This window comes from Neophocaena asiaeorientalis, unplaced genomic scaffold, assembly GCF_003031525.2.
Source record: "Neophocaena asiaeorientalis asiaeorientalis breed wild unplaced genomic scaffold, Neophocaena_asiaeorientalis_V1.1 scaffold129, whole genome shotgun sequence".
Classification (NCBI taxonomy): domain Eukaryota; kingdom Metazoa; phylum Chordata; class Mammalia; order Artiodactyla; family Phocoenidae; genus Neophocaena; species Neophocaena asiaeorientalis.
In genome coordinates, this window is record NW_020172446.1 from 7,580,321 (window position 1) to 7,645,906 (window position 65,586).

General features: G+C 51.2%; 2 protein-coding genes across 3 annotated transcripts; both read right to left on the reverse strand.

Annotated features, from left to right (window-relative positions):
• Positions 1 to 4,343: 4,343 nt before the first annotated feature.
• TRPV3 (transient receptor potential cation channel subfamily V member 3) lies at positions 4,344 to 30,369 on the reverse strand. Of its 2 annotated transcripts, none has more exons than XM_024737284.1 (17): positions 30,254 to 30,369; positions 25,570 to 25,674; positions 25,314 to 25,400; positions 24,232 to 24,386; positions 23,288 to 23,464; positions 20,930 to 21,070; positions 18,179 to 18,459; positions 15,929 to 16,105; positions 14,838 to 14,996; positions 14,026 to 14,121; positions 12,914 to 12,987; positions 10,581 to 10,746; positions 9,118 to 9,184; positions 7,114 to 7,388; positions 5,966 to 6,078; positions 4,685 to 4,764; positions 4,344 to 4,438 (listed from the first exon to the last, which is right to left on the reverse strand). In XM_024737284.1, exons 1-17 carry the CDS (start codon positions 30,367 to 30,369, stop codon positions 4,344 to 4,346), a joined length of 2,364 nt encoding a protein of 787 aa, XP_024593052.1. The 2 variants fall into 2 exon arrangements, with proteins under 2 accessions (XP_024593052.1, XP_024593051.1); XM_024737283.1 differs by having other exon boundaries at positions 4,344 to 4,441.
• A 6,252-nt stretch (positions 30,370 to 36,621) lies between these two features.
• On the reverse strand, positions 36,622 to 59,703 carry TRPV1 (transient receptor potential cation channel subfamily V member 1). The gene is made up of 15 exons (XM_024736548.1): positions 59,417 to 59,703; positions 58,523 to 58,677; positions 58,296 to 58,448; positions 57,774 to 57,914; positions 57,330 to 57,628; positions 56,287 to 56,466; positions 53,582 to 53,740; positions 52,603 to 52,698; positions 51,131 to 51,201; positions 47,875 to 48,040; positions 47,411 to 47,477; positions 44,239 to 44,561; positions 43,204 to 43,331; positions 42,473 to 42,588; positions 36,622 to 36,794 (listed from the first exon to the last, which is right to left on the reverse strand). The coding sequence occupies exons 1-15, from the start codon at positions 59,701 to 59,703 to the stop codon at positions 36,622 to 36,624; spliced, it is 2,514 nt and encodes an 837-aa protein (XP_024592316.1).
• Positions 59,704 to 65,586: the final 5,883 nt, after the last annotated feature.

A 65,586-nucleotide genomic window follows, 5' to 3' on the forward strand; every position in this document is an offset into this window, starting at 1 on the left:
TTTGGAATATAATTTTTCACAGTATCAAAAGTCATAAAACTGTTTATCCTCATTGACCTAGGCATCCCACTCCCAGAATATATACTACAACAGGGGCTTCCACCCTTTTTCTATCAGTCTACCCGGAATGTTTCCATGGATGGCACATTCCTAGATTATAGACTGAAACCTGTTTGAGCTAGGATGTGGATTGTGTACAATTCCCATTTCCTTGCCACTCGAGAAGACATATCCCAGTGAAGGGTGTTATTCTGGGAATCGTTTGGATTAAGTAATTGACCAAATGCAGCACATCACTTATTAATAAATTGTTTGCAAGTTCTGCAACCCCTTCAAGGCACAACAGCATCTTGGCATTCAAGTTGAGAACTGCCATTCTTTCAAAATAACTCAAAAGAATGCAAAAATGCACATACATATATGTTGGGCAATAATGATAGTAATAATATCAGCTCTTTCCTGTCCATTCCCTTATTGCCTCCTTATAAATAAAGGTCCTGTGAGATAGACAGGAGGGATTTCTATGGATGGACCCCCTGCTTGGGGTCATATTACCTGAACCTATAAGGTTTTCAGGCTGTGATTCCTTGGGCATGTCACTTAAAATCTCTAGGTCTCCTTTTACTCAAATTACTTCCAGAGCTAGTGAGTGGTTAAAATGGGGGTACTGGACGTGATATACTTTGAGATGTAAACGCTGCACAAAGGTGGCATGTCTTAGTGTGCTGAGCTGGGACCAATAATAATATTTTAGGTCCGAAAAGTGGCCTTCCCTTTATCCACTCATGTTAAGCAACACCCTACGATTTCTAGTCAGTCTTTTTTTTTTTTTTTTTTTTTTTTTTGTGGTACGCGGGCCTCTCACTGCTGCGGCCTCTCCCGTTGCGGAGCACAGGCTCCGGACGCGCAGGCTCAGCGGCCATGGCTCACGGGCACAGCCGCTCCGCGACATGTGGGATCCTCCCGCACCGGGGCACGAACCCGCGTCCCCTGCATCTGCAGGCGGACCCTCAACCACTGCGCCACCAGGGAAGCCCTCTAGTCAGTCTTCATAGTGGCACACCTAAGACAAGGATAAAACATGATCATAACAAGGCAAAATAAATATTTATTAGAAATCATAAAAGCATTTCTTCAATGGCACTAAGATGTTCTTACTGCATTTATGACTTCTTTCTTGAACACAGAGTTTCACACACACACAACACTAAAAACAAGATGTAAAAGGAATTTGCAAGGATCAGGCACATCCAATGAGAACAAGGTGACAATTCTGTGTTTGGGACCAAGAGCACAGTAAAAACGTATAAATCAATGCAGAGATCAAGTATGACTTACAGGCCCAGATGACGTCCCATCTACTGGGGCCCTACCCAGAGCAAAAGGACTTAGCTCACCAGGCCTCGTGGAAGGAAAAGAAGGTCAACAACCCTGGGCTCCAGGGCAGGCAGGAGCCCTCTACAAGCATAATGACTTCACAGTACGGCCTTGAACTCCTTCTCCCACCCCGGCAAGGAGGAAAGTAAGCACCATTTTTATTCCAAACAGATATATCACATAATTTCTAAAATAATGGATTCTTCCTGAGGCAGAGTTTAGTTAAAGGAAAATTTCCAGCCAAAACTGTTATCTGAGTGTGGGAGATTCCACCCCCGGAAAATGCCTTCGCCCTAAATTACTGAAATGTGAATCATTTAAGATGTCCTGATACACCTGTGGATTCAGTGTGGCGTGGTGTGTGGTTTTGTACACACCTGTATGCACACACTTCAATTTTAAACCCATCGTGGGGATCACAGGGACAGTGCAGACTGCCAGCATGAATCCTCTGAGCAAAAAGCTCTCGTCCCCTCACATACGTCAACCACAAAGGCAGACTCAGATTTACCGAATAACTGTGCTAAAATAAAAATCGTGCAGGGGGCTATCTGTGGTCCAGAATCAGAACACTCCAGCTCCGACAGCTCTGATATGACCTCCTGCATGACTTTGAACAAGTCCACTTTCCTTTTGGAGCTTTAGTCTCCAGGTGTAAAATAAGAGAACTGGTCCTTTTAAGCCAATGCTCTTTGACTCATTGCTTTCCTTGGTAAACCTACCTAGGCTGAGACCATCTAGGCTGAAAACCTTTGGGGGATGCCACTGTCAGGGAGAAGATTCAGTATAGAAAATGGTCCTGCCAGCAAATTCCATCCAGATCCACAGACAGGTCTCCATACATGTAAGAAGGCAAAGATCCAGTTATTGATTTCTGTCTGTCTAACGTCCCAGCTTTCGTTCAAGTGGGAAATGGAGAACCATACAGCTTTATCCATTCATATCCAAATCAAAACATATCTGAATTCCCAGCTGCATGGTGTAGAGCCTGGTGCCATCGATCCAAACGGCTGCCCTTCAAACCAGGACATCTGTTCAGGATGAATGCAAGCAGGTAATTCCAGACACAGCATGCTAATCTCCAGGCTAAAAGGACCTTCAAGTTCATTCGACTGTGATCTTTAACAATATCCTTAATAAATGCTCAACCAGCTTCTGCTTAAATATCCCCAATATCTGGAGCAGTTGCTGGACTGAACTGAACTAAAATTTTTTTCCTGAAATTTCCAACTTTTGGCACTAGCTCTGCCCATCTGGAACACATCTGCTCCCCCTGCCTCTAGGACAATCTCCCCACAGCTTCCCTTCTCTGGGGAACATGCCTAGCCCCTTCCTCCCCTGCTCACACTTGAGCTTGGCCTGACCACTACAGCTTAGAGCACTGGTTGGCTCCCTGGGTCATCCGAGAGCACAGGGGCTGCTGCAGATTTTACGGCTCTAAGGCTACATCCTCCACTCATGGCATCTCTCCCTGACCCAGCCCATCAGGGGCACGAGGGCCAAGTTTCTACCCACCCAGGTAAGCTGGTGCACAGAGCAGCCCAGAGCGGAGAAGAAGGCCGAGAGTGGACTGCTTGGCCTGTACTCCTTAGTTTGCCTCAAGCCGGATTGACTAGCCAATAGCCAAGTTATCTAAAAGCCGAATGGTTTTTGTGCCACTTAAAATTAAAATTCATGGTTAATATCGTTATAATTCCACCTCAAAAATTCCCACATGAATCTATTACCAGATAAATGAGGCAGAGTGGATTTTATGGTTCTTTAGGCTCCAGTAACCTGGAACATTTCTACTATCTCCACTTCACCTCTGCCCCCAAAGTGACTCTGTGTGATTTCAGGGGGGAGAAAAATCAGAGGATGAGAATCTAAAAATAAGCCACACATCTTGGCAAGCACTCCTTTCTCAAATGCCTTCTCCTCCACTTCAAACTTCACAGTTAACAAAAATATTTAATACCAGAGCATTTCAGGTATTTTGTTAAATTCCTCCAGTGAGAAATACTGACGTATAAGAGTAACCTCTGAGATTCAAGACCATGTAAATAGAGCAGCTGCTATTTCCATTTCAGTCGAAGCCATGATCCCAACTTAGAGGCATGCACTGTTGCAGGGCTGGGACAAGGAAAACAGCCAAGATCTTTCACCCAGATGGTAGTCCCTGCCTGGTGTGTCTCTTGTGGAATTTTATGCGCTTTTTGTCCTTGCTCTGGCCACCCCGAGGCCAAGTATATAATACTTGCCTCCAGCCCCAAATCCTAAAATCTATTTCTCAGCTTTAAAATCACATGCTTCATTTGAAGTAATTTTCATTTAAAACTGAAAAAGCCTTTCTCCATGGAAAAGAAAAACCCTGTGTTAATTATGCTACTAGAAACGTCTCAGTTGGAGACAGTTTGAGCCTTGAGTACAAAGTCCACTCATTGGTGTTTTCCTTCTCCCTGAAGGCTCCAGAAGCTCATTCTCCTCCAGTCCCAGGATACCCGGCTTAGCTCAGTCCCCTGCACATTCTGGGATGTATCAAGCGTCCCTTAAATTCAGGAGACCCAGGTACAATAAGGGAGATGGTAGAATGCGCAGGCTGGGGCTGGGGACCTTGGCAGAAGACTCCTCTCCCTGCTCCTCGGGCCCCCGCCCCTGCCCTGCCACCCTCTCTCCCAGCCAAATCGACCTGCAGTTGGTGAACGCAGAGACTTCACCCAGGATTCAGGGACTCCTGGGACTCCCAGGCTCAGGACTGCTGGCTGTGGGTTTATACAAACTGTTTGCCGAATAACAAAGTCCAGGGTGTTTCCCACTCAAACTGACAACTGCCCCTCGGTTCAGCCACCCGTCCAGCATGAGGGTGCTTTCCTTGTCTCTGCAGGTGGAGCCAGGCTCCATTACTCTGCAAAGCCCGCAGCACCAAGTCCAGAACCCAGCCTCCAGCCTCAGACGGCCCACATGCACACGAGCTCTGGGCTCTTCTTCTACACTGAGGTTTCCGGAACTTCATCTATTTCGTCAAATGCATTGAGGGTAGTTTTGCTGTTGTTCCTGGAAGAATCTTGGATTTTGTTGAAATCTGCTTAAAAAAAACAAAAAACACTATTTTACAGAAACAGTGTTCTGCAAGTTGTACCTCCAGGTCTCAGTCCACCACCTGCCTTAGAAGTTATTCCAACTCAGGTTAGAAAACAGTAGAGCTGGAAGGAATTAATTCAACCCTTCCGTTTTACAGATGGGGAAAATCACGGCCCTCCGACTTGGTGTGCCTGGGGTCACGTGGTCAGAAAGGAGTGGGTGTCACGCTTCCTGACAGCAGCGGTACCTGTCCGTCTCCCGGGTCCCGGATCTTCGTTGAGGAAAGAGACGTGAGTTTTCCATTCAGTCCACTTCACCTCGTTGATCCTGCGGGTGTGATAATCATTCTCACTACTCCCCAAGTGCACCTCATTAAATGCAAACAAGTAGCACAACGTTTGGGGAGTCCTCCACAGGGATCAAGGGCATTCCTGCCCCATGTGGTCACATCAGTGTTGTTAAGGCTTGAAACCTGCCCGAATCTCCATTTTCCCAGGCCTCCAGGATCAGTCTCCTCCCAGGGTGTGGGACCCAGAAGCTCAGAGAGGTGTAAAGGGGACATCTTCAGCCAGCAGGGGCTGTGCCTGACTCAGGGAGGCAGCCCACGGAGAAGGAGGGAAGGAAGGAGAGTGGGGCAGGCTCGGGCTGAGAAGATGTGAGGGCATGAAGTCCAGCTAGGGTTAAGGTTGCACTAAGAGAAGATGGTTAGGGGACTTGCCCGGCAGTCCAATGGTTAAGACTCCTCCTCCCAATGCAGGGGTTTGATCCCTGGTTGGAGAACTAAGGTCCCACATGCTGCGGGGTGTGGCCTCAAATTTTTTTTATAAAAAGAGAAGAAGGTCAGGGTTCAGAACCCAAAAGAGTAGGCAGTGTCTAAGGTACTGGATTGGAAGTGGAGAAGATAGTTTGGTTGAAGTTCACATTCACAGAACATCTCTAGAGTGAGGGTGTCAAAATTAGACATATCTATTAGGGTAACTATTATAGTTGAAATGATGGTTCCCGGGGCAGAGCGGGGCGGGGAGGGGTTTCAGTCATAGGAGTGGGTCAAGGTACAATTATACTCCAAGAAAGCAGTCTGCAGGGTCAGGCAGTCAGACAGGGGGTCGGAAGAGGTAGACCGACCCATCAGAAAAGAGGGTCAGGGCACGTGCAAGTACTTTTTTAAAAATCAAAAAGCTTGACATCTGTCAAAAGTAGCTGTCTCACTTTCCATTTGCCTGTGACAGAATGTGCCTCTCAGAAGGACAAATAGTGCCAGGCTGGCAAATCTCTTCTAAGGCAGACACTGGGCAGGGCGAGGCCATGGAGGCACCTCCAAAAGGGCAGAGTCTCCTTCTCCCTTCTGAGGCTTAGAAAGTCTATCCCTGGGCCAGCGACCCCGAGAGAGCAAATTCCATCTTCTGAGGAGGCAGAACAGACCGTGGTCTGGCAAGCAAATGGCAGCATCATTTCACTAACGTTCACCAACTCATCTCTCTTCACCCACCCAGAAAGCATCACCAAAGGGCCCTTCTCCCTTTGTTACCGCAAACACAGTCGGAAATCTTGCTCTGCCACTTTACACAGCTCTCCCATCTGGAATCTGCTCCTCAGCCATTCTGGTAACATTTTCTCGAACTCCAAGATCGTCCTGGCTCTCTGGGGACATAAATGAGCCTAAGTGCATCTCTCAGGAGCCAGCCCAGGAGCACGGCTCCGTGTGAGCGTTGGATGCGCCCACACGCCCGCACACACACACATATACACACGTGCACACACACCAAACAGCCCACTCCACCTGCATGGAATGCTTAATGCATAGATCCTGAGGATCTGGCTAACCTACAGAATCCAAAAATGAACGCCCAGTGAGTCTGGGAAAGGTGTTCAAATCGTTTTAAACGTCACATAAACAATGTTTCTGGAAGTCCAGAGCTGCCTAACTGAAAATGTTAGGATCCTGGGATCCCACCAGGAAGGGAGTTTCCAGGAGGACTTCATGCGGTCCTAGCCCCATGTCAGGCTTAGAGTCCCCTCGGCAATTTTCCCGGCAATAATTTGTCCAATCTCTCCTGAATATTAACAGCAATCCAATTAAGAAGGCCCTAATCATTAGTAACTTCCTTGTGTCAAATCAAAGCTTTTTCCCCTGTTGTTGCCCCATATACCTCATTTCTGCCTCTTGGACCACAGAAGGAAGCTGCTCCCCCTTTCACAAGTAGCTCTGCAGATATCTGAAGGAACTGTCACGCTCTTCTTACACCATTTATGTAGGAAGTGTAACATGCCTGGTCACTACCTCTGGATCATCCTGTGGGTTAGTATCCTCCGTGTGTAAGGCCCATAGCATGTGAGGAGTACTGGAGGAGAGCAGAACTGTCACCTCCATTGTCTTATACCTAAGGACGTTGTCCTATACCTACTCCTCTTAATGCAACCTAAGGCCACGCTTCAACATCCACATATCACACCATTGACTCTGAGCACAGCACACCCATAAGCCTGAGCTCCTCTCACACGTGCTGTTGTCCAGCCACACTCCCTAGACCTTATACCCCAGAAACCTAGCTTCCTCAAACCTGGCCAAGCACAGGGGGCTTATGCAGATTTCCAGGCCCCACCCCAGATCCACTGGTGCCATGTGCTGAACTGAGTCCCCATGAGGGCTCCATAGAAAGACTCTGCCAAGGTCACCTGTAGGCGCCAGATGCGCTCACTCTCCTTGGAGATGTTCTCCACAGTCTCCCCCATCAGGGCAATGAGCATATTGAGGAGGAGGACGAAGGTGAGGGTGACATAGGTGATGAGCAGGAACAGGAAGAGGATGGGGTACTTGGAGTTCTGCTGGATCTTCAGGTCACCCAGGCCTATGGTGAGCTTGAAGAGTTCCAGCACCGTGTCACTGAAGCTGCCATAGGAGCTGCAGTCCTCATTGTCTTTGGAACACTTCTCGATCAGCGAGGCCAGGGCTGGGAAGACATAACAGGGTGTTCTCTGCAGCCTCTCTGTCTGGTTAATTACCCAATAAACCCGTGCATGCCTGCATGTATACCGATGCCCACACACACAGACCGCAGGCCTGCTGCCTCCTTCTCTCCAGCTATTTAAATTACATCTCCAGCCTCAGCTCCTCCAGAAGCTTCATCAGGCTGGTGCTCTGCCTTGACAGAAAGGGCAGAAAGCCCTTTCTGCCTAACAAAGCCCAAACTCTTCTCTCTACCCCACCATTCAGCCCTTGATCTATCATGGGCTTGCACAGTCGATAATTACAATCTATAATCTGTGTGTCTCTGGCTCCTCAACCAGGCTTTGAGCTCCCAACTTCCTGTAGCTTGGGTTGTATCCCCCAAGACTGTCCTGAGTCTCTTCCTAATGCTCTGTGGCAAGACCTCTGGTCAAGGCCTGGGACTCTTTCTTCTCTTCTCCCCAACGCACTACAGCAGTGGCTCATTACTGAATGAATGGACGGATGGATGGATGAATGAATGAATGATCAGATTAATCAGGGAGGAAATGGATGGATGAATAAACAAACAAGTGAAGGAGCAAATAAATAAGCAAACTGTGACCCAGAAAAGGTACCAGACAGATGGGAACAGCTGCCTACCTTCAAATGCCAGTGATAACTAGGGGAAGAAAAACTGGCTTGGGAAAATAAAATGATATCTCTTTATGCAGAGGTTAGAAATAAAATCAGGTTATGCTGTTCCCTCTGTTGTAAATGGAGAGGTGTTTTTTCTTTTTTATCGGAGTACACTTGCTTTACAATATTGTGTTAGTTTATACTGTACAGCAAAGTGAATCAGCTATGTGTATACACACATCCCCTCTTTTCTGGATTTCCTTGTCATTTAAGTCACCACAGAGCACTGAGTAGAGTTCCCTGGGCTATACAGTAGGTTCTCATTAGTTCTCTATTTTATACGTAGCATCAATAATGTATATATGTCAATCCCAATCTCCCAGTTCATCCCACCCCCCCTTTCCCCCTTGGTATACATACATTTGTTCTCTACATCTGTGTCTCTATTTCTGCTTTGTAAGTAAGATCATCTATACCAATTTCTTCAGATTCCACATATATGCGTTAATAAACGATATTTGTTTTTCTCTTTCTGACTTACTCCACTCTGTATGACAGTCTCTAGGTGTAAATGGAGAGGTTTTCAAGAGGGGTTTCCCATCCCTGGTCCCAGCAGACCAGAGGCTCTCACAGATACATCTGCAGCAAACTATGACAGTAATGTGATGTGGAGGGCCAAAGGAGGTTATCTCAATGCATTACTCTACTCCTATTTTTCAAAGACCATCAATCAAATTTCTGCAGACTTTAGCTTCTCCATCTGTAAAATGGGGCCGAAAAGCTGCCAAGCCTATCTGAGGCTGTGAGAGCCGCATAGGGTGATGGATGTAAAGGTGGGAGGCATACCACACAGGGTGGTTGGATAAAAGCCACCAGTTCAAACCCTGGAGTCTCTAAGCCTCAGTGGCCTTATGGTCAGGGATGATGATGACTCCCCCCTTGGTCAAGATGTCACGAGAAGTAAAGAGATAATGGTTGGGAAATGCTAACCATGGAAAGTGTTCAACCCGTGGCCGAAATAATTGTTGCTGAGGCTCCTGTGTGCTTTGTCATGCTGACATCTGTGTAAAGTGTTTTACAAATGAGGGAGTTACTATTATTTATAAATCAATTACCTACTCCAAATCCAAATAAGAACACGATATATACAAACAAGAACTTCAGAACATCATGTAAAATGACCTACAAAGAAAGAAACACAATTCAAGGGTAAGGTTGGAGCACAGATTCATCATACACTGATTTCCTGACTGCTTCCCACCCTCTCCTGGGTTCGCACTCTAACCATGCCCGCACTCAGGCCACTCTTCTGCGACCCTCGCCAGGTCCTCCTGATGCTGTCTCCACAGCTCAGCGCTGGGCCCACCTCCTCCAGAAAGACTTCTCTTCTGTTCCTGCTCTCCACCCTCCTCCCTCCTAGAACACAGTCTGTTTCTGTCCCTGCTGATTCAGGCTGCACGTAAGCACCTTTCCTCACAGAAACTCACATCTGGAATCCTCACACTTCCTGGGGGCCGCAGTGTGCTGGGCCGAGCTCGCACCAGCTCACAAGAGCTGACTGTCTCACTTTCATGAATTTTCTGAGCTCGTTGTTAAACACAGCCATGACTAAGAATTGAATTGTGTAAACTTATAACCAACTAAATTGCATTAGAAACAAAGACAATAAATGTTCAAAACGCATCACTTCCGAGTGACTTTACTACATTTTATAATTATCTAGGCTTTTAAGGCTATTTATTTCTCATAACCATATGGTGGAAACACTATATAATGGTGCATTACTGTGCATCCCTTCCCAATTCTGTATTCAGTGACATCGCATTGGTAGCTGGAAGTCAGCCATGGTGGGAATATTTACACCATGGAAATTGGTAAAAGCTACAAATCAGAGATTGTTGATCATCTAGATCTAGACTTAAGACAACGATGGACAAAATGTTAAGCCGATTAAACTTTAAAAATGTGTCCTATCTGTAGCTGTTAATAGTGGGAATAGCACAAAAACGTTGATGAAATATTCTTCTAGTATTTGAAAACTATTATCCAGTTCAGCAGATAAATGGCTCAGCATCACTGACAAACAAATGCAGTTTCAACACAAGTCTTCATTGTTTCCCTTTCATCTTACTCCTTAAAGCAGAGGAAAATACCAGCATTTATGCTGGCAAAACACTCACTTTGTCAATTGCAACCATAGGTTGGCAAACAGATATGAGTTCAACCAAAATCAACAAACTATTCGGTGAGACTCAACTAGCCATGTGGAATTCACAACAAAAGGCACTGTATATTTTATTATGGTTTGTAACTTATGTGCTGCACATCCTTTATATGGTAAACATATATAATAAACATATCTACGTGTATATATATAACATATTATATATACATATTTTCCCTCCTAGAGAGCCTGACCAAAGGCAAAGGGAGACCACGGTATTTGGGAGAAAGAGCAGTGGCCTGTCTCTAGGGCAAGTCTCTTTTCCTCTCCAGACCTCAATTTCCCCATCTGAAAAATGGGCCTTCTCGGAAGGCCCTCCCTGCCCATCTCTGACCCTCGGCAGCCCCAACACACCTTCTGGATCATGACGCTGTACATGCCCATGGACTGGAATCCCCGCGTGTAGTAGAGCATGTTCGCCCAGCCCAGGGCCATGGCCAGCACGAGGCAGGCGAGGTACTCTTTGCAGGCAAACAAGTACAAGAGGACAGACAGTATCACAAGCACAGCTTGGACAAAACTGTTCAGGAGACACAGGAGACAAGGGCCTTACTTACTTCTTGGCATCAGGGCAGAGATGTCCAAATCCTCCAACCTCCCTTAAATCCTGAATAGTTACCCTGGTGGCTGGTGCTGAAGAGACAGATAAGGCTTCCGCAGATCTGCTGGACCACGTCTAAAATCCAGCCTTGCAGACTGCATTGCTAGATGCAAGTCCGTGCTGGTTGCAGTTGACAAGGACTTTTTAAAGATACAGATCCCCAGGGCCCAGGAGATTCTGGTTCAGAAGGCCCAGGGTGCTGCCCAGGAGGCTGTATGTTTTTTAAATCACCCATGTGATTTCTGACCCCCACATGGGTTGGGGTACACTGGGGTAGACTGAGGATGTGGTAAATGATTGCATTTTTAACCAAAATGACAAAAGCTGACATCTATACTCAAAAGTCAATCATAACAAAAGTCCCCCGTAACCTATTTTGAGAAATCCTTTAAAAAACTACAATACATGCTATATAATAGGTTTGCTGAAAGGAGATTGTGCAACAATGCGAATGTACTTAAGAGTACTGAACTGTACACTTAAAATGGTTAAGATGTTTTAAGCTTTGTGTTACGTGTATTATACCACAACTTGAAATGTTTAAAGTACAATAAGTACCAAACATACCAGATCAAAATCTACTCCTAAACAGTGTGTAACACCATCAGTTATGCAGACATCTGGATAGAAACCCTCTCTTGCTTATAACATCAGGTAGTCTCCACAATTACAAAATATCTAACTAGTTAAAGTTAGGACACAGGCAACTTTGATTTCCTTGTGCAGTGAAAAGCAAACGTTTGGGTGAGCAGGGCGTTTGGGACTGAAGTGAGGAAGCATGTTTACACGTTCCTCTACACTAAGAAAACAATGAAGAAGCGGAAGAACAGGACATGGCACTGGTGCCTTCCGTCTGTGCCAAAGCCAGTGGCTGTACAAATGGATTTTTCTCCGGAATCGTCACAGTTTCTCCAAGGTGACAGACTCATATGTGACTTGCACCCTGGGCAGTGCTGCACCTGGCTTATTCATTCACTGCAGTATCAGGGGGCCCCACCTGCCCAAAGAGATGAAGAACTTAGCTCATGCTTCTGGAAGGCAGGTACATACTTAATAGGTATTTGGAAACATCAGGCCAAGATTCAAGGTCTTATAGACCCAGCCTCCCAAATGCTCAGAATAGGGCCTTTGGTGGGGTCTACAGAGCCATGGAGCCTAACATTCTTCATCTCAAGCTGCAGATCCTTTTCCATTATTTATTTAGAGACAGGAGTTACGTAATCCTCTGCACATGACAGGGGTTACATAATCCTCCTTTCATTTAGCGACAGGGATTACGTAATCCTCGGCACAAGACCTCATTCAGAGAGGCTGCTGAGCTGAGCTTTCTGGCTAGAGCCTACAGTAGTCAGCCCTGCACAAGCTTGGGATGAGGCTGACTGGGAAACTGGGCTGGCTTGAGCTTCACGACTGAAGCTCCGCCTGACCCGACATGACTCACTTCCCTGCTCTGAGCCTCGGTTTTGTTTTGTTTTTTTGCGGTACACGGTCCTCTCACCGTTGTGGCCTCTCCCGTTGCGGAGCACAGGCTCCGGACGCGCAGGCTCAGCGGCCATGGCTCACGGGCCCAGCCGCTCCGCGGCACGTGGGATCCTCCCAGACCGGGACACGAACCCACGTCCCCTGCATCGGCAGGCGGACTCCCAACCACTGCGCCACCAGGGAAGCCCTGAGCCTCGGTTTTCATGCCTAAAGATGAGACTCAATGATTTCTCAAGTACCTTCCAGTCCTGACCTGCCAGGGTCCAAAACGACAGCCAGGAGGAACTGGCCTGGAGTGTCCCTTCAGAAAAAATAAACATGCCTTCTCTGTGCTGGCTGCCGCCCAGGGCTCTGTGGCAGGGTGCAGTCAGCTATCCCTGCAACCAGATGGTGGGCACTGTCCTAGTGTTTTCTGGTCCTCTCCATGGGCATCTATGTGCCTCTCTTACCAGAAAGGAGAGAGGAGGTCCCTGGCCATGTGACTTGGCGAAATGACAGGGACAGGTGACACAGTAGGGTGGCTATTGCAGAGGGACACAGCAGCCATCATACAGGACTTCAGCCTTGCCTGTGAGGTGGTGACCAAGGGGACAGACCTACTTACAAGACAAAGTGAAACCAGGCATCCGAGAGGATGGACTGCATATCTGAGGGTCTCAGCAGGAAGATCGCGATGCCCTGAGGCCAGAAAGGAAAGAAAAGCTGCCCCCTCTTCATGCCCCTCGCTGGAGGATTTGGGGAAGGGGGGCGTTTCCCCAGGACTGAGACTCAGGAACAGGGAAGTATGTGAAGGCCCAGCCAGAGCCCAGGTGAGGGATATGGAAGGGCACTTGTGCCTGGGGGACAGAGGCGACCCCAGGGTAAGAGTGCCTGCTCCCCCTGATCTTCTCACATCTCTTACTCTCACCCCCGTAATCACCCCAGAACCCACAAAGCAGCAGAACCATACAGTTACCTGCCATTCCCCAAATATGGCCTAGCTTTCCAGCCTCTGAGCCTTTATTCATGCTGTTCCCCACACCTGTCCTGTAATACCTTCTCCCCAGTGTCCTCATGCCAACCCTCCCCTACCAGAGTAAGTGCCATCTCTGCCTTCAAGCCTTCCTGCCCCCCCCCCCACTGCCAATAAAAGTCATCTCTTCTTCTGAGCACGGGTCCGAGCCCAACATCACGTCTTTTCACAGTCTATGTTAAAGTCTAGCTATTTGTGTCCATCTGAAATCCCTACCAGACTATGAACTCAAAGAGGGCAGATTCCCTCCATCCCTATCATCTCCTCCAGAGCCCCACATTGAAGGTGTTCAGAATATACCTGCTGATTCACTGGTTGGATGGATGAATGGGTAGATCGACTGACAAACAGATGGGAAGATGGTTGGATGAAGGATGGAAGGACAGTGGGTAAGGATGAGTGGGTGTTTAAATGGATGAATGAGTGGCTGGGTTGATGAGAGAGGGCAGGTGATTGGATGGGTGGATGGAGGGGCAGGGAAGATGGGACACTGAGTGGCTGGGAGTGTAGATAACTGGCAGATAGATGGGCAGATGGTTGGAGGAATGGATAGATAAAGTAGGTAGGATAAGCTTGCTTGTTTATGTAAATCTAAAGGTTAAAAAGGAAATGCCTCCCCAAAGTCTCCCAGCAGTAGTAGCAGAGCTTGCTGTCACCCTGCCTGCCTCACAGGGCAGTCCAGGAGGGCTTGGTGACCTACTCACCTCTTTCACAGAAATGCACATGGCCCAGATAAGCACAAGCATCCTTCCTAAGAGCTGCAGCCACCACATCTTGTATCCAAAGGGGTGTGACAGGGCCTGCGGAGGAAGGGAGAGGAATGGATGGGTGCAGGATGGGGAGTGAGGAAGGTAGGGGTAGCGCCACCTCCGGGGGGACCACGCACATACACGTGCCCAACCCTCAAGCTGGGCCAGAGGCCAGCACAAAGCCGCATCTCTGTACAGGGCCAAAAAGGAACTGCAGCCCCCAGCCCCTGCCTCCCCTGCCCAGAGTGGAAACCCAGAATTGTGCGGTGAGAAGCACGATCCAATCCACGCTAACAGCCCTCTCATACCTCTTGGCATTTATCTGTTCCATCTGTATCCAGACACTCACAGGGCCTCATAACACAGTTAAAGCCAAGACTCCGTGCCTTGTGTAAATGGATGGGGAACCGAGACCCGGAGTGCTGGGAATGCTTCTCCAAGTGACTTCCACCTCCTCCCATTTTCTCCCATGGCCCTCACAGCAAAAACACCCAACCAGCTCCAGATTTAGACATGGAGCCCGGGCAGGGCCTGGGGCTCCTAATTCCGCAGCAGGGGTCAGCCTGGGGCTGAGCACCTGGGGTTGAGCTCAACCAGGCGCTGGTGACGTATTCGGTGTCCAAGACACTGTTGAAGCATGAAAACCGGGGGACCCCATGCACAACTCTTGACCTCCCTGGGCCTCAGTTTCTCCGTAGGCACATAGGGTGGCTCCAGGGTCCAGCAGTGCTGACCAACCCATCCCCCACTTCAAGGGGCCCACTTACCTCCTCCCCCCCGGCGTGGTAGTAGGAGATGAAGGTCAGGATGATGTTGTAGAAGAAATAGGAGCAGAAGGACAGGAAGAACATGTACTTGGCAAACTTCTTCCACTTCATATGCAGCAGCGTGTGCAGGGGCTCCAGGGTCAGCATCTCATGCCGGTTCTGGGGGTAGAGCAGCTCAAGTCACCATGGAGATGAGACAGAGGAAGGGACCATTTCTGGAGGGCCCTCATTTCAAAGGAAGCTCTGAGTCAGCACTGCCCCTGGCAGAAGGAGGCAAAGAACTGGTTTGGCTGGAAATGTTGGGAGAGGTCATTTCTAGCTCCTGAGGTTCCATTCCAGCGCACCCAGACAGCACCCGAAAGACACCCCTTGCTTTTGCCAAGGGGATCTGAGGCACGGTGGGGAGGGAGGGCTAGAAGGGAGGCCAGGGCCACGACTGGTGTCTGGCCCCTCCTGGGCCCTCCTTCACTGTGTGACCCTAGGAAAACCCCTGACCCTCTCTGGGCCTCAGCCGCCTCGTCAGTAAGACTGATCTCAATCCCTGCCCTACCAGTCAGGCTGCTGTGAGGGCCAGGGAGATCCCGGGCAAGGCAGGCTCTGGGAAGCACAACTCTTGGTAAAATGTGAAAGATGTGTTTCCTCACTTTCCTCCAAGAGCCAGAAACTTCCCGCTGCTGATCTTCTCTTTCCTCCTTCAGCCTCACTGACTTCCCAGCTATGCCTCCTCCAGAAAGGCCTCCCTGATTGCTCAAACTGTGTACTCCCTGACCCTTATTTGGGGCCAGGTTTGCGGGAAGAGGGGATTCTAAGCCTGACCATATGGAACCAATAGAAGGAGTTGGGGGGAAACAAGATGGAGAAGGTCTACACCCCCCCAACCCTGCCCAGGATTATGGGGCCAGGAGACCCCCACCACAAGGTCAGCTGGGAACAGGTGGCCCCAGCACCCACCCCAGACCCCGCCCACTAAGGCTAAGGAATGGGGGCTGCAGACATGTCTGGCTAGTAGCGAGGGGTCTTCCCAGGGCCTCCCTGGCCTGGGGCCCAGCCTGCTACCCTCTGACCTTCCCCAGCCCACCCGGGAGACCCACATCGATGTTGGTGTTGTAGACGATGATTTTCAGCACCGAGTTGTCGGTCATGGTGTCCACATTGGTGAGGTCGTAGAGCGAGGACGACACTGGCCCGTAGGCCCAGTCGGTGAACTTCCTGGACAGGCTCCGGAGCCGCTTCTCCTTGATCTCACGGCTGAGGATGTACTTCAGGATCTGGGGAGAGGAAGAGTCACAACCATCAGCCGCTGGACAGGGTTTGGGGCGAAGACCGCTGGGTCTGCGCCAGGCAGACAGGGCCTGGGAAGAGGCTCCCACCAGGGATGGACTGAGTCAGGCCGAGTGCCTGTCACTGTGACCCCCGGCCCCCGCTTTATCTGTGGGATGGGCACAAAGCTCGCTGACCTGCCCGTCACACCAGGCATTGTGAATAACAGAGACAAGAGGCGTGTAGGCCTTTTGCACGCTTAAGAGGGCTGCATAATCATCCTTGCACCAGCTGGGGAGTCTGTTCCGGGAAGAATCCAGGAACTGACAATTTTGAGAAATAATTTCTGTTTGGCCTGGACTTGAGAAGCAGCTGGAAGTTTCTCCAGCTTCCCCATCCCACCCTCTGTCAGACCCTGTCAGTTGAGGCTCACTGCTCTGGCCAGTCAGAGGGTGATGCATGACACCAGCCTTTCAGAGAGGCCCGTGGGACCCACTCTCTAGGTCAGCGAGCTTGCTCTCTGCTACATGTTAGGGTCACTGGGGAACATTTAGAATTCCCACACCACTGACTAACTCAATCCAAATCTCTGGAGGTGGGACTCGGGAATCTGCGTCTTGTAAAGCTTCCTGGGTGGTTCCAAAGTGCAGGCAAGATGGAGAGCTCACTAGTTCCCGAAAGCGAGCCCTGGGTACAATAAGATGGGGGCAGAACGTCCTGGGGCACCAGCCCAAGGCCCAGGAGGAGGGTCCTAATGGGCAGGACAGTGTCAGAGCCCTGATCTCATGTGACCCAGTGGGGTTCCCATCTCATCTCGCACGGGAGCCTAGTCTCTACAGCTCAGGCAGGGAGCTCCTAGGGATAAGGCACGTCTCCCCTTCCTGCGCCCCAGGCTACAAGAGCCTGAGGACATGGTCTGTGTCTCAAGTATGACTGCACCCTCTGCTCCCAGCATAGTGGCCAACTTGGGCAGCATCCGGAAAAGTTTCCAAAGAACACTGAATGAAGGAGAGGAGGGGCCAGGAAGGGTGCAGGCGGCTTCCCAAGACTGGCAAGAAGTGGTGGGTGTGGGTGGAGGGACACATTATCCTCTGGGGAACCAGGGGTCAGGGGGCCATGCTCCATGCAGGAAGCTTCATCCCTGGGCCCTCCCCAGGGACAAACACATGGCACAGCGGTCCTTGGAGAAAGTTCTGACTTGCGACCACAGTCTGACTCTCCTCAAAGCTCCCAGGAAGCTGTGTCCTTGGGGTGGGCAGGAGATGGGCGAGGCAGGCACACAATTCCTCCTCTGTCAAAGCTGTTCTGCACCTCTTCCTCCTCCCACAAGAGAATGAAAAGGTCCCTTGTGGGCACCAGCCCCGAGCACTGGGACGGGACCCAAGGCCCTCGGGGCACCACCTCCCTCCTCAGTTGCCCTGAGGTTGGCACAGCTGTGATGGCTCCACAGTCCCCACCCTACCCAGTGCCCTCCTGCAGCCTCCCAGGAGCCACGGTCCCCTCCCAGGGCTCAAGATGTGGACGCTCAGGGGCAGCTTTGCCATGATGAGTCCTGACCTTGAAACCAGACCAAGCCGTGGCTCCCACTACAGATAGAGATGGGAGCCCACCCCAGCTGAGTCTTTACCAAGCTCCCAGTTAACTTGAGTTCCTCGGCCACATCACAAGGGCACAAAGAGCCACGAGCAGCCCCATCCTCTGCTGGGGACTTGGCTCAATGTTTCAACCTGACAGGCAGGCTGGGGTCTCTCCAGAGTCAGGGACCAGCGGCCAGCTGGCTTTGGATCCAGAGCAGACGTTCGGGGACTCCCGTCCTCATAAGAGGCTGAAGGCCCCCAGGGTCAGACACTCAGCCTCCGCTTGGGTGCCTCACCGCGCAGGAATCCTCGGCCGCAAAGCCTGAGTCACCGCAGCCTTAAGACTCCTCCACTCTGGCCCCGGCAAGGGGGTCCCAGGGCAGGAGACAGAAACCCAGAATGCTAGGGCCTGAAGTCCAGAGGCTGCGCCCACGTGCTGCCTGTCCGTGGTCCGTGCAGTCGGCCACTCAGAAGGCCCTCCCGCCGGCCCCGGGCCTCACCCACCTCGGCCTTGCCCATCTTGGCGGCCAGCTGCAGCGGCGTGAGGCCGTCATTGTTGCGCATGGTCTCCAGCTCCCAGTTGCCACTCCTGAGCAGGATCACGTCGTACATGTGCTTGACGAAGTCATTCTGCGTCCTGAAGTCCTCAGCCACCGTCACCAGAGCATGGAGGATGTTGTTTCCCCGTGAGTCCTGCGAGGTGATGTCCGTCTGCTCGTTGCCCATCAGCAGCTCCACGATCTCGGGTTGGTTGGTGCAGGCTGCCAGGGCCAGGGGTGTCTCGCCTGGGGGAGGGGGAGCACAGGGGCTCGGTTCTCTCCTGGACCAGAGCGGTGATTCCCCAAGTTCTAGGAATGGGGCTTATCCTGCCCATCTCAGCAGGAGTGGGAGACTGAAGCTGGATCATTGCAACAAACTCCTAACCGGTCTCCCTGCTACTACCCTGGCCCTCCAACACTATCCTCAACACAGAAGCCAGACTGATCCTACTAATACATAAGGCTCACCTCACCCAGAACAAAAGCTCAAATTCCAATGACAGCCTACAAGGCCCTACATCTTCTGACGTCACCTCCTCCTCTCCCCCTCACTCGCTCCCCTCCAGCCACAATGGCCTTCTTCCTTTCCCTCAAGCACACACAGGCACTTTTCTACCTCAGGGGCTTTGCACAGGCTGTTCCCTCTTCCAGTAGTGCTGTTCCTTAGATACCTGCATCACTCCCTACCTCACCACCTGTGAGTCTTTGCTCTAATGTCACCTTTTCAATGAATCATTCACCCTAACTGCCCTTTTAAAATGGAAACCCAGCTCCTTCCTGGCCCAGAATTCCTGATCTCCTTCCCCTGCTTTACTACTTTTTTTTTTTTTGAGCTGTCTTTTTTTTTTTTTAACTTATTTATTTTTTTTATTTTATTTATTTTATTTTTGGCTCCTTTGGGTCTTCGTTGATGCACACGGGCTTTCTCTAGTTGCCGTGAACCAGGGCTACTCTTCACTGTGGTGCGCGAGCTTCTCATTGTGGTGGCTTCTCTTGTTGCAGAGCATGGGCTCTAGGCGCGTGGGCTTCAGTAGTTGTGGCACACGGGCTCAGCAGTCGTGGCTCGCGGGCTCTAGAGCACAGCCTCAGTAGTCGTGGCACACAGGCTTAGCTGCTCCGCGGCATGTGGGATCTTCCCGGACCAGGGATCGTACCCTTGTCCCTGCATTGGCAGGCGGATTCTTAATCACTGCACCACCAGGGAAGTCCAGCACACGGGCTTTCTCTAGTTGCCGTGAACCAGGGCTACTCTTCACTGTGGTGCGCGAGCTTCTCATTGTGGTGGCTTCTCTTGTTGCAGAGCATGGGCTCTAGGCGCGTGGGCTTCAGTAGTTGTGGCACACGGGCTCAGCAGTCGTGGCTCGCGGGCTCTAGAGCACAGCCTCAGTAGTCGTGGCACACAGGCTTAGCTGCTCCGCGGCATGTGGGATCTTCCCGGACCAGGGATCGTACCCTTGTCCCTGCATTGGCAGGCGGATTCTTAATCACTGCACCACCAGGGAAGTCCCCCCTGCTTTACTTTTTTTTTTTTTCAATAGCACTTGTTATTTTCTAACATATTATATAACATTCTTATTTGTTATATCCATTATTGATGGTCTCTCTCCCATCTAGAATGCAAGTTCCATGAGGGTAGAGATCTTGGTTTTGTTCACAGATATATTTCAAATACCTAGAACAATGCCTGGTACATATAGTAAACAATCAATGTTAGTTGAGAAAAGAGAAGACAAGTGACTCACACTTGGTCACACAGCAAACCGGGGACAGAACCAGGGCTGGACATCAGGTCTCCTGCTGCTTCCCCCCAAATCTCCATCCTGTTACCTCTCTTCATCCCACCCAACAGATGTTTCCCAGCCAGGTCTGACTGGACAAGACCCTGTCCTCAAGGCCATCCAGACCCATTTAGTCCTGCTGACTAAAAAACCATCCAGAAGAGAAAACAGGTCAGTGGTCATCAGTCAGGGCCTGGGCAAGGAGGAGGAGTTAACTACAAAGTTGTATCAGGCAATTTTTTGGTGTGATGGAGCTGTTTGTCCCCTGTCCTGATCACAGTGATGGTTATGCAACTGTGCGCGTTTGTGGAAATGAACAGAAGTGTACATTAAAATGGGTGAACTTCACTGTATCTAAATAACACATTAAAAAAATTTTTTTCACCCGGGATGGCCTAACACCAGTTGCTTTTGGACCCCCTAAAGTGTCAGTCAGGGAGTTTTTGTCCCCTTAGTTTTGACTCCTGTTTGCAGCCCTGAGAGGCATTGTACACAGGGGACAGAGGCCAGAGCTGGCAGGCAGGATGCCTACATCCGTTCCATACTACACTGGCGCAAGTCATTTCCCTTCTCAGAACCTGTCTGCTCTTTGTAAGTTAGGGCTCTCTCCTTGCTCTCCCTCCCAGGTCTATGTTCCCTACCGGGGGCTGCTCAGGTGAATGTCTGTGGGTCCTCTAACACCACCAGGTGACACTCCCCGAATGCAGGCTCCCCATCCTCCCAAGTGCCGGTCTCCAGCCTGGCGGTCCTGTTCAGGTGGATCTGCCCCTGACGCCACCCTGGTCCCGGCTCTGTCCTCCAGGGCCTCGGACACAACTGAGCCAGCAGAGATTGGCAGTGGGGTCTCCCCTGCCTGCTAGCGCTTCTATGGGCAGAAGCCCCGCCTCGCCCTCCGTCCCTCTCGCACCCAGACCCCAACCCGGGGCGGCGGCACCCACCGAAGTAGAAGCCTTCGTGCTGGTACTTGGGGTTGAAGAAGACGCCCTTGGCGTGGGCGTTGACGTCGGCGCCGGCCTCGATGAGCACCGCGGCGATGTCTCCCTGCCGCCGCTCGATGGCGATGTTCAGCGCCGTCTGCCCTGCGGACAGGACAGGGGTGGGCGGTTGCGCTCAGCGGCTGGGACCGGGGGTGACACACCCCCTCTGGCCTATTCCCCTCTCTGTCCTCTGTATCCTCCACCGAACCGTGGAGAAATACTAGCTGCCTGCCTGGTCTGTGTCGCCCAGCTTCATTCATTTTTGCGTGGAAGCAGGGATTATTCGTGGAGCATCTGCTCTGTGGCCCACAGCCAGGCAATGGGAACACAGCAGAACATGGGATGCCGTTTTGATTCTTGTCCTCAGGAAGCTCACAGTCTCCCTGCGAATTGAGCGTTATGATATGGGGAGGTGCAGGGTCTGTGGTATCCAGAGGAGCTCTTAACACAGCCTAAGGGGTTGGGGGGCTTCCCAGAGTGGCCTCGAAACTAAGGGGTAAGTTTAGCCAGGCTGGATGGGGCTGACTCAAGGCCTCGTAAGCCAGGTTAAGAGGTTAGAACTTTATCCCAAAGGATATGGGAAGGCACGGAAGGCATTGAAGCAGGGAAGTGACATGATCAGAGTTTTGGGTTTTGTACATGTGTATTTTCAAAGCACTCTGGCTGCAAAATTGGAGGATGTGTTAGAAGGAGCTCAGACTTGTGAGAAGCTGTCCATCCAATGGACCCAAAGATTCTTGGGAGAAAGAGTCCTCAGGATGGTCTGTTGGGGATGGGGGACAAAGGCTGTCTCAGGTAAGGTCCAGGCATCTGGCCTGGGTGCTGGGTGGATGATACTCTGGTGACTGAGAAACGGAACAGGGGAGAAGCAGCAGGGAGGGGGGTGGGGGAGGGACATCGACACGGTTGGTGGAGCCTACAGAACCTCCAGACAGAAGAGACCAGAGGGCTGGGGGTGCGGGGGCCGGTGTCTCAGAACATTACACCAGAAACAGCATTTTCCAAAGAGCTGCCAACATGCCATACATAAAAACAAAGTCCTGGTGGATCAAAGAACTAAGCATTTTTTAAAACTGGAAAATTGTTAATAACCTTTTTGGAGGGAAAACCCTCTTAAGACTTCTTAAGCAAAATCCAAAATTCTGAAGCCATAAAGAAAACACTGACATATTTGCTTCCAAAAAAATTTTAAATTTCTGTATTTCAAAAGACATCTTAAAGAAAGTTAAAAGACAAGTGATAGGCTGGGGGAAATATTTGAGATGTATAAAAGAGGCAATGGTGCATTTAAAAGTCCATAATGGATTAAGAGCTCCTACAAATCAATAAAAAGACAAACAGCCTAAAAGAAAACTGAGAAACTATTATTAACAAGCACCTCACAGAGAAGAAAATACACACAGACAATACAGGAAATGAAAGATGTTTGGAATTACTGGTAATCGGGAAGATGAAAATTTGAACCCAATGAGTTCATACTTTTCACCCACCAGACTGGCAAAAACAAATAATAATGGTAATAAATAAGTACAAATAAAATAACTTTCTCCCACAAGACAAGTTAAGGGCCCAAGCCAGACTCCCACCTGCAAAAAGCTGAGATGTTTAGCACCCTCGACATATCAGTAAGATGGCATCCAGTTATTCTTGAGCTAATCATTTTTGACACGAGCGCGTCATAAGATCCTAGTGGGATGTTTACTGACTCCAAAAACTCAAAGACGCACCTTACTGGTTATTCACAACAGACTTCCTGAGTTTGGTCTCCCTGCCCCCTCTCCAGACCACCTAAGAGAGAAGCCACAAAACTGAGTCCCAAATGGGGCTGTTAATAATGATGAGGATAATGGCGATACTAATGGTTACTTATGTGTTGGCCCTGCCCAGCTCTCCAGCCTTCTTGCCATCCCTCAGCCCTGTCAAGCTCAGTCCCATCTCAGGCTTTCGCCCTTGCTTTGTTCTGGATCCTTCTCATCGTGCTGGCTTCGGGTCAAAGGTCACCTCTCTGACCATCCACACTAAAGTTGCCCATCCCCAATTACTTCTGATGACATTATCTTTTGGTTTTTTTGTAATTTTCTTTTCATCAATTTTTAAATTGCCTTATTTAGAAGATCAGCCTTCATCTGTCTTGTTCACTCCTGTGTTCTGGGACCAAAAACACTGCCTGGCACACGCAGCCAGAGGTCAAGATTGCTTGCAGAATGAAGGAAGGTGCCGGACACCACACTAAGTGCTTTGGGCTTCCGCGACAGCAGTGCCTGTGCCCCACCACCGCCAGAAATCGCCGTCTGCACAGCCCCTCCCGCAGGCGGGTACCTTCGAAGGCCTCCTCCGTGTACTTGGCGTTGATGAACCTGTCTAGGATGTTGTTTTCCTCAGCGAAGGCGAGCAGGATCCGCACGATCTCCTTGGTGCTGGGGTTGATGTTCAACAAGGCCTTCATCAGGCAGGTCTTCCCCGTGTCCAAGGCCGTCAGCTTGCGCATGAGGAAGTCTGCAGGCAGGGTCGCAGGATGGAGCTGCTGCACAGGGGGACCCCGGCTGCCCTTGGTCCTCCCGGCGCCGAGAAAGGGAGGCCGGGGTGTGGCGGCTGCGGCCGCAGACCTCAAGAACCTGCCGCGGGCTCTCCACGGAGCTCCCTGCCCTGAACTCCCCGCTCCCCTCTGCCCTGTCCATCTCTTCCTCCTCCCGCCTCCTTGCTGCCTCCTCCCCCTCGGTGAGCTGCCCAGAGCCTTATCAGAGACCTCTTGCTCTTTGCCTTCCCACCGTCTCCAATCCCACCCACGGCCTGGCTTCCCACTGTCCAGCTCAGAAATCTCCAGGCCACCACCCCACACCCCGGTTTCCTGCAAATAGACTTCACCCCCTTCCATTTAACTTGCTACTCTCCTGGTCCCCGAGACAGCTCGGGCCCCACAAGCCACCAAGTCTCCCAAGTCCAAATGGCACCACCCTGGACTCACTCCTCACGTCCTGGAGTCCTACCAGTGCCACTCCCAGAAGGGCTGTTCCCCCCTCCCCAGCCCTGCCACTGGAGTCCCAACCCTGCCTGAATGGCGGTCTTCTCCAGTTTTATCCCCATCCTCCACCGTCACCTGTCTAAGCCCTTCCATGGCTCCACATTGCCCTCAGAATCAGGTTCGAAGTTGCCAGCCCGGCAGTTAAGGCTGGAGGGCGGGGTGGGAGGGCAGTGGGTAGGTGGACAGCAGGAGCCAAGCAGGAACCCCAGCCCTGCACCCTCTGCCAGGGCCAGCCACTGACCAGGCACCTCCAGGCTGTGGCACTGCTCGCAAAGCTCTTGTAGCTCCATCAGCAGCTCCAGCAGCTGCTCCACGCAGCCCTCCGACACAGCCGCAAAGATGTGCCTCTTCAGCCGCTTCTTTCTATGCCTCTGCTCTTGCTGGGCCAGGTTTGCACTGAGGCCAGAAAATGTTTCCAACTCACCACACGTGCACCACTGTCGCCCGTTACCCCTCCAAAGCCGCTGTGCCTACGGGCGGCTCGGCGCCAGCCCCCACCGTCTGCACGTGCCTGTCACAGTGCCTGAAATCCCCTCCTTTAGTGCTGGGGGGTGGGCGGAGGTGCTGGGATTCATGTTGCCCTGTGCTGCTCCGCTTCTAACCCAAACGCAAGCACATTTTATCAAACTGTATCTTTGGATCCACATAGTAATGATCAGGAAAGATACGTGCCTAACTGTTCATCCTGATTACCTCGAAAGAATGAGATCAGAGGAAGGGAAATTTCACTTTCATATTCTGTGTTGTTTGAATATTTTTCATCTCTCTCTCCCCACCCCTACACTCCAAATAGGCAGCCACGGTAATGCGTGATGTGTATCCTTTTGTTTGTGTGTGTTCTTGCAAAATGCACATTGATGTTTGATGGCTACATGCGTGTATGTTTTTTTTTAAAGTCTTGGTTGAATTTGTTACAACATTCCTTCTGTTTTATGTTTTGGGTTTTTGGCTGCGAGGCGTGTGGGATCTTAGCTCCCTACCGGGGATGGAACTGGCACCCCTGCATTGGGAGGCGAAGTCTTAGCCACTGGCCCGCCAGGGAAGTCCCCTACAGGCATATATTTTTAATTTATGTATATGGCATTGCGTTAAGTTCTCATTCCACTGCACACTGCTGTCCGGATGTTTTATAACGAATGGGGATTACTTTCATAAAATGTAATACTCCCTTCCCCCCGAAAAATGACCTACATGCCATAGCTATAGGCCCAGACATTTGCACCCCAGGATTGGCCTCTTTCTCTTTCCTGCAGGGTCCTGGTTCCTGTCCCTCTGGCACCTGCCTGGTGGGCACGGTGGGAGGAGGGGAAGGGCCAGGCTCACCTGGGACTGTTGGGATTAAATGGGGTCTCTGTCACGTCATCCTGAGGAGAATGTGGGGAGTCCATGTCATCACAGCTGCCAGGGAGGCTGCTGGCGGAATGGGGAGGACAGAGAGAGGGACAAGTTTTTAAATGGACAATGGTAGTATGCCCCAAGCAGGCCTGGCTGTGTGGCCCAGGGCGAGTCACTGCCCGCCCGCGAGAGCTGAGGGCTGGGCCAGGGCAGGGGTGGCGGGCTGGCGGGTCGCAGTACTCACCATTGCCGGATGTTGGAGTCCATGGGCTTGGAGAAGATGAGGGGAGAGGTCTTGGTGACAGCGGAGCTGGGCTCGAACCCTTCTATCTCCAGGAAGAAGTGTGCACTGGGGGGACACCCAAGCAAGGCCATTAGAGCTGGGACAGGGCCTGTCCACCTGTGTGTCCTGCAACCCCACTGTCGAGGGTGCCCATCTCACGGAGTGCTCACTCCCAGGCAAGCCTGGAAGGCTCAGAGCTAGTCCAGAAATGCGGCATAAATGGTGTGAGGGCAAGGCTCCCTGATACATTGGCCCCCCCCACCTGCCTGTCTCCTGCCTATCAAGAGGAACCTTCTGACTTGACCTAAAATCAAATCATTCTTCCAAAAGAGAAGACAAAGGGAGGAGCAAACCCCTAGCTGGTAGCCCGAGGCCTGGGTTCTAGTCTGGCTCTGCCTCTGCCTCTCCTCTCGTGTGACCCCAGGAGGTCACTGGCCTTCTCTGGACCAAGTGTCCTCACCGGATGGAAAATGGTTGGGCTACATGATCCTTAAGACCTGGACTCTGGGGCTTCCCTGGTGGCGCAGTGGTTGAGAGTCCGCCTGCCGATGCGGGGGACACGGGTTCGTGCCCCGGTCCGGGAAGATCCCACATGCCGTGGAGCGGCTGGGCCCGTGAGCCATGGCCGCTGAGCCTGCGCGTCCAGAGCCTGTGCTCCGCAACGGGAGAGGTCACAGCAGTGAGAGGCCCGCGTACCGCAAAAATCAAAAAACAAAACAAAACAAAAAGACCTGGACTCTGGAGCCAGTGCTGCTCTAGGACTGTCTACTTAGGGACCGTCCAGCTGAAATGGGCATCAGAGGTCATCCTGTGAGATCACCTTTCCCTGCACCCCGGCAGTACCCCAGAACTGCCACCCCAAAGTCGTCACCACACCACTATGGCAGCTCTGACCCAGCGACTAACAAACACATCTACTAGCAAAACATCCTGGTTGAGATTTGCTGACTATCTCCAGGCAGAGCCCAACTCCCACGCCTGCAGGTGTTTCCCGAGGACAATAGGTCCAGCTCCTGCCCTGACCTCCATCCCACCCTACTTATCTGGGTTCAGTAGTGCATTTACTCAACAAATATTTACTGAGCATGTACAATATTCTAGAAGCTGCGGATACAGTGGTAAACAAGTAGACAAAAATTCCTCCCCTCACAAAGCTCTTGTTTCAGTGGGTTGGTAAGAACTGGCCCCAAGGATCAGACCAGATTATAGCACAGTAAGGCCATTGCTTTTCTTGCTCTAGACCAGGGGTCCCAAACCCCTGGGCTCTAATGCCTGATGATCTGAGGTGGAGCTGATGAAATAATATAGAAATAAAGTGCACGATAAATGGAATGCGCTTGAATCATCCCGAAACCATCCTCCCCCCCGTCCTTGGAAAAACCGTCTTCCACAAAAACAGCCCCTGGTGCCAAAAATGTTGGGGATCGCTGCTCTAGGCAATAACACACTGTCCCTTGGCTGTAAGTTCTTCAACAGCAGAAACTACAATTGCATCGTCCTAATTCTCTAGAACCCAACATTTGTCGTGATGCTCAGAAGACCTAACAATGGCTGAGTGTAAGGATGGATAGGTGAAAGATAAAGGAGTGGAAAAAAGAATGGCTGGTTGGACACATGAGTGGACGGATGAATAGATAGGTAGATGATGGATGGTTGGAAGGATGAATGGATGGATGGATGACTGTCTGAGGAATGAATACTTGGGTGGGTAGATAGGTGATAGATGGAGAGACCAATAATCAGACAGACCAACACACCCTTAAACTGTAAAAGTTGTGAGGTTGCATCCCTCAACAGGAAGTTCAGGGCTATGACTGAGGAAGGAGGGCTTCAGCGGCTGGGAAGGTGGATGGTGAGAGCTGAGCTGGAAAGGACCCAGCTGTATGTAAGGACCTAACTCCTGGGACAGGGAGCTGCTAGACCACGAGGGCCTGTCCCATGCCTGCCCTACTTGCCGCTGCATGTGCCATATCTCATCCACCAGCATGAGCAGACAGCAAGGTCTTGGCCAGGTGACATCCTGGCTCCTAACTTGCAGTAGGTGCTGTTTGTTTATTCCTACTTTGACCCAGCCAGAAGGGCACCACCACCTAGGTGCTGTTAACTCAGATGCGCAGACAGACAGCTCTGTACAATTCCTCCCACATTTCTGTTCCTTTGAAGGCAGAGAACAATCCCCAGGCGGACTCAGGCCTGGGGAGGAGCTTATCTCTCCTACTTTGTCCAAAGAAAAGCCCAAGTGCTCTGAGCTTCAAGGCCAGTGCCTCTGCAGCCTTCATGGCCTGTGTCTGTGTCCCTGGGCAAGGTGATGCCCAGGGGGAGGTAACCATAGCAGCCACTCACAGGGAGGGGTATGATGCTTCAGAAAAAGCTCCAGGTCCAAAAATTTCTCCCCAATCTAGATTTCTTGGTGCCTTCAATTCCCCCATTAGTACATATTTCCTTAGTGGTCAGAACTGCCTTCTGACATATAATATTTTCTTTTCTTTTTCTTTCTAAACCTGAATCCTATACTCCGTTCTGAGGGAGTTGCCCAAACCTTTGGGGTCTGGGGAGAAGTAGGCACATGAGGTCCCTCAAAGAGCCTTGGGAAGGAGAAGGGACCACCGATTCATGAGACAAAGGTCACACCTCACACCAGGCCCTTAGCTGGGCGGGGGCCGTTGGCAGAGCTGACCCTGGAACTAAGTTCATGAGCCAGGATGGGCTCAGAAGGGCAGCCCGACTGCAGGAAGAATCTGGGATTTTCCTGAAACTCTGTCCTCAGTCCTTCTCTGAGGTCCAGACCTCCCCTGGGAAAATGAGAGGGGAGGGAAGGGGGAAAGGAGGCAGGAGGGCAGTGCTGGTGGCTTAGATCCAAGATATCTCTGCTACTACCCAGACAAGCCCTCCCAGACCCAGGCTTCCCACATGGGCCCCCGACACCTGTCTGGTCTCCACATCCACCCAGTTTTCTCTCCTGCGCTCCAGGATGGAGCTTCCACCTGAATGAGCCTCTGGAACCTCTCAGCCAACATTTCACACCTGAACTTGGCTCCTTCCTCCTGCCCTTGTTCCTGCTCCTCTGAAGTGCTCATGTCAGAGGTGGCCCCATCACCCCTCCAGGTCCCCCCACCGGAGGACGGGATGTCTCTCGGTCCTCCTCCCTCCCCTCCCAGAGTTGATCCGGCAGACTCCACTATCCTAATACTTCTCTGATCTGTGCCTGTTTCTCCATCCCTCACCACCAGGCTCACCACCTGTCACGTGGGCAATAGTCACAACAGACTCCCCTCCAATCCATCACCCACACAGATCACCCAGAGTATCCTTTCTAAAATGCAAATCTTGCCATGCCCTCCCTCTCACACAAAATCCCTCCATGGCTCCCCACTACCCCCAATTGTCCAATGTCCTTAACTGACTGCCAAGACCCAGCCCCGGTGGGACTTATCCCCCCAAAGACACCCTCACCCACCCGGCACTTTAGTCCCATGGGATTCCTCACTGGATCCTGCCCCAAGCCTCTGCCTTCTCCCTTCCTGTCCACCTGCCACCATCCACTGTAACAGCAGCTCCTCAACGACATGCCCACAGGATCAGAACGACCTGCCCCTCCTCAGGCCCGGCCCCGCCTAGTTCACCCTCTCTCCAGGCCACTCCCCACTTTCTCCCTGGAGGCCCCTCACCATCCAGACTGTGAACAGGGGCAGGTGTTCATGCCCAGCCTGGGCCCAGCCCCCCGCCTCATGCACAGAAGGCCTCAGCAATTTCTACTCAAATCAAGAGAAGGGAAAGCACCAGGCTCACCTCGGCCCAAGAAGGGGCCTGGGACAGGGGCCGAAGAGGCAGGGCAAATGGGCCAACCTAGACCCGGGGGCCCACCCGGGTCCAAGGGAAGTGCCGCGGGGTTGAAGGAGGGGCATTCAGGCTTGAGGGACACCGAATCGACCCAGGCGGGGACTGCAGTGGAGACAGCTCAGGGGCCAGCTGTGACCCCGGAGAAGGACTTTCTCTGCTCCCGCCACCTCCGTGTCCTCAACTGGGAAGTGGTCATAACTGTCCCAGCCCTGTGCAGTTTCCAGGGACCCTGGGGCGTGACAGTGACAACGACACCAATGAAGACAAAGTTCAAGGTAACAGAACATTATCAGCGCCAACATGCGCCGTGCCCAGCACGTTGTCGGTACAATTGCAATTAACTGTTACTCCGTGGGCTGGTGCCGTGGCTGGTGTCCCTCTTACACAGGCGGGGTTGGAGAGCCTGAATTACCTGGCTAAGCACCCAGTGGACTTGAAAAACGTATGCTGTAGGGGGTCCCTGCTACCTGGAATTTCCACCCATCTTTCTGCTCCTTATCTCGGGCTCTAGCAACTCCCCACCTCCCCCAGGAGCCTTTCTGAATGTTTCTGCCTTGGTGCCCCTGGGCCCCCAGGGAGGCCTCCCTTGATTATTCCAGTCATACTAACCTCCCGAGCTCAACCCCAGAGTATGCAGTGCTGTCCCCCCCTACACCCCCCATTATACCTGGCTGGGCACCAGGCCACCCCAGATGAGACTGAGATTCTCAGGTCCACCCCAGGCAAGGGGTCCCTGAAGGTGGGTGCCAGGCCCCTCCTGTGCCCCTCACAGCAGAGCACCCAGGCCTGAACCTGCTGGTCCTACCTCTTGGTGGGGGTGATCTCTGCCAGCCTCTTCTCCTGCAGGATGGCAGCGTTCCCACTGGACATAGTGGCTATTCTGCCCATGAGAGGCACAATCTCCTTCGGGTGGGCATCCATGGCTGGAACACAACCACAGCACAGATGCTCAGGCTGAAGGGACAGAAAGGAGCTTCAGACCCCCATGGAGCACCATATGGCCCCTGCTCATACACCCCGGGACGGGGAGCTCACTCTGCCTTCCCAGGCCACCACCCCTTCTCAGGGACAGGGAGACTGTCCCCGCAGCTTCCCCTGCTCCCCGCTTCAGCACCCCTGCTCCTCTGGGTCCTAGGAGAGCCCAGCAGACCTTCCATGTAGAGGTCACCATGCCCTTGACCTCTCTCCAGACATCCTCTCCAGCCCCACCAATCTCCAGGTGGATTCCTGAGAATTAGCTCTGCTTTTTCAACATCCCTCCCAGGTTTTGTGTTTAGAATTCTCCTCGACAGAGCAGGACTGTCACCTCCTTTCCTCTAGACACTATGCTCCTAGTAACACAGCCTCAGGCCGCTCCGGCTTTTTAATTTCTCACCCCCTGGTGCTCTCTGCCACTAACACGCTGATCATCTTTCTCCACCCCCAAAGCCGAGTGTAACAAGCTACGTGGCTATCTGTCCACCTGGAGGGAGCAGCTGAGCCCCAGCTCCCTCTGTCCAGACCTGCTTTACTGATGCTCAGTAAGGGCTGGACCCCATGCGGGGCTTGGAGGGAGGTCCTGGGGAGAGGAACTGATATGTCTTCCAAGGAGACTGAGGGGAACTTCGAGCTTTCTGTTGGAGGCAGGGCCGTCCAGGCAGAGGCGACAGCCTGAGCAAAGACCAGGGCTCAAGAAAGTTTGGCGAGTGGCAAGGAGCTGGTATGGCTGGACCCGTGGGTGGTAAGAGGCTTGGGAAGAGGTTGGGCCTGTAGTAGGAGCTGTGGCTGAACCTGGGGACAGCGGGGGCGTGAGAGGGACCCAGGTCCTACAGGAGACGGCACAAGGGGGATGGAGGAGACCAGAGGCCAGGACGAGGAAGCCGTGGCGGCCAGCGGGGAGGCGGGCTGGCCATAGAGGAAGAGGTGGGCAGGGGAGAGGGCTGTGGGGACAGGAGGTGACTCTGCAGTGAGCGGGGGCCATTCTCAGCTTAAGCCACCCTCAGAGAAACTCCCTCAGAGTCACAGGGAGCCGGGGCAGGGGGGCGGGGCGGTGATTTCCATAAGAAGAGCCCACCTCTTCTTCTGGGTGGAGCTTGGGCCATTGGTGATCCTGACCCAAATAGGAGAGCCCCCTGGAGGCAGTGTCTGGACCTGGCTGTCTGCAGACTGCAGTGAGACTTGGAAATGGGAGAGCCTCCTCCCTCTGCCCGCGTGCCCCACCCCACTAAACGTGAGCAATCTTGGGAGAGGAACGTCATCCAGGGGGTGCCCCGGCGTGTAGGCACCTAGAGTTAGGGAGCTCTGAGGAGGCCTTAAGCATCCTGTTGGGAGAGGATCCTCAGCACACAGGTCCCAGGCCGTATCCACAGTCACAGCCTGATAAGGATGGGCTGCCTTTACCACCTCCCTCAGCCCAAAATGACCTGTGGGGCTAAAGGCTGGGCTGGGCCAACACTGGAAGAGAGGGATGGAGGGCATGTCCCTTACCGCTCCCTGGGCCTCTGTCTTCCCTTCTGAAAAATGGGTTGAATGGTCCCCTACATCTCTCATCCATGACCACCGGCTGCTCCATTTTCTCTGCCCTGCCTGGTGAGTACGGGACAGTCCTGGGCTGCTGGAGCAGGAGGGGGTCAGAGAACTCTGGTCGGGGACTGCAGCAGCTCTAATTAGCTCCCTGAGTCACCCCATAAACCTGCGTTCCCACCTGCTGGACTCTCTTGCAGGCCTGGCCCTCACTCTATCTGGGATTGGGCGTCCTCACCTGGGAAGTGCCTCCCAAGACCTGGTACCGACTGGAATGGCCTTTCCTGGGAGACTGACCAGGCCCGGGGGCCACAGGGCCCACCCTCCGTCCAGGGCTTGCTGACTCAGCTCCTATGAGCCGCCTGGGCCCTGTCCGTCTCAAGCTCTGGGGCCATCTCATCCCATCCTGAGCTCCCATCACACTGCTGCCCTGGAGAGCCACGTCCCTGGGGCCTGTGGGGGTGACAGGAGACTCACCTCTGCCCTGGGCAGCTATGATGTCCTCGCACCCCAATATCCCCAAACCTCAGGGAGGGGAAAGTTTCCCACATCCATCATACCCTGTGCTCTCACACACTCCCTGTGGCCAAGAGCTCACGTTCAGCTTTGTTTTCCCTGCTAGAGACCCAAGCTCCCTCCCAGCCCTCCCCTGAGGCCATTTGGCAGAGGGACACCTGAGGTCCTCGCTCTGGGCACCCTGCGGCCTTGGAGGGCACTGGCTACCTGTTCGGCAAGACTCACCTGGTGAGGTCCAGGTGGCAGTGGTTGTCCTCAGATCACCGCATGTGTAGGGGCCCAAGGCCCCCCAGTGGGATTATAGCTGAGGTGGTGAGAGGCTCTCATCAGAGACAGAGGGATGGCTGGAATGAGGCGTCAGAGGCAGAACTTGCTGGGTCACCTGCCCTTGATGTCAGGCAGGCCACGCCCACCAGCCACAGCTGCCACGCCCGCCCACCGCCCACCTGCCCTGCCTGAGTCAGCCCCACACCCACAGGGCAGCCTCACCCCGGCCCAGGAGAAGGCAGGGGAGGCAGCAGGTACTGAGCCTGAAGTTTTGGTCCCAACTCTTCCCTTTCCTGTATTTGATGCTTCCCGTCATGGGCCTCGTAATAACTGCTTCCCAAGGATGCTGTGAGAAGTCAGAGATCCTGCTGGTAGGCGGGACAAATGAACTGTCGAGGGCTCAGCCCCGACCCCTGGGAGGCAATGCCACAGCCAAGGGCTGGCCTGGTTGACCTCACAAAGGCCACCCCCAAGACTTGTTTTCCGTCCTTCAAAGTCTGGGATCAAGTCTGCTCAGAGACAGAAGAAGTCCCCATTCAATGCTTCCCACCTGTGGCCAGTAAGGGGCAGAAAACCAGGCTCCGGGGCCAACAGGCTTCAGGTGTGGGTGAAGTAGGGGGCTGCTTTTGCAGTTTAAGTCAAAGGAGCCTCAAAGTTCCTACGCGCACATCGCAATCTCATCACTGCCTGAAACTCCATTAAAGCCAGGTGTTGGACCAAACACAGTCCGCCCTCTATTGCTCCATTAATTGCCCCTCCTGACTCAGCCCCTCACCCCTCCCTGCTTGCTTTGGGCTGACTGCCTCTGAGCCCTAAGGGTGAGGCTGTTGCCCAATCTCGGCATCTGTATTTTGCCTTGTGTTAGCACATTTTCTCAATAGCCAGGCTGGCTAAGAAGGCCTCTGTTTCCCACCCAAAGGTACACAGTGTGCCCAGCAAGGAGAAAAGGGAGCCCCCTCTGCTGTGTGTGGAGCAGGGGCTGGTCTGCATTCAGTCCTATTTAATCCAACACATCATGAGAGCCTACAGTGGGAGGCCAGGCGGGGAAGCCAGGGGCCAGCGTGGGGTTCCGAACTGGGGAAAGTGGTCTCTACCCTCAAGGAGCTGTGAGCCACGCGGCAGCGGGGCTCGGGCAGCAACTGTAACCCCACGGGACAGGTTACAAGGACAGAGAGGACTCAAGCCGCCCAGGAGGAGGAAGTGCTTCTAATGGGAGGTGGGGGAGGGGTTCAGAGAAGAGCATTTGGGTTGGACTTGGGAGGAGGGAGGACAGTCTACGCGGGGAGAGCCACGGAGCAGGCACTCAGAGGCAAGAGACACAGGCACGTTCAAGCTGTGGTGACGATCTTGGGCAACATCTAAACTCAAGTCCGGCCGACTGAGTGGCCCCAGGCCACTGAGTCAGCCCTGACCCCTTAGCGGGGACACACCAGGCAAGTGTTGAGAAGACCCCCCCTCACACACACACACACCTCCCAAGCCCTGCAGACATCAGGCCCGGGATGCAGGCCCACAGGTAACCCCTCCTCCAGGAAGGAGAAGGGAGAAGGGAGAGGAGGGGTCTCAGGGGAGGGGGTGCAGCCAGGGAGGGGGCCGATCTCTTGACCTGCTCTAGAAAATGCCCCACTTGGTGTGAGCAAGGAGGGGGGACCAGGAGCCAGGCAGAGCTCCATCAGCATCCTCAGGCCTGAGCAGACCCACCCAATGGTCAGCAGCGGGTCCGTCTGCATCCCAGTGGCCACAGCTGTCCCTGGTTTAGCAGAGCTGAGCAGCCCGCCCGTCAGGGATTCTGGGTGGTGACTCATGCTGCCTCCGAGTGATGGAGAGTGGAGGACATGGGAACTGAGAGAGATCAAGAGACAGCGACAGATAAAAAAGACCAAGCTAGTTGCAGGTGTGTCCTCCTTTAAACAACCCGGGTTTACACAAAGGTTGTAATCATTCATTTTACAAAAGAACACCCACAAGATTCCTTCCAGTGCTGAGTTTGGAGGTTTGATCCAATTTGCAGACATTTGAAAATATCTAATGTCTGCACGTTTTCTGAGGAAGGCCTACGGGTAAAGCAAGGAGTCCCAAACCCAAACAGGAAGCAGAAGCCCGCAAGTCTCCCTTCCAATCCCTGGGCTAGGCTGTCATGCCCCAGCCCGTTCTCTGCCATGCAACCTGGCACCACAGTCAAGTTCTGGCTTTGGAGTCACATTTGCCTGGGGTCAGACCCAGGCATTGCTGTTTACTCGCTGTGTAAACTTACTAACTGTTCCAGTCTCAGTTTTCTCATCTATAAAATGGAGCTAATAATAGCTCTTCATGGGCGATTAGGAGGCTTACAGGATAATGAACATGGAGCACATCACATAAACACTCCCTTCGTTCTAGCCGTCAGTGTTCTTCTGCTATGCTCATTTGCCATGGTCCGGCCATGGCTCACTACACGCCTGGCCGCTTCGTCAACCAGACTCAGGATCCTCTGCTGGGCTTGTGTGTGGAGGTAGACGTGCTGCTGGAGAACTTGGAGGAGGGGGTCCCAGTGTTCCCTCCAGATAGACTTCTCACAAAAGGGCTGAAGCCCGGCCGCAGCTAATGTCATCCTTCATCTTGGGAATCAACATCCAACAATTTCACGACTAGGCAGCTCATTCCACACGCCACAGACATAACAAAACTCGCCAGTGTTTGGGACAGAGGGCTTTTCTAAATCATTCTTTCTTACATTCTAGTCCGTAAAGCAGGGATCCTCACACTTTTCCATAAAGGGCCAGAAAGGAAATATTTTAGGCTTTGCAAGCTATTCAGTCTGTTACAACTGCTCAGCTCTGTGTTGTAGCATGAAAGCTGCCAGAGACGGTACAGAAATGAAAGGTTGCCTTGTGTTCTAATAAACGTTTGTTAACCAAAACAGGTGGCGGGCCAGACTTGGTCCCTGGCCCACAGTTTGCTAACTATTATAGGTGTATGCATGCAGGAGTGCCCTCACCCACGGGTAACAACTAAAGCATGACCAGAGGCTCCTAGCCATACAAGGTAGTACACACACGCACACACACACACACATGTGCACACACAGAACACACGGAGCCAATGAGCTACGCCGGCTCAATGACTGACATGGAGTTCACACTTGACATGACATATGTATTTATTTCTGTACTTATCTGATGGATGGCAGGATGGGTAGAGGTGGAAGTAGGTATCACTGTAGGCGAGCAGGATTATGACCACTACAGAGGGAAGATCATTAAAAAAAATTCTTGCCACGTGGCTTTGGGACATGGTTCTGTACTTTTATTTGAACAGCGATAGAGCTAATATTTTTGGAACTGTGATGGATCACACAGAAGGAGGGAGTCACTCCGGAAACACCTGATTCTGGCAGAGCTGAGAATGGGGCCAGGTTCCCCCACCTTCTTGGAGGAGCAACCATCGTCACCCCCAGACCACTCTGGACAGGGGAGATATTAAGGACAAAATAGACAAGGGCTTCGGCATTTTATCTCAAAGAAGTGTTTTGTTCTAAAAGGTGTTTCCCTGGGCATCGCTGCCTTTCACTCCCAGGAATATAAAATCAAAGGAAACTGGGGCATCGCATACATGCACGTGGTGATTTCTCATTCGCCATGTTTGACAAAGTCAGTAAAAACTGGAAAGCAATATCCTTTTGTGTTAGGAGAGTCAGCTGGGGACAGTGAGGGTGGCGTGACTATCTCTACCCGTGCATCCAGCAATGCCTCCTGCAGCTTGTTCCGTGCGGTCTAGGAAAGGGCCTGCGAGGAGGGTGCTGGTAGGGCCAGGCTGCTGAAGCATCACTGGTGGCCCCTACACACCCTCTTACCGGAGACAGTGGGCTTTCCTAAGGCCCACAGGGTTGAGAGCACCCTGTGTGGTCCCTCACTTCTCCCCTAAAGCAGCAGAATCCTTGATGATCTCGGCATCTTCTGGCTTGAGGGACCCCGCGAAGTGCTTCAGATGAACTTCCTCAGGCCGGGCAGGGTGTCTTTCTCGAGTACTTGCATCTCTTAAGAGGGGAACCAGGGCAAAGTTCTTCCAGTTCCTCCCTGCAGCTGAAAGATGGAACACTATTACTGCTTTGGTTGGAAGCAGCAAAACGATACCAAACAGCCGTTTGCTGGCCTTACCACCCTCCAGATAAAAGGGGGCACAAGCACGTCGGTGCTTCCGGAACACAGGGATCAGTGCCATTTCCTCTTTCCTCACCTGATCAAGGAGGCTCATCTGCTCTGGCAGCTCCTAAATTCTCCTCCCCGGCCCCACCCTGACTCGCTTGTGGCCTCAGGATTGGCCGGTGCTTGCTGCTTTCAGCCTCGGTTTCCTCCCTGCCCATGTGGGAGGGAGAGCAATGCTGGGGCTGCCCTGGGAGCGGCTCCACACCAGGTCAGCTGCAGGGTGATGAACCCCAGCCAAAGAATGAGGATTTGGGGTTCAGGCCCCACCAGGGAATAGCAGATTGGGAACAATGCCAAGGGAACCATGGTGACACTGGGCCTTGACGTGGGCTCTCATGTGTGGCCTGAAATCCCAGGAAGCCCCTGAGGAGGACCCACTGTCACCCCCAGAGCGATCTCCAGCCCCTCCCTCCCCGCAGCAACCTCAGAGAAGTGACAGCCAAGAGGAACAGCTGTACGTGCTCTCCTTCCGCTTGCCTCTGGCTGGCCATCTTGGGTCTGATCTTTCTAGAAAACCAGCCTAAATTCACACCTTTCGCCCTCAGGCCACAATTCAGCTCCTCTGCTGGTGCCCTGCACTGGTCACATCTCAAAGGCATCGGGAATGTGGGAGGCTGGGCCCACTGTGGCCTCCCAGCTGAATTCTCCAGGTCTCGGGTTTCCCCTGGGCCAGCAGGCTGACACTGGCCTGCCCCCCGTTCACCACAGCCTGATGCAAGCACCAGGAGGATGTTTCAGGGAAGGCATAGAAGCAGGAAGCCTCCACGGGGAGACAGGCCAGGTGCTCACTGAAGATACCATCTTCTGGCTGGATGGATAGTGGGGATACCCCTCCTCAGAGACTGCTTGGCCCAGCTCCAGTCCCTGGGCCCTCAAAGCAGGCATGGGGCTCCCAGTGCCTGCTTCCCACAGTCCTGATACGAAGACCCCCTCACGTGCTCTCCCTAGCTCAGCTACTGACCACTTTCCTCCCTGCCCTTTCTCTCTTGCGCTCCCTCACGCCTTCCCAATCACTAGTGCTATGTGGGTGGGGAGAGTTCCTTGTTACCTGAATAATCTGATTATTCATTACGGGAGTTTCCACTGTTACGAGGTTGTATAGGAAAGCAAAATCCTCAGGAAATACTCCCTAATTAAGCATAGGTGTGAAACCAGGGATCCTCTAACCATCTCCTAGCCCCTCCCCAAGTAACATGAGTGTGTGTGTATCCCTGCCACCGGATCAATGTCTTTATTAATAGCACAGTGAATGTGTGATGCCTCCAACAGCCAACAATGTCATGCAAACACAGTGCAAATCAACTGCAAAGTGAAACAGCACATCTTGTAAAAAGGTGTGTGGTTTCATGAAATCAATGAGCGCAACGTTGGAAAACTACTCAACTCACTTGCAAAGCCATCTTTGAACAGCTCTGTGGTGAAGCTGGACCAGTTAACAACCAAAAATGAGATAATAAGTGTTATGACATGACACGGGGAGTGCTTCTAATGAAACTTGTGGGGAAAGTATAGGACTGCAGGAGGCCCTTGGGAACACTGATGAAGCCCTTGAGTAGTTTTCCAAAAGTAAGCCTCTTAATAAAATAGATTTCCGCTTCCAGCTCTGATGGCGTATCTAGTACTGGGCTAGCCATCCTGCTATAAACAATCATGAAACTGGACAAAATACATGCAGCAAGTGTCTTCAGGCATCAGACAACAGACTGAGAAGCTGCAATTGCCGAGAGAAGTGAGATTCACAGGGTGAGCCCTGGGGTCGCCCCAACGTGTTGCTTAGGGACAAGTTCTCAGACTACAGTGCAGTGAGCTGGAGTCTGAGCAGGGTGTAGCAGTGCCTCTGAGCTAAGGAAGAAGGGAGCAGCCGAAGCGGCCGTGCCTCTGAGCAGCCGAAGCAGCTAGAATCTGTGGGACAGGGTGCAGGAGATGAGGAAGAAGGGAGCTGTAGGGGTAGAGGTCCAGAAGTCTTTGGGGTGGGGTCCCCCCGAGTCCTTGGCTGACAGTTGGGCTGTACTTGCACAGGCTTCTCAGACGGTGGATGCTATGGGGTTGAAAGTGGGACAGAGACACCAGAAGTTGAGCCGTACTGAGGGATATTGGAGATCCAGCCCAGCCAGTGGAGAGACCTCCTCACCACCCTTTTTCTGCTCTGAGGATCAAGCTAAAATACCAGAAATACCCTACTTACTGTACACACACTAAAGTAAGATCTACTCAAGAGCCACCCTAAAAAGCCTCTAACCGAGGCCCGACAAGATCCACAGTGGAAACAGTTTGGAGGTTGAGTCCTACAAGTTTGATGGGATTGGCAAATACCTTGGAATTTCCACAGGCCTACCACAATAAAGGTTAAAACTAAGCCTACACAAGTTCAAGGTGATTCATCAATAACTGAACTGCCAACTAGGATAAAAATTCAATCAACTGTCTCTACAACATATTATTACGATGCCCAGTATACAATTTAAAGTTACTAGACATACAAGAAACAAGGAAATGTGACTCACAGCCAGGAAAAAAACAGTCAATAGAAACTGACACCAATAGAAATTCCATAACCAATAGCCTAACACTTGAAATGTAATATTCACTGGAAGGGCTTAATAGCAGTTTAGAGATGACTGAGGAAAGTGTCAATGAATTTGGAGACAGATCAATAGAAATTATCAAATTTAAGAAATAGAAAAAAATTGAGGAGGAATGAACAAATGAAACCCACAGGACAATATCAAATGGTCTACCATGCATGTAAAAGGAGCAGATAGGGAGACTAAAGCAAAGTGTATATAGTTTCCAAACATATTGATGTACAGATCCAAGAAGCTCAGCAAACCCCAAGCAGAATAAAACCAAAGAAAACCACACCTAAGCATATCTTAGTCAAACTGCTGAAAAGCAAAGATGAAGAGAATGTTTTTAAAGCAGCTGGGGCAGCCAGAGGACAGCAGAGGATCACAGTTTAAGTGTTAAAATTAAAAACAACAACAAGAAAAAAAACCCTGTTAACCTAGAATTCTATATCCAATGAAAATATCCTTCAAACATGAAGATGAAATCAACATTTTCAGGTAAACAAAAGCTGATATAAAACTAATCTGTACTGATAGAAATTAGATAGTTACCTGGGATGGGGAGGGTGGAATTAACTACAAAGGGGCATGAGGGTCTTTCTGGGATGATGGAAATGTTCTGTATCTTGAGTGGGGTAGTGGTTGCCTGAGTGCGTACATTTGTCAAAAACTTATCAAACTGTGCATTTAAAATGTGTGCATTTTATTGTATGTAAATTACATCTCAATAAAGTATACTTTTTAAAGTTTGTGAAATATAAAAAAATGAGCTTCTCTGTGAAGCAATATCAAACATGCAGTGTCATGCTAACAGGCAAGTTTGCCTGAAAAATCATGCCCTTTCCCCGAGAGAGCCAAAAAAATTAAATAAAATAACTATCAACACTTGATTCATTTGTTCATTTAAGAATTAGCAACATTGGGCTTCCCTGGTGGCACAGTGATTAAGAATCCGCCTGCCAATGCAGGGAACACAGTTTCGAGCCCTGGCCCGGGAAGATTCCCACATGCCGAGGAGCAACTAAGCCCGTGCGTCACAACTACTGAGCCTGTGAGCCACAACTACTGAGCCTGCGTGCCTAGAGCCCGTGCTCTGCAACAAGAGAAGCCACCACAATGGGAAGCCTGTGCGCCGCAACGAGGAGTAGGCCCCGCTCGCCGCAACCAGAGAAAGCCTGTACACAGCAACCGAGACCCAACGCAGCCAAAAATAAATGAATAAAATAAATAAATTTGTTTTTAAAAATTAAAGAAAAGAATTAGCAACATCAGCAAATTGGCAAAGTAGGCAGCTCTAAACACCCATGCCTCCACAAAAACATTTTTTTAAAAGGCAGAAACTTTAGAACCAATGCAGTCAGAACTCTGTGAAACAGTCCAAGGTTTATAGCAACTTAAAAATGTTAGGGAGCTAAAACTACAAAACTCTTAAAAAAAAAAAAAAAACAAAAACAACACAGGGGACAATCTTCCTGACATTGGATTTGACAATGATTTATTGGATGTTACCCCAAAAGAATAGGCAACAATGGAAAATAATAGATAAATTGGGCTTCATCAAAATAAACGTTTTGTACATCAAAGGGCAACTCACAGAACAGGAGAAAATATTGACAAATCATATATCTGATAAAGAATTAATATCCGAAAGTTACAAAGAACTCCTATAAAAAACATTTTTTTTAACGGGCAAAGGGCTTGAATAGGCATTTCTCCAAAGAATATCTATAGATGGCAAATAAGCACATGAAAAGATGTTCAAAATCATTAGTCATTATGGAAATGTAAATCAATGAGGTACTACTTCACATCTATTAGGATGGCTCTAATCAAAACGAAAACAGGAAATAACAAGTGTAGGTGAGGAAATGAAACCCTGGTACGTTGCTGGTGGGAATGTAAAATGACTCAGCTGCTTTGGAAGACAGTTTGACAGCTCCTCAAAAAAGTTAAACCTAGAATTACCACATGATCCAGCAGTTCTACTACCACCCAAAAGACTGGATATTTGGAAATCAAAAAGAACCTTGTACACTAGTGTTCGCAGGATTATTCAAACTAGGCTAAAAGGTGAAAACAATACTAATGTCAGTGAACAGATGAATGGATGCGTAAAATATGGTGTATACATTCCATGGAGCATTATCGAGTCAGACACAAAAGGGCAAATATTCTGTGATTCCTCTTATACGAAGTACCTAGAATAGGGAAATACATAGAGACAGAAAGTAGAATAGAGGGGCTGGGAGGAGGGCGAAATGGAGATAACTGCTGAATGGGTACAGAGTTTCTGTTTGGAATAATGAAAACATTTTGGAAATAGGTAAGGGTGATGCTTACACAACACTGTGGATATAATTAATGCCACCAAATTGTACCCTTTGAAAAAAATGATTGAAATGGCAACTTTCGTGTTATATATATTTTACCACAACTTTAAAAAAAAAAAGAAAAACAGACGTAGTGCAGGGTTGTAATTATAACTCAAAATGTGCTCAATATAAGACTAGGTTTGCCTCGTTTTTAGGTAAATATCTTCCATTAGACCTTTCATTTCATGTCCACTGTTAAAATGTTTACTATTAATGATGAAAGGACTTTTTCTGGTAGTGATTTTCCATGGGGCTCCTCTGTTCAAGGTGTACATTTTCTCCTCCCACTCTTCCCTCCTCTGCCTGCCTGGATGTGTTGGGCCGGGTGAGAGTCCCTGTTTGTGTCCGTAAGCCTCACGGAGCTGAGGACAGACGCTGGGTGTGAGGACTGGGGAAGAGGAGACAGGGCATCCACAGGGAGGCTGGACGTGGGCTGACGGCTCCCTCTGGGGCACTGACAACCATGGGGCCGTGCAGAGCCAGCGGGCACGGGCACACAGAGCAGCGGGCTACGCAAGAGAACACGGGAGCACCCATGAGTATGTGGGTGGCTGACACCTGGGGCTGCTCCAGGAGTGGGAGACCCCAAGGCTTCAACTGCCCACCTTCCCCTCACCTCGGCCCGACCGCAGGGAGAAGCTCAGGGTGCGTTTGATGCCCTCACAGTTGCCCGGGTCTTCATTGATGATGCCCACGTTGGTGTTCCAGGTGGTCCAGTTCACCTCATCCACCCTGCAAGGGGAGGAGGTGAGGGAGCAGGGAGCTGGTGGTCCACGGCCAGCTTCCCCGCCCTGCAGGCCACGCCCATAGACCAGGATGGGGAGACACAGCTGGCGAGAGGAGGGCACAGAGGGGCCTGCCTTTTGGACACCACCCCTGAAGATGAGTTCTCTGACCACACTGTGGGACCCAGGAACTTTAAAGATTGGATTCCTGGTTCCGACCCTGATCGCTAGGTGACCCCTTCTGGACACCTCATTTACCAGTATTTCACGTCTGGGTCCCACCATCTGGGATCTATGGTGGGGCCCCTATGCCCACAGTCAACCCCTAGGGCAGCCCCTGTACCTACAGCTGCCTTGGGAGAGTCCTTTATGTTCATGACTGGGCCCAAGAGACCCTGAGAAAGGCTCATGTTGTTCCCACAGGTGGTTCCAGGTGGGTCCTCCATACCCATGCTAAGCCCTGGAATGGCCCCTGTACCCACAGCTGGCTCTGGGTGAATCCCCAGGCCCACAGGTGAGCCCTGAGTTAGGCCTCTGTACCCACAGCTGATTCTGGGTGGGTTCCAATATCCATAGCTTAGCCCCCAAGTTCCCCAAGCTTTGATTCTTGCCTGGGAATTACCTGAAACACCACCTGTAGTCGTCCTTGCCGTCAGCTGTGTACCCCACCTGCAGCAGCTTGCCTGAGCGAAAGGCCTTCCTCATACACTTAAGGAAGCTCTTCTCCGTGTCCAGGATGGTGATGGCTCTCTGCAGGACGACACAAAGGGCAGAGGGGCAGAGGGTTCATCCAGGAGCCGCCCCTGGCTGCCAGTGTCACCTGCCAAGATCAGCGTCTGCAGGGTCTCTCCCTGTCCCTGCGCCTCCGAGCCGGATCTCCAGAACCCTCTGCACCAGGCTGGTTCCCACAGCCAGGCGGGTGCACATTTCATGGATGGAGCTCAGACCTGCACAGGCACTGCTGGTGCCTTCCGGGTCTGGGCAGGGCAACCATGAGTTAGATGGAGTGTGCCAGCCCCAGTTCCTCCCCTGAGGAGCTCACAAAGGGGCAACGTGGTGTAGTGGCTAAGAGCAGAGGCTCGGGGGTGAGACTGCCTGTGCCGAGTCCTGGCTACCTTGGACACAGATACCTAACTTCTCTATGCCTCGTGCCTTCACCCAAAAACGGGGAGAGTGAGAGTGCCCTCTTGGTAGCATTATTGTAGGATTAAAGAGAGCATGTACGTAAGACACTTAGAACAGTACCTGGTATAGAGCCAGTGCTACTTAATAACAATGATGCTTTTTTTTTATTAGTTGGAAAGGCAGATGTACACCAGGTGTCTCAAAGATGCAGCTCTCAGGGCCCATCCCACATTAGCTGCTTCCCGAGTCTGGTCTCTGGTGCCCACTCTAGATGGAGTTCCTCTGCAACAGGCACCCCCGTGGGGCTGAACCCTCCATCTCCTCCCCGCAGGGACTGCCCAGCCCACAGTAGACACAGAGTCTGCAAACACCCGCTGGTGAACCTGGGCAGGGACCCCTGTGGGAGGAGCCAGGGGGAGCCAACTGAGGGAGAGGCTGCTGCCTGAGCCCGCGGCCTGGCTAGGCTCTCCGCACCCTCCCCAAAGCGTGCAGGGGACCCCCTTGCGCTGCACACACCCCGCCAAGCACCCACCTGCAGCTTCCAGATGTTCTTGCTCTCCTGGGCGATCTTGTTGACCGTCTCGCCCATGAGGGCAATGAGCATGTTGAGCAGGAGGATGTACGTGAGAATCACATAGGCCAGTAACAGGGTGACAAAGACAGCCTTGAAGTCATAGTTCTCCGTGAACTCCAGGTCACCCATGCCGATGGTGAACTTGAACAGCTCCAGACACGTGGAGTACAGGCTGTTGTAGGAGCTGTCGGACGGCCGGCAGCCGGGACCTCGCCACCTGTGCGACGTCAGCTCAGCCGACACGGAGCCGTTCTTCCCATCCTCAATCAGTGTCACCACCGCTGTAGGGCATGGGGAACATGTGGCTGGATGGAAGCCAAGACCCCAGGTTCCCCAACATGCACACCCACTACCCCCAGGATGGGTCTGCGGCAGGAACTCTGGCTTGGCTGTGAGGCACCTTTGTGTGATTTTTGTTTTTAAAAGCACTCCCTTCTTCAAGACTATCAGTTTGTCATAATATACTGTTTTATTAATAGAAAAGTTTTATCATCATCTGCTAGGGGAAAAAAATGCTAAAATAAATATATATGCACAATGTGATACAGCCACATGTGTGCAGTGCACAAGCTGCCCAACCTTACACGCCAGCCCTGGGTCCACATCTACTTTCTCAGTCACACCTTTGTCTGCCTGTGCCCCTTAGAGGGTAGCCCAGAGCCAGCCCATTCCAGAACCATGAGGGCTAAGCAGCTCAGATCAGAATGGCTTCTTGCTGCCTTCTGTACTCTTCTTTGGGAGATGTACTCCAGAGCCTGAGAGCTTCTGTAGCAGTTGTGCCCCATGGTTACTGCATAACCCCCTTGGCCTTATCCCCTCCTGTGGCTCAGACCAAGGGCCAGAGCCCACACTAATCCCTATGAGATCCCTTCCAGTCAAAGCTGCCCATCACTCCCAGACAGGATACCACGTGAACCATGTAACAGTAAGACTCAGATGGGGATCAAAGCAGGACTCAGTTGCTAAGAAAATGATGTGGTGTGTCAAAAGGGCACAGGAGCCAGCCGCAAGGGACTCCTAATGACTATGTCTCAGAGAATTTGAGCATGAAAAGAAATGATAATAGTAAGGAGTTATAACCCACTTCACAAAGTGAGAATCCACACACACACAAAAGAATCAAAGAGGCCCTACTGATGTAAATAAATAAATCAATGTAGGAGAATGGAAACCCCTTCCATTACATTACTGTAGGGAAAGCTCTTCCAAACAATAGAATGCCAGCTAACAAACGTAGAAAGAATAAATTAGAAAATTATCATTTGGCAACCATCACAGGATCAGGTGATTCAGGTGGGAACCATTAGTGGATGCTAAAACCACTGGGAGAAAGTTTGATGAGAAACAGGATATTTACAGTCTCAAAGCATCACCTCACAAATTACTTATCAATTACAAAGGGAAAGATAATAACCTGACAGTGGATAAATCTGGTAGACCTACCGAAACCAGGTAACCAAAGTTAACATCACCAGAGGGAATGTAAATTGGTGCAGCTACTATGGAAAACAGTATTGAGTTTCCTTAAAAAACAAAATATAGAGCTACCATATGATCCAGGAATCCTACTCCTGGGCATATATCTGGAAAAAACAGAAGTTCTAACTCAAAAAGATACATGTACTCCAATGTTCATAGCATCACTATCTACAATAACCAAGACATGGAAGCAACCTAAGTGCCCATTGACAGATGAATGGATAAAGAAGATGTGGTACATATATATATATATAATGGAATATTACTCAGCCATAAAAAAGAATGAAATATTGCCTTTTTCAGCAACATGGATGGACCTAGAGATTATCATACTAAGTGAAGTAAGTCAGACAGAGAAAGACAAATAGTATATGGTACCACTAATATGTGTAAGCTAAAAAATAATATTAATGAATCTATAAGCAAAACAGAAACAGACTCACAGACATAGAAAACAAAACTTACCATTATCAAAGGGGAAAGGGAAGAGGGGAGGGATAAATTAGGAGTATGGGATTAATAAATACAAACTGCTACACATAAAATAGATAAACAATGAGGATATACTGTATAGCATAGGGAACTATATTCAATATTTTGTAATAAACTATAATGGAAAATAACCTGAAAAAACATACATATATGTGTGTAACTGAATCACTTTGCTATACACCTGAAACTAACACAATATTGTAAATCAATTATACTTCAATTCTAAAACAAGAACCACAAAGTTATCATCAGAAATGGGACAGACAGACATCACGGGACTCTTGATGTAAGGAAGACACACATTACTTCACTGATATTCTGACCAAACACGTATACCGAAATCTAATTGTGAGGAAACATCAGACAGACACAAACTGAGAGACATTGTAAAAACTGGTCTTTACTCAATAAAAATGCTATGATCACAAAAGAGAAGGAAAGATTGAGGAACTGCTCCCAACTGAAGGAGACTAAACAGACTTGACAAGTGAATGTAATGCGTGATCTGGGATTTTCATTTCTGTAAAAGATATTTTTAGGACAATTGGTGAAATTTGAATAAGGCTGGAAATGAGCTAACTAATAGTCCTGTATTGGTATTGATTTCCTGATTTTGATCATTATGCTGTGTTTATGTAAGTGAATGTTCTTGTTTTTAGGAAATACACACTGAAGTATTTAGCGGTAAAGGACTGATCATGTCTGCAACTCACTCTGCTCTTTTAAGTATGGTGTAGTGTGTGTGTGTGTGTGTGTGTGTGTGTGTGCGCGCGTGTGTCTGTGTGTGTGTGTAGCTGGGAGAGAAAGTGATTTTTTAAATGTGGTAAAATTTGGGGAATCTGAGTAAAGACTATAGAGAAGTTATTTGTACTATTCTTGTGGCTTTTCTGAAATAACATCAAAATTTTTAAAAAGTTTAATTGAGCCAAAATGCAGCTATACTATAGGTAAGCAGCACTTCATACCTCAAAAATGACTTAAAATCTTTTATGAATCAATTTCTAAGTTCTACTATTTCAGTGTATCCACTGTCCATCTGCTCTGTCACCTGCAGACACACACCCCGGTGGGTCTCTCCCCACCCAGCCCTGCAGGGTCCTCAGGAAGCTGAGGTCAGCGGGACCCCCTGCCCCCCACCAGCCCTGACCAAGCCCGTTACCTGTGGAAAACCCAAATAAGAAAACGAGGTAAACAAACATGAAGCGACACAGGTCTCTCAGGATCATCTGCGGGAGAGAGCAGGCTTGTCAGAAGCAAATCAAGGCCCGGGAGGGGCCAAGAGAAGGGCCAGGACTGTGTCGGCCTGGGGGTTCATCTTGAGCCCAAGTGGAATCAGAGGACAGACAGGTAGGTTTGGTTTGGTGGTTTTCAGCTCAGGTGTCATGAGGGAGTCACCACAGCTCCCCCCGCCCCCTGCCCATGGGCCTTTTTCTGGTGGGAGAGGGGGGCCTGGCATGTGGCAGGTCAAGTTTCAGTTGTTGGGGAATTCTCTGCAAAACTGGGTCTTAAAGCAGCACCTCCCCAGACAACGCACAGAGGGTGGATGGAGTGTGTAGGACCGGGTCCCACACACTCAGGAGGTAAACGGGCTCTGCGGAGAACCGCTCCGGCACCGGCACCCACCTTCTCAATCATGACAGCATAGATGCCCATCTGCTGGAAGCCGCGGGTGTAGTAGAGCATGTTGGTCCAGCCCATGGCCAGGGAGAAAACCATGGAGGCCACGTACTCCTTGCAGTGGCAGAAGTATAGCACGACGGTCCCCAGCATGAACAGCGACTGCACGAAGCTGACGGGGGAGGGACAGCAAGCCCTGTCCATGGGCACCGGGGGGCCTGCACCCTCACAGACAAGACCCCAGATGCCTGGACCTCTCCTCAGAGGCACAGCCCCAGACCACGGGTGAGCTGGGGATGGCTGTCCTCCCTCCTTTAGCCCATGAGTCTCAGTGGGAGGAGTATCGCTCCCAAGAGGCAAAAATCAGTTCGGGGGGCGGGGGGAGGGGGTGTTGCACGTGCCAAATCTTATCCTTTTTACACACAAAACACAGATACAAATACAGCACATAAACGCATACATAGTACATTTGCAGTAGGAGATTTCATGGGAGGGGCAATCAGGAAAAAAAATTTCTAAAAAGGCAATAATGAAAAAAGGCTGAGAAACAGGGCTGTAGCTCCAATAGCCTCCCTGCCCAGTCCCTGGGAACAATAACCTCACGGACAACAGAGAACCTAGGAGGCCTAGGCCTCTGAGGAGGTCTAGGCTGCGCTCGCCTGAAAGAACCACAGGTAGAGTCTGCTGGTCCTCAAACTCAGGTGAGGAGCCAGGGAAGACGTCCTTTCACTCTTTAGTCTGGTGAGGGCTGCCCTAGTCGGAGCCCTGGACAGGCTGGAGGACGTCTGGACGATCCTATGATCATTATCCTACGACGATCCTGTGACAGGGTCTGCTCAGTGGTCCCTTCTTTACTTATTCGTCCCAGGTCTCCTTGTTCATCACGGCCTCCTCCCGGAAGTGCCCGCCCAACAGCTGCACTAACACAGAAGCCTGCACTGACCACCCAACCTCCCATTTGTGTGTGAGAACCCAGCAAAAAGTCACCGCTGTGCTGATGTGAGTGTACTGAAAACTAGTGCCCCTAAACTGGCTCGTCAATTGGAGTTCCGCTGCAAAGAAAAACTATTCCTCGGCATCTGCAGACCCTTGGCCAAAATAAGAACTGACGCCAGTTGACATAGGCAAATGGAGTCCCCACCTAGAAATTCTGGAAGCTGGGACGTAGTGAACACATGGAAACTGACCTAGCAGACCCAAGAAAGCCAAAGCCAAATCCATAGTGCGGAAACCTGAGAACCAACTCGTTTCATCAAGGAAACTCAAAAGGCTTTCGAGGGGAGGTGAAGAGACCTGACGTGAGTAAGAGTGGAGGTGCTGTCTCTGAAGAAGATAAAGCAGAGGGTCTTTGGACCCGGTTTCATCAGACACCCAAGAAAGCATTGGTATTTCACCCAAAACAGGAGATTATGTGATTTCTATAAAAGACATTACGTAAAGCCCTCTTCTCCACTCAGCTCTCAGGAAGCTGGCAGCTAGACTTCTTCCCTCCGGATAGAAGATTGAAAAGATGCAACAGATTGACTTTGGACATTCTCCAACAAATTGTTTATCTAGACCAGACTATAATGCAGCTAAAAATTGATAAGCACCGGGCTTCCCTGGTGGCGCAGTGGTTGAGAGTCTGCCTGCCGATGCAGGGGACACGGGTTCGTGCCCCGGTCCGGGAAGATCCCACATGCCGGCTGGGCCCGTGAGCCATGGCTGCTGAGCCTGCGCGTCCGGAGCCTGTGCTCCGCAACGGGAGAGGCCGCAACAGTGAGAGGCCCGCATACCGCAAAAAAAAAAAAAAAAGATAAGCCCCATTCACACATTAAGAGCTTCCAACCAGCTTTTCAATCCTCCACTCTTAATCATGAGCAGACATCAAAGATTTCCAAATATTCTGAGAATGGCCTCTACGTGAAAGAGAGAACAAAACAAGCAAATGGGAATCAACAATTTGGAGAAAACAAAAGCTACGCAAAAAGAAAAAAATTACCAAAAACTATCTTAATAGTCGTAGACAGACAAAAGAAGATATTGCATCCATGAAACAAGAATAAAGTGTTATAAAAGGGAACAAATAGGAGCTTCCCTGGTGGCGCAGTGGTTAACAATCCACCTACCAGTGCAGGGGACACAGGTTCAAGCCCTGGTCCAGGAGGATCCCACATGCCGCAGAGCAACTAGGCCCATGCACCACAACTACTGAGCCTGCGCTCTGGAGCCTGTGAGTCACAACTGTTGAAGACCGCACGCCTAGAGCCTGTGCTCCGCAACAAGAGAAGCAACCACAATGAGAAGCCCGCACACTGCAACAAAGAGAAACCCCGGCTCGCCACAACTAGAGAAAGCCCACGTGCAGCAACAAGGACCCAACGCAGCCAAAAATAAATAAATAAATAAACTTATTAAAAAAAAAGAAAAAGGGAACAAATAGAATTTTTTTAAAAGAGCACTTAGGAATTAAAAACATGATATCAAAAATAATAAACTCAAAAAAAATAAAAATAAAAAAAATAATAAACTCAATAGAAAGGCTGGAAATTAAAATTGATTTGAACCTCCCAGAAAGAAGAGACAAAAATAAAGAGAACACAAGTGAAAAAATGTAAGACCTAGTTCAGGACTAAGTCAGGAGGTTCAATATACAAATCACAGGAGTTCCAGAAGAGAGATCAAGAAATAATTCAAGAAAATATACAAAAAAATAAAGGACATAAATTTATAGATTGAAAGAGCCCACTAAGTACCCAGAACATTGGATAAAAACAAATCTGCATCAAGAAACATCAAGTTTCCAAACACTAGGAATAAACAGAAGATACTATAGGTTTACGAAGAGAAAAACCAAAACAGGTCTTAAAAGAGGATTCAGAATCAGAATGACTTTGGACTTGTCACCTTTAATATTGAAAGCAAAGAAAAAATGGAGAAATATCTTCAAAATTTTAAAAGAATTTTATAACCAACCTCGCTAACCAACCAACTTCACTAACGTGAAGGTATAGTAGAAATATTTTCAGATGTGCCAGATTTAAAAGAAATTCCCCAGCACCTGGAACATACCTGGCACAGAGTGGACCCTCAGTATTCCTCACCCGACAAACGTTTATTGGGTGCCTTCCATCATTCATTCAACATGCTTGTGAAGCCCTACTATGTTCCAGGCCCAGCGGATGTGAGAGAATGAGTGAGAATGAGCTGATTGCTGTAACCCCAGGTCTCATGGCCAAAAGATGCTATCTGCTACAGAGGCATAAGAGTCAGTATCACTTACAAAAGCATCTCACTGTAGCTGTCCACAAATAAGGTCTTCAGTGATGGCCGTCTCTGCAGGAAATATTGAATCTGCAGGTAAACAGAGTAAGATCCCAGGAAAGGTTAAATGGTGAGCGCCCAGAATGCTTCCTAAATGGAGCCACGATGGACCATGGGAGTGCATCAAAGCAAAGATAATGAAGACAGTGGAACAGGATGGGTCAGGCTAGTGGGGTAATGTTATGTACTCGGTCGGAAGATTTTTTAAAATAGAGTGGAATTACAGCTATACCTAGAAGCAAAGATGGGAAGGAAAACCACCAAAATGTTATTAATTGCTGTGCTTGAATGATGGAATTGGGTGATTTTTTTTCCTTCTTTTTAATTTGTACTTTTTCTTCCTAATTTTCTTAAAGAAGTTTGAATTACAGTAAAAATTCTTTAACCATCCTCCACCGAACTAACTCTCCAGGATAAACCAGTGCTCTCCACTCCCCGAAAACATTCTGACTGATGCCCACGGTGCATGCTCCCCTCCAGGACACCCATACCCGCCTTGCCCTCCCACTGGTTAATCCTGTTTGCCAATAATGCTTTTTGCCCACTGCACTTGCTACTGCAGCTTTGTACTTTACTAAAATATAAACTAGGAGGGTGAAAATAAACAGGAACAGTTGTTTCTGTGAAGACAGAGTCCAGTGATTTGGAAAGACTCCTTAAAGGTGAGTTACTGAAAAAAAAAAAAAAAAAGAGGTGTAGCTTAGATCAAAAAGATTAAGGGGGGGCTTCCCTGGTGGCGCAGTGGTTGAGAGTCCGCCTGCCGCGGGTTCGTGCCCCCGTCCGGGAGGATCCCACATGCCGCGGAGCAGCTGGGCCCGTGAGCCACGGCCGCTGAGCTTGCGCATCCGGAGCCTGTGCTCCGCAGCGGGAGAGGCCACAGAGGTGAGAGGCCCGCGTACCGCAAAAAAAAAAAAAGATTAAAGGAAAAAAATCACAATAATTTCAAATTCTGCATTCAGGTCCATTTGTACATGCAACAGTGGTTCCACATATATTAGAAGAATGGCCAAGGAATATGCATGTTTGAGTTTTTAGTTAAAATAAAATGGTTCCAGTATACATATAGATTTCTTTCATTATTCAGAGCTATAATGGGCTGTTTCAATTAATTAAACAACTACTAGTCATGATCCTGTCTCTTAAGAGGCTTCCACTCTATCTCTGTAATTAAATATTACATTCAGTGGAGAGCCCTGACTGCCTGTCTTCAAGCATGACTGCCCTGGGTCTGCAGGGACCCACTGGGCAAACCTGCACCCTCCCACAGCCGTGAATGCCTGAGGGATCTCATCTTCACCTGTGCATCTCTAAGCTCCTCTATCAGGGCCATTATGTGGCTGATGAACTAAAAAGTGGGTGAACGCTGAGTGAGTCTCTTGACTTTTTGTTTTGGTGATAGTGGAAACTCACGGAGTTGGAAGGAATGCTTACCCCTCGGAAAAAAAAGTAGACTCCCCCTGCTACAGAAAGAATCTCTCCAGTGACTCGGAAATAGCCCCCAACGGTGTGTTTCAGCTTAAAGGGAGGCTGCAAAGGGCAGAGAAGTTAGTGATTCCATTCACTCATTCATTCATTCAACAAACATTTACCTGGCACAGAGCCCTGCGATTGAGACCCAGCCCCTTCTGGAGAGGCTCAGCCTCCATCAGGAGAGAGAGACACAAATAAAGACAATGCATAATTATGGGGACACCTGCAAGGAGGCCCCTCTGTGGGACCTGATTTCCAAAGTGGCAGCTTCCAGCTGCTAAGAGGAGTGTCCTTACTGTACTGTGCTGTCTCCTGGATGATGTCCTAACCTGGAGCTCTGCTTGGCTGGGAGGACCGTGGTGGCATTAGGTGGAGGCACCCTTACAGATCCAATGTCATGTGCTTCCTGCTGTTCCCACAGCCTATGGCGAACCCCTGGTCTCCCAGAACTGTCAAGGTTCCCCACGGATGGTGGAGGGAGAGACGTCACCGTCAAACACACACACGCACACGCGTGTGCGTGCACGCACGTGTGTGTGTCGTCTTGTGTTTCAGCCACAGTGCTCCAGAGTGGGTTTCCTTCCAGCCTATCATCCGTGTTTAATAAGCACGGACTTTAATAAGCATCCATGTTTAATAAGTTCCTGCATCCTTTCTAACCTAGCACTGCCCCTCTGCAATCAGGGACCTCAGCGACCACAGGCTCGGCCTCTCAGAACCCGGAGGCTAAAGGAGGGGCTGAGAACAGGAGAGGGGTGTGAGACGACCAGGAGAGGGAGGACTGAGCACAGGGACAGGGAGGACTGAGCACAGGGACGTAAGATCTCCAGGTGACTCTTCCAAGTCTCCAGGGTCTGGCCTGGGCCCGTGGTCTTGGGGTCTTACAGGAACGCCCGTCCCCTCCCCTTGTCCCCCGCAGAGGCCTGAGCCTCAGGCGCACCCGGCCTTCCACAGGCCTGTAGTAGGCGACCGTGGTGAAGATGATCATATACAGACAGTAGATGAAGAAGTTGAAGTAGAAGATGCGCTTGACGAATCTGTCCCACTTGTCCTGCAGAAGGCGGTTGAGCGGCTCCACTAAGAGCATGTCATGGCGATTCTAAGGGGAGCAAAGAGGAGTGAGGCTCACCCACCCCGGACCCGACTCGCAGGACCACATCACACCCACGTCTCTGCAGGCCACACCCTCAGCTCGGACAGCAGCGGAGGGTCACGGCCGGCTCCCCACGTGGCCCACCCTGTGGGCCTCGGTGTCTCTGTTGTGCAGCGAACAAGGGGTGAAATTGGACACGTGACCCTAAGAGCCCCTGACACTCAAGAGCGTACCAGTGTCACCCGACATTCTACGCCCACTCTCCGTAATAACGCTCTCCCAAGAGCCTACATCCTTGCTGTTCCCACAGTATCGGGAAGAGGCTGGCACAGGCAGAGCTTAGCCTGAGGCTGCTGAGGGAGAGGCCTCTGAATTCCTTAATTCTCCCATTTCCGGCCCTGAGTCAGACAGCCTATCCAGGTGGGAGTGGCAATTACCTATGCATGAGACTGAAGGGAACGGGGAAGTCTTTTCCTGCCTTGAGTGGGCCCAGTGCCTGGGATACCACCATTACAAGTATTGCTTTGGGGCAAAAGTCTCACATCAACGAGCTCTCTGTAAAGTTCAAGTATTCCTAGGATGTGGATGAGCCAAAATCAGGTCATCCTAGACTTTTTGGGCCATTGAGTGCAACTCTGACCCAAGCTGGAGTTCCCCAAATAAGGACCACGTTCAGTGTCTTCTTGAATACCTTTGGGGATGGGAAGCTCTCTGCTGCCCCAAGAAGCTTGTCGGGAAATTCTGCTCTCTGGAGTAAAGTTGGTCTTCTCTGCTTCCCACCAGTGGTCCCCGCTCTGCACTCGGGACCCCAGTACTGCATTCCAGCCCTTGAAAGCCTTCAGAGATGTGCAGATGGCAGCCGTGGCCCCAGAGCCTTCTCCTCTCTAGGCCAAACACCCCAGTCCTTCTTGAGGTTGTTTCCTACCTGGGCCAGCCCTCTGGGAACACTTACATCAGGGATTCTGAGTCAGAGGCCCAGATTCAGCATGGCAGCCCAGGTGGGAGCTGACAGGACAGAACAAAGCAAGCCAGGCCTCTCCCTCCTCTGGATTCTGCCCCTGTAAATGCAGCCTCTGCCCTGTGAGACATCATGGCAGCCCATCATCACCAACAGCACAGACTACAGCCCCCAAAGTCAGCCTCAGGGCCTGGAGCATCTGTCACCTTAGAAAGATGGGACAGCAGTGGTGGCAGGATAAACTTTTCATTAAGTGGCATTGGGACCCTCATCTGTAAACAAAATAAGTAAGACACCTACCTCACACATACACAAAAATCAATTCTTGATAAATTTAAAAGCCAAACATAAAATACCTACAAAGGAACTAAATATAAGTATTGGAAGATGTGCGTGCAATCTTGAAGTGGAAAAGGCTTTCCAAAGCAAGATACAAGTCACAAAAGCTATGAAAGAAAAAGTCTAACCAATTCGGCTCTCAAAATGAAAACTCTGTATAAGCAAATGGTGCAAATGAAGTTTGCAAGAGACTAGGAGAAAATAAAATATCTGAAACATGTGCAATAGGGAAAGGATCAATTCATTTCGTAACAAGAGCATCTACACACTGAAAGAGTAAGGCAAACAGTCCAGTAGAAGAGATGGCAAAGGAACAGGAAATCTACCAAAGAAATATGAATGGTTGAAAACACATGAAAAAATTCTCAGCCCCACGGTAAGCAAGAAAACAAGAATTAAGACATCAATGAGATAGCATTTTGGGCTCCATGGGCTTAAACTAGGTTAAAAAAAAAAGATTGGTAATACCCAGGTTGGCAAGGACACAAGTAGATGTGTACCCATGGGTGGTGGGCAAGTACATTCATGAAATCTTTCTGGAGGCCATACTTTCTGACTTAGCAATTCCAGTTCCAGGCGTCCTTCATAGAAAAATTCTCAAACCCATGCCAAGTGGCCGGTAGCATTGTAGTAGGAAAAAAAAAACAACGAAATAACTCAAATGTCATTCTGTGGATATTTACACCCCATTCCTTCTATGGAATACTTGCAGTAATTTTTTTAAATAAAGCAGACTCATATGTGCTGATATAAAACTATCTACAGGGACTTCTCTGGCGGTCCAGTGGTTAGAACTCTGTGCTTCCACTGAAGGGGGCCCGGGTCCGATCCCCGGTCGGGGAAGATCTTGCAAGCCAAGCAGCGCAGCCAAAATAAAAAGTTTAAAAAATTAAAAAATAAAACATGCCACTAAGTGAAAAACATGGTTGTTCTGTACTATATATAGTATAATCCCATTTATATAAACAAAATGAAGCTACGTGTTTTTATATGGTAGAAAAGGAGGATTCTTTTCTTGTCTATGTATTTTTGAAATATTTAAATTTTATGGGAATATTATCATATATTGACTGTATGATGCAAGAAGACATTCGGCGGGAATGAATGGGGAGATGAGACCGCAGGGTGTAGGCCCCGGGTAGCAGGTTTCTATTGATGGGAGGGGCCAGAGCCAGATTAGGGAGTGGGAGTAGGGGCTGGCGTGCAGTGAGACCCGAAGCCCTTCCTGGCTGGGTTCCAGCCTCAGCCCACTCACAGGTGTCTCACTGCTGCTGTAGGCAATCACCTCCAGCACTGAGTTCTTCTCACAGGTGTCGATGCAGGACAGGTCATACAGTGAGGAGTGCACGGGCCCGTAGGCCCACTCGGTGAACTTCCTGGACAGGTGCCTGCACTCGGGCTCCTGGATCTCCCTCTGGAGAATATAGGCCAGGACCTGCCGCAGGGATACAAGAGCCTGTTAGAGGCCAGCCTGGGGCCCTGCGCAGGCTGCATTCCCTACCAGCCCTGCTCCAAGGATAATTCTGTTTCCCAGCCCATTGGAGACCCCAGCCAAGCCCCAGGAGAGCCCCACCCCCATCTAGCAGCCTCCTGACCACCATCAACATCAACTTCCCACTGCCTCAGACCCCAACTGCAGCCACATCGGACCCATCACCTGATCACACCTGGCCCCCCATTTCTCCCATCTCACAGTGAAGGACTGCAGTGGTCCATTCTAGAAAACCTCAAGCCAGAAGGAAATAAAATCCAAGAAATAAAACCAAGGTTATAAAGGTTATAAAACCAATGTTCTCATCCTAAGAGACTCAGTATGAACAGTCAAGCTCCCAGAATCCTCTGGTACTGAGAAGCCCCTTCCCCTCCAGTTCCCAATTGCCCAGCCCCACCTTCAGCCTTCCACGGCCTGACATCATCCACAGGCTTGGGCCTGCCCCACCCCATTAGGACCCCATATCACCCAAAAGTCCTATCTTCCATGAAAAAACACCAACAGCTTCTCTTTCCATTTCACCCTCAGCTCAACCCACCCCCATCCCCAGACCCCAGTGCCCCACCCCCATTCTGTGTCTTGTCGGTGATGCTCAGAGTTGGAAATCAGAAACGGCCACGTGTGAGCTGATGAATTCTGCTCGACATCTCACAATTCTCCCGGCTGACTCTACTGCCCCCTGCCCTCCCTCTACAGGCTGGTGGGGCAGCATCAGGGCTCTGCGCGGTGGCGATGTCAGAAGCTTAGGAAGGTAGGCAGGCCCCTCCCACAGCACCCCCTGCTCAGGCATGATGCCCCCTCCCTACCCCGATCTTCCCACTGCTGGCGGCCAGAGCCAACGGCGTCAGCCCCTTCTTGTTGGTGAGCTCCTCCAGCTTCAGTGCGGGGTGCAGTCTGGCCCCCAGGATCAGAATCTCATTGTACATGCTCGTCACAAACTTGGTGTTGTCGGCTGTGTTGTCAGCCACCTCCACCAGCGCATGTAGCACAGTGTTGCCCACCGAGTCCCTGGCGCTGATGTCGGCCGACTGCCAGGAGTTCTGCAGCAGGAACTTCACGGTGCCCAGCTGGTTGGTGCACGCAGCCAGGGAGAGGGGCAGCTCACCTGCAGCCAACACAGGCAAGCGGTGGGCTTCCCCAGGAAGAGACTGGCCCTTGCACCACCCAGCCTCCAACTCCCCCCGTCTCCACCTCAAACCTCCCCTTAGCAATCATCAAAAAGCCAAGTGTCTACCGCGTGGTCTCCCCACCAAAATAGAAGCCAGGCCGCCCTTTGGTTTTCTTAAAGAAGTCCCCATTGGCCGCGGCCTGGACGTCGGCCCCGTTCTCCACCAGGAGGGTCACCAGTGCCATGTTCCGTCTCTCGATGGCAATGTGCAGTGCCGTCTGGCCTGTGGAGGACGCATGCTGTTGGCTTTGTGCTCATCGTCCTGCGGGGGCTGCCCGGACAGGTGCCAGGGGTGGGCGTGGGCAGAACATGCAGCATGGCCCCCCACCAAAGGAGGCCCAAGGAGGCCCTGAGGCAGGAGTAGAGACCCCCAGAACAGGGAACACCAGACTGGGAGCTGAAGGAATCAAAATGGCCCAAGTGTAAGGAGCACCAAGCCATTGGCGGTGGGGGGTGGGGGGTGCAGGGACCCCCAGGACGAGGAGATCCCAACTCAGTGGCTGGACAGAGAGTAAGGAGCTCAGAGCCTTTCCCGCGCATGACAGTGCCCTCCTGGCTCCAGGCAAACTTGTGGGCAGAGCCATGCCGCCCGGGCCTCCCTCACCCTTGTAGTAGCCGTCCGTGTAGCTGGCGTTGACCAGCTCCTTCAGGCTGTCCGTCTGCCGGGCGATCTCCAGGAGAAGGGGGATGGTGTCGTTCTGCCCATCGTGCAGGTTGAGCATGGCTTTCAGCAGGCAGGTCTTCCCTGTGTCCGGGTCTGCAAGACAAAGTGGGGGTCAGAGCAGGCAGCACGGCGGGGCTGCTCCCGGGACCCGGCAGCTTCCGGGCCACCTTTGAATTCGCTGTCCGTGAGCTGCTTCTTGCTATTCTTCAGAAAGAGCAGCAGGCTCTCCAGCTCTTCACAGTTATTCTGAGCAACAGCTTCAAAGATCTTCCTGCGATCATAGAGCTTGAGGTTCTCGGCAGCAGAGTCCTGGGATGGCTGCCTATGGACCAGAAAACACCTTCGTCTCACACTCGGTCTCAGCCCTGAGGCCTTCAGAACCTGTCAGGGGGCACAACTAAACCCCGAGGCAAACCAAAAGGGGAAAAAACACGATACAAAACCCACCGCTCAGTCCAGGCTGTAACAGGGAACAGTGGGGCGCGTGTACCCCTGTTGTGTCCCCACCCTGTGTGTAGGCATCATCTAGAAAGTCTTTGCAGGCTCCACTTCCTCCAATACCCGGGCCACTCACTTCTCTGCCTGCTCAGAGGCTGGGGGAGCCTGGAGGGGATGGAGGGCAGGGGTTTGGCTGGCCTCTGCTAAGTGAAAAAGCATCCTCACAGGGCCACAGAAGCCATCCAGCCCTGTGCAGTCCCTGTCCTGCTTCGGGGGAGGTGGGAGGCCTGGTGCGCTCTCACTGGAACTGTTTTGCACTCTGTCTAAAAGCATGCTGTGCCTGAGCCTTCCAACTTAGAGTCCTCACGATTCGGGCTGGACCCAGAGATCAGCCAGCAGCTAGGATCAGCATATACGCCAGCATGTGTGGCCACATGTCCCGAAGGTCCTATGAGTACAGACGCTGGACCAGGCGACCTCTGGAGGCCCCCCAGCTCCCTAGCTCTATGACCTTCAGCCCATAAACTCGAGTATCACATGGTGTCTCCATGGCTGGGGCCTCAGCCAGCTGGGCCAGTTAGGCTCCTGGTGGAGAGGAAGGCTGAGCTCCAGATGCAGCTTACCTGGCACAGGTGGGACCATCCCCAGGCCTCTGGACGGTGACAACAGGGCTGACTGTGATGGCCGGGCAGGATGCCAGCTGACCTTCCTCATAAGAGCAGTCCATGAGGGATGTGTCCTCCGAATCACCCTTTCCAAAGAGCCGGCTGCGGCTCTTGGCCACAGGGAAGCTGTGGGGCTTGGCTGGAGCTGGCCTGGAGTTAGGGTCTCCATCTAGGGGCTCTGGGCAGGAGTCCTCTTGATGCAGGTCCTGAGATTCCCGTAAGTCTGAGCTCCCCCATTTCTTCATCCTGCCAGATCCTCTGTGGCCCAAGAGGCGGCCTGCGGGCAGCCACCAAGATCGGGTTTGCTCCCAGCTGGAGGGCTGCATGACCCTAGCCCCCACTGCCCTTGTTGCAAAGGCTCCTGTGAAGCAGGACAGCCCAGAAGTCCGACAGCTCCTGCCCCCAGCCTTCCAGAAAGGAAGCTTTCAGGGGTGTTGTACCTCCCACCCCAGAGGCCTCAGGGGGAGCAGGCCTAGCAGCCCCATCGCCAGCAGCCTCCAGGAATGAATGAGCCCCCAGCTTGGAACCATCAGGATGGATGGTTCCTCCTCTTCTCTGGGCCTCAGTTGCCTTGTCTGCAGTGTAGGGATGATAACCACTGCTCTGCCTCCCTCCAAGATCAGAATACGGTAAACAGGAGGAGAGGCTAATCTCTGGCTGTGCATCTGGGGAGGAGCTCAGGATGGCTCAGCCCCAAAGAGCCGAGCAGTCTGCGTCCCCAGGAGCAAGGTGGCTGCTGGCAGAGACCGGCACTCACACTCCACACTGCATGGGCCCTTGGGTGCTGTGTGTCACCGCCCCCCCCCCCCCTCCGAAGTCACGCACTCTTCTACCTTTGCTCTTCGACCTGGCTGCTGCAACTGTTGAGTTTGCAGGGGATTTTTTGCACTTTTTGTCATCTTTGTGAAATCAGTATATTTCAAGCATCCTGGCCCTGAACTTTTAGACTTTAAGTGATTCAGCGCCGGTGGGCCTTCTAGGCCTGAACACCTGGACTTACACTGGCAGCTGGTGCCAGCACCTATGGCTGTAAACTGCTGTTGATACTGTTTTCCACTCTTTCTTAACCTCCTTTCCTACTCTTCCCCTCCCGACTGGGCACCATCACTCCCTGGTACCCAGCGCTGTCCCACATCTCAGGGACCTTGGCCTCCACAATGCCTCCACGTGGGGTGCTTTTTCCTCCTTCTCCTCTTGTCCAAACCGCACCACCACTTAGATGCCACCTCCCCACTGATGCCACTTCCTCCACGTCCCCTAATCCCTGCACTCATTGTGCTGCTCCCCTCCCCCTCCAGAGGGGCCCAGTTCATTTCATCCCTCCTCACAGCCCTCTTAGCACCGTCTACCATGCAGTCTAGCAATTTCTATGCCTCACCGTTATCTCCGCACCCTGCCCTGTGAACTCCACCTGGGCAGGGCACTTACCAGATCCATGTCTTTACGGAAAAAAAAAGCTGTGCTGGGAAAGGAGTGAGATCAGATACAGACCCTCTGGCTCCCATTTCCATAGGAAGTTAGAGAGATTCATGTTCCGGCAGTGGCCGGATTCCAGAAAACAGCCACTGAAGGAATGGGAGGCTTCTCAAGCCTGCATGTTCAAGTGAAAGTTCAGGCAGTGAAAACTCAGAGCATGTGACTGGGCTGTGACAATAACTCGACTATGATCTGATGCCCAGATCCACGCGGAAAAAGAGGCAGCCTTACCATTTCGCATCCTGTGAATAGGACAGACGATGACTACAGGCTCGTTTCCACTCCTGCCTGTTGTTCTGCATTCAGGAGGGCCTGAGTCTTTCTCTGATTCATCCATTAGGTGGAAACCCTGCTGCAGGAAGTATGCCCCATTTCCAACCAACACCCATGTGTGCATCCCATCATTCAACACCCATCCACTGACACTACTGGGTGCCCAGCCCTGTGCTGGGGGCACAGAGAGGACTGAGACCCCATTGGAGACAGAAACCAGGTGCTGGCTGGGGCAGGGGAACCACAGCAGGGCCCGGGGTGCTGAAGAAGTCTTCGTGGAGGAGGTGACAGATGAGCTGGGCCTGGAAATGGAACAAGGCTGAGCTGGGACTAGGGAAGAGGATGGAGACCCCCAGAGCAGCTGATGAAGAGGAAGTCAGTGGGGTCGGAACCAGATGGCTGTCAGCCCTGAATGCCAAGGAACAAGATGTGGACATTACTGCTCAGATGGCAGGAAGCCATGAGAAGCTTCCCATCGAGGCCTGTTCATAGGATGGGGATCGTATTGGCGATTAAAAGGCACAGGAGGCTAATGAGAATCAGGGGAATTGATGTGTTTGAGCCCATGCTGTGCAAAGGAAAACACTGTTCTAACACTTTACAGGCATTCACTCGCTTTATTCTCACATCTCTAAGAGGGAAATATTTTACGGATGAGGAAACTGAGGCACAGAGCCATTATATTACTTACCTGAGGTCACACGGTTAGTAAAAGGTGGAACCTGGATTTGATCCCAGGCAGCCTGGCCCCCGAGCCTCTTCTAGCACTCTACCCCCCCACCGGAAGGCTCAGGGCTCTTTCTCAGTCATGAAAATCAGCCCCAGACCACACACCAAGAGCTGGGGGCCAATCAGACCAGGCCCTCCCAGCCCTGGGGCCAGGCAGGTGGGGACAATGCCCTTTCATTCAGAAGCCCCAAACCTGCAGCACCCTCCTGCTCAAAACAAGCATCCCAGGAAGCTCAAAACCCCACAACAAACACAAATCAGGTCCAGGCCATATGCCAGGCCTGGCTCTCCCAGGAATGTCTCCCTCTGGATAAGGCTGGCTGCAAAACCAAAAATAAACCTGCTTCCCAGCTAGCAGCTCTTAACAGCCCGACAAGAGAGCACCTATTAGCAGGAGCCTCAACAGACCTTTCAGTGCTGTTCTTTCTTGCAGCTTTGCCTCATTCTCTGACTTGTCCAAATCTAACCAAACTCAGTAAGCATGAAGCAGCCCACACAGTGCTATCAGTCAGTCAGTCAACAAACCCTGAATCTTCCCTGCAGGCCCTGCACCTGATTCCCTACTGGAAACCAAGCTTCTCCCAGGATAGAGGGAGGGACAGGGACTAAGAGGCCATTTGCTCTAGGCTGGGGGTGGGGGGCGGTGAACAGGGGCAAGATAGTCTGCACTGCCAGGCCTGAGGTGTGCCCAGCACGTGCGCCCCATGGCAATGCACCTGTCAGAGCCAAACATTCTACAGAGTTGGGGGAATTTCCAACGGCGATTTGGGGTGTCTGATGGAGATGGTGTTTCTGTTTTACATAAGATTCACAAATTCACCCATCTGGACTAAAGGATGGTCTCGAGAAAAGACTCTGCCCAGCAAAGGCCTGGTTTGGCCTCCGGGTCTTTCTCAACTCTAGAGCCAGGAAGGACACTGCCCATCACCTGGGAGAGGCCTCCCTTCCCCTCTCCCCAGTCCAGGTGAGACATCCTGGGGTACAGCTCTTCTCCTCCCCTCTCTGCCCAAAGCATCCATCTGCGTCTGGCTTCCGTTCGGGCTTTTGGGAGCTGGTCTAGCACCCGGCCTTGATCATTCTCGTCTCCTACTGAGCATCTCCTAAAGAGGGATGGAGAGCTGGGTTTGCAACCCGTGGATGAAGAGCCAGAGGAACACTACCAAAAACAGAGAGTGGAGGCTAGACAAGGACCCAGGGCTCCTGCCTGCCGGCCCAGCGCTCCCTCACTCCAGAGAGGACTACGCACTGAATCCTCCAGCCACGAACCGCTGGCCTCTGCAGCAGCCAAAGCTTCTTCACCCCAGGATGCCCCTGGTTCAGATGATACACAGTGATAATAGCAACCTCCACCATCACTTACCAAGTGCTCACGATTAGCTAGGATAAGTGCCCTACGACTCCGGCACCACTTAAGACTCACCATGGGCTTTGAGGAAGCCACTGTTATTATCCCCAGGTTTCAGATGGGGTAAGTGAGGCGCCGAGAGGCTAGTTGAACAGCCCGTAGTCACACAGCTGGGAAGAGGCATACCCCAGCTTTTGACAGCTCACTATGCTGTCAAACGCTTTTAGATGTTTCTAAAAGCGAACATCCAACTACAAAAGGGACTCACCAGCTAGATGCAGGCACACCCCAGACTCAGCAGGCGCGGTGAGCTCAAAGGCCGTTCCACTCGTAGGGAGAGTTGAGCTGCTGTGGGGAGAAGAGGTGCCTCCCCTGCCTCCCTCCGTGAGGGTCCACGGCCCCTCCCCGGGCTGCGGCTGCTCCGCACTGACAGGGATGGGCTGTGGGCGCCCTCTGGCACTCAAGGAAAACGTTTCCAGCAATGGTAGCAGCCGCTGTTGCTGAGGCTCCGATTCCCAGAGGACCCCAAAGTCTTTCCCATCATTTTTGCCCTTTTTTTCAGAAACCACTTAGTGCTGGGGCCACAATGCAATTAGCCACACGCAGCCCAGAACAAGCCAGAGCTGGTGACCTCAGCTCTCAAGGAAGAAGGGCGCTGCTCAGGCCTCCCAAACCCACCACTCTTGCAGACCGGGTGGTCTGGGGAAACAGCTCAACAAATGCACTTTCACAGTCAGAGATGTAAATGGAGCACTGCTCCATTTTCAAAATGCAGAAGGAATGGAAAGGGTCGTGTCACCCATCCTGCAATCCTGGCCTGGCAATTAGGGGCCTCCTGGTTTTGAGTGCTGCCTTTGCACCAACTCTGTGTGACCTTGAACAAGTGCCTGGCTCTCTTGGGCCTCTCATTCCCTGTGTGCCCAAATCTGGGGCAGGGATGATGGTGGGGGCACTTCTACATCTGCCAGTTCCGGCCTTTCTCAATGGGGGTTCCTCACAGAACCACAGAACACAGCAAATGATGAGGGTTTATTTTCTAACGCCTCCTAGTATGACCCTAAAGGAACAAGGGAAAAGTTAATTCATCACTTCCAATAGGGCTTCATTCCCTCCCGGAAACTGGTTGAGAAAAGTCTCAAAGTCTTTCCAGGTGTGCATACAGGCTGCCACCCAAAATGCCTGAGAGGCTGACCTAGCAGCTGCCCCTGGGAACTCAATAGGACTCCAATAAGCTGCGGGTCAGACACGGCCTGAAAAGAGCGGCCACGTGCCAGAAAGGCCCATTGTAGCCCTGCCTGGAGTAGTTTACGAGCTCCGACCCGTGAGTCAGACACTGAAGTGCAGACATCACATGGATCCGGCATGCCTTTCTACAGTTTACAAAAAGATTTCACCACCCACTCTCCTAGGCCACGCAACAACCCGGCACAGTGGGAGGGTAAAGACTGTCGTAGCCATTTTACAGATGAGAAATCTGTGACATCTAGCGATTAGATGATTGCCCAAGTCACACTGCTGGTTGGGCCAGGAAGCCAGGCCCATTCCACCACGCCATACCATGTCCCCTGCTTGTACACCTTTTCATATGTGTGCCGTTTGATATGTGCCTAAAATTGAAGCTAAAATGCTTCAATTAAAATGAAACTTGGGGGACTTCCCTGGCGGTCCGGTGGTTAAGACTCAGCTTCCACTGCAGTGGGCTCAGCTTAGATCCCTGGTCAGGGAACTAAGATCCTACATGCTGCACAGCCAAAACAAAAATAAAAAATAAAATAAAATGAAATTTTAGAACGACTAAGAACTTACTGTATAGTGCAGGGAACTCTACTCAACACTCCGTAATGGCCTATATGGGAAAGGAATCTAAAAAAGAGGGGATATATGTGTATGTATAACTGATTCACTTTGCCGTACTGCAGAAACTAACACGACATTGTAAATCAGCTATACTCCAAAAAAATTAATTTTGAGGGGTTCCCTGGTGGCGCAGTGGTTGAGAATCCGCCTGCCAATGCAGGGGACACGGGTTCGAGCCCCGGTCTGGGAAGATCCCACATGCCGCGGAGCAGCTGGGCCCGTGAGCCACAATTACTGAGCCTGCGTGTCTGGAGCCTGTGCTCCGCAACAAGAGAGGCTGCGATAGTGAGAGGCCTGCGCACCGCGATGAAGAGTGGCCCCCACTTGCTGCAACTAGAGAAAGCCCTCGCACAGAAACGAAGACCCAACACAGCCATAAATAAATAAAAATTAAAAAAAATTAATTTTTGAATAAATGAAACTTGGAATTCATTCTTTTTTTTTTTTT

Bases quoted from the DNA above. Each gene is read 5' to 3' on its own strand.
- TRPV3 (XM_024737283.1), bottom strand. From the start codon at position 30,369: ATGGATGCCCACCCGAAGGAGATTGTGCCTCTCATGGGCAGAATAGCC. The intron at 25,401-25,569 runs GTGAGTACTGCG...TTCCGCCAGCAG, and splicing joins GACTCCAACATCCGGCAATG to CCTCCCTGGCAGCTGTGATG. The intron at 4,442-4,684 runs GTACCGCTGCTG...GTTTTTTTTAAG, and splicing joins GGGACCCGGGAGACGGACAG to CAGATTTCAACAAAATCCAA.
- TRPV1 (XM_024736548.1), bottom strand. From the start codon at position 59,703: ATGAAGAAATGGGGGAGCTCAGACTTACGGGAATCTCAGGACCTGCAT. The intron at 57,915-58,295 runs GTGAGGGAGGCC...CGTCCTCCACAG, and splicing joins CACGGACGGCTACTACAAGG to GCCAGACGGCACTGCACATT. The intron at 51,202-52,602 runs GTAAGCATTCCT...GTTTACCTGCAG, and splicing joins TCTACTTTTTTTTCCGAGGG to ATTCAATATTTCCTGCAGAG.